A 60,798-nucleotide genomic window follows, 5' to 3' on the forward strand; every position below is an offset into this window, starting at 1 on the left:
ATGCCCCCCCCCCCCCCCCCCGCTGTGTCCCCAGGCTGCAGGAGGAGACCAGGGAGAAGGCGGCGGCTGCCGAGATACAGAGACTGAGGGAGAGTGTGGAGAGGGTGCAGAAGCAGCTAGAGACCAGTGTCCAGCAGGAGGAGCTGCTGAGGAAGGATGTCATTCAACTGCATACTGGGTCTGTGAGAGTGTGCGTGCATCTGTATCTGTGGGCATGTTTGTGGGGGTGTGAATGTGGGGATGGGGTTAGGGGGAGGAGGTTCTGTATATATATGTTTTATATTCACCCATATTTATCCACTGTTCATATAAAAATAGGAAAATAAAGAGGTAACTGTGTAGCAGACTCTCCTCTAACACTGGCCCAAATTAAGCAGAAAACAAATTGTTTAAAGGAAACTAGGGCGACTCTATGAGAAAATAAATACAGTAGAAAGCATACGCCATCCTGTTTTATGTTGCTCTTCTAAGTGCTGTCAGCTTGGTGTGGTTTTGGCACGCTTGACTAAAAACTTTCCAACAGCTTTGGTTTCAAGTACCTTTTTAACTTCTGCCAAAAATTGTAATTAATTTTTAGCTCTGTGTAAATGTTAAATGATGATGAAAAGTGCTGATGATTTTTCAAAGAACAGCTCCGGGTGACCTTTAAGTCTCTGAGGCCTTGCAGTATTACATTAAGGAGGGTTTACGCTGTTCTTTATTTTAGTCAGGGAATCAAAGCGGAACATATGATTACAGAAACCCTGTTGCCCCCTCCAAACCCTCTCACCCGCCAGTTGGCTGTCTTGCTGTTGCTGGTGGCTGTGACTGTGACTCTAACCATCTTGCTGAGGAATGTGAAGAAGCTGGTGCTCACTGTGCCTCCTGTACACCCTTTGTCCCCAGCCTGGAGTCGGCTCACTCTGTCACCTCGCAGCTGCGGGACGCCCTGAGAAGGAGGGAGGAGGAGCTACGTGCCCTAGAGCATGCTGGGAAGCACAAGGATAATGAAACTGTGAAGGTGTGTCATCACGGGGGCAGGCAGGGTACTGGAGACTAGTACATGTTTCAGTTCTGTGCTTACAATGAGAAAAGAGAGTGTAAGAGAAACTAAGAGAGAAATTATTACCTCCTGTTAAGTTCATTACAGACATGAGCTACAATGCCAGGGGCTGCTGAAGCAGCTAACAGGAGCCAGATAATATTAATTTGTGAGAATCAAATGGATCATTGACCATTGGCGAACGTGTGTAAATGAAACTCTGGTTTCCCCCGTTTGTCTAAACAGCTGAGGGAGAAGCTGGCGCAACTGCAGCTGGAAAGATCAGAAATGGAGGCTCTGAGTGCGGAGGCAACGCACCTGGGGGCTCAGCTGAGGGAAAAAGAGAATGCCGTGGCCCTAGCCAATCACAGAGCAGCCCAGCTCGAGAGGGAACTGCTGTCCGTCACAGGGAAAGCCACAGAGTGTCAGGTGCTGAACAGAATGAATTAATGTTGATGATGTGACCCACTCAGCTGGTGACCTCCTATAAATCTGCTCAGCCCACTGTGCCAAAAGACCCAGGGTGAATTTTTTTTTTTCCACCTGCGGAAACACCTTGGCACAGGACACAGACACACGGAGCCCTGTTAAATGTACCTGTTCACATTCACTTGTTAAGTATGGAGGAATGTCTGCTTGTTAATGAAGAGTTTCTCCTTGCAGTGCTCTCACTCAGAGATAAAACAGAAGGTCATGGATTGCGCTCATGTTCCCTGTCGTCAAAAGACAGCCACTGGGCTGAATAACAAAGTGCAATGTTGCTGCCCCAAGCCCCATTGGATGATTTTTAATTTTTCTGTAAGATATGCTAACATGCATGCGTGTGCACACGTGCGACCAAACATAAGGCATCCTATGTATGCCTCCGCACACATAAATTTTCCTCCTCTGCTTCTCATATTGCGTATTGAACAAGTTATTCTGGAGTTATATCAGGAGAGCTCATCAGAAAAGCTCCCTGCCAAACGAAGAATCCACCGTTTTTCCACGCGAGGTGCTCGCTTCTGCACCCCTCAAGACACTGTTTTGCTTATTCACTTTGAAAAGAATCTGAAATATATATGTATGGTAGCCTCTACCTAGCAATCCAGCAGACTGCACTCCTCAGGGCTGTCTTTCAGCCTCGGGCCATACTTGCCATCTGTGGCAGAAGGCGGACAGATCAAGCCTTCCTCCAGCTTGGCTCCGCTCTCTCGCCTTCGGTCTGAAAACATCTCAGTAGCTTGCTTCCTCTGACACCCCCTTGCAACAGAAGGGCCTTCGTGCCAGAGGCTGTATTCAGCTTCCGCCGGTGGAAGGCGATGGGACCAGCGGTCGGTGATTTGTTCGATTCCAACGCCCCTCCAACAGCCATAGGAGAATCTTCCCCTTGCACCTGTGATTGTTTTGGCCTGGCTAGCTGCAGTACATGCGGCCGAGAAAAATTTCAAGATCTAGCCAAACAGTAGAGTTTGAAATAGCACTGCTTCTCGGTTTTTGAGAAGCTAGACTGCTCTTACTGTCAGGGATGTGCGGCAGTCAGAGAGATTTATCCAGCCATTTAGCTACAGGCACACTCGGCTATTATTAGCCTGGGCTCGGCATTGCAGAGGAGTAGCTGCATCCTTTCTATGGGGACTATGCTAACATGGCATCAGGTCACGCACATAGTCATTTGTCCCTATATTGTGCCTGCCACCCACAAACCCCCCCCCCCTCCGTCTCCACACATACACACATACACACACACACACGCACGCACATGCACACACACATACATTGAGTCTGTTGATAAGGAGAGCACATGCGTACAATTTCTCATTCTGAGGCGACAGACATGGCACTTGACCATGTGCAATTACTTAACTAACCTTATGATCACTGGTCTTCACAGTCTTAAGCCTTCCTTCTTTTCTTCTGCCATAGGTGGCCAAAATTCAACTTGAGGCGGTCAGTCTGGAGAACAAGCATCTAAAGGAGCTCATTTCCGCAATAGAATCAAACAAATCTTCGGTAATGCCTCGCTTTCATCCTGCCTCTGTTTCTGTGCCCGTGCTAATTGTGATACTTTTCTGTATTGATTCCAGCAATATTGAACTTTTTTTTTCCTTTCATTTTCACATCGGTCGATGACCCAGCCAGTGAAAAGCAGGTCTGTGCCTCTAGTGGAAACCCATTAAGGGCCTGTTTGGTCTTTAACCTATTTATTTATTTATTTCCCCTTACTCTTAAGTCTGGCATTACTTTTTCTTTGACAAGTTTACTTTACGATCATTGTATTTATCAGGCATCATCAAGGGCATGAAGCCCTGGCAGGACAGGCCATGATTTATCCTCCTCATCGTCCCAGAGCTTGTCCCAGTTAAGTGTCCGGAGTGCAGTAGGACAGGGGTGCGAGAATTCATCAGCGCCTGCCGTCTGTCACACACACACTCCTGACCTCAAGCCAGCGCTTTCATAGTACCCACAATCCCCCCCCACCCCACGTCTGACCTTGTGCTGCCAGGGCCGTTCTTGAGGCTTGAGGGACGCACGCATGAATACTGAAGACACAGCGTGTAGAGGTTAGCACAGAAGCGGGCAACCACTAGATCGAAAGAGCTGACATATGGTGTCAGACACGGTCGGTTGGTAGTGCACCTTCTCTCTTACTTGAACTTTTAATGAGACAAGAGAAAGCCGAGAGGACCGGTGGGGGGAGAGAGAAGTTAAATTTAAAGAGACATCTTGTTAAGGCTTTTGCTCAGTAATGGTCTGGTAGTCGTCTTATTTTGCCAGAGAGAGGGCTCCTCTGTGAGATGAATGAGAAAGGAATGAATTCGGGATGAATTCAGTCGGATATTAAATCGGCTGCGTGGGAATAGCTTCTGCGGTTTTTATGTTGTCGTACATGGCAGGGTTATTTAAAGAGGAAGGGTTTGCGGAAGACGTTAACGAGCGCAGCTGAGGGCAGGGGGGGAACTGACGCGGTCTCTCCTTTTCACCGAGACCTCCTCCCGTGGAGGAAGCGGAGCGACGTCTCCAGGAGCGGGTTAACATTTTATTATTCTGGTGCGAGCGGTTCGATCGCTCTCATCTTCCTTGACATTTCCCTCCGACGTCTCCACATTAAAGGGATGAAATGGGGCTGGCGTGATGAGACCGGAGACCCCCGCCAAACCCCCTGCGCAGACAGCTGCTTCCCAGGCTGCTTGCAAGCGCTGGGGGGGGGGTTTGTGGTCGGCGGCTGAGGGGGGGTGGGGGGTGACTGCTGGACAGGGACAGTCCGCCGGGATTATGCGGGCGGCACAGAGATAAGCAGCCATTGAATCCCAGCCGGGGCCCTTGTTTTCCCACACACCCTTTCCTTACAGCCGTCCTGCCAAGATCAGAGAAAATTGCCTTTTAATGGTACACCGTGATAGAAGATCAATTCATCCCGTGGCTTTGTTAATGATGAGAAATGGGCCTATCTGTTCGAGAGGAATCCAAATTGCTTTTCTCCATTCACTGGGGGTACCTGAGGAACAGCGGGGCGCCCCGGGGAGACGGAGAGTCAGCGTCGCAGTTAAACAGTCGCGCAGGCCCGAGAGAGCCCCTGCTGTGAATTCAGTTTAGCTGAGCTCCGTAATGCTGTGCCTGCCTTTTGGGTAACGTCGCATGAAGCGATAGATGATGTTCGATTTCTCATTATATAGCTCACATTTGCTGCATTGTCCGTTTGAATTGTGGGATTTGTAGTACTTACCACCATCCTAACCACGGCTCCTCGCTGTCTTAAATGCCTCTCTTAATGGCCTAACCACTACTACACAACTCCTAATCGTTACTTCACTGTGCCTAAACTGCTGCTTTATATCTTCCCAAGCACTTTTCATGTCCACAACATGTGCTATCAACAAGAATCACTCTTTCCATCTTCGGCGAGTCCTCGTCCTCTGTCAGCAGGAGCGAAAAAATGAGTTTGCAGTCAACGCACCGCTATTGTCCAAATTGTTTACAATCAACCCTCACGTTAGTACAGCTGTCACATCGCATCAGCACAGCTCTCACGGGTGTGTGAAACGAGATCCAGGTCTGTTCTTTCCGTGGACGGGGAGCGCAGCCGCTGATGTGATATGAATGCCCGCGAACGAGCGCACAGCTGCGCCAAAGGAAGTTTGTTGCTCTGCTCGTCAAGCTGAAGGGGGGCCGGCCGTCTCAACCGCTGTGTCATGTCAGGTGGGCGCCACACTTTAGCGGCGGTGTGGATGAGTCACGTCCCTTACGCTGTAAAGTGCTCTGAGCTCCTTGAAACATGCCACACAAGTCCAGTCCATTGTTGTCCATCCCACTACCCTTCATGTCCTTTCGCACCCAGCTCTGCTCCTTACGGTACTCATTACTCTTACACTCTGTCTTATCTGCTATTTTACAGCCGTGGCTGCCTCCCTTCTGCCATTCTTTACTTCCAAACCACTTACCGCTTACTCACTTGCTAACAAGCCACACAATCTTAACCAGTATTCCAGCTGTTCTCACCACAACTCTGTAGGATCTTAGCTAGTACTCTGTTTGTTCTGATCATGACTCCACGCTGTTGTGGTTTTTGTGTTTACAGGTACTTGGCCATGTGGGGAGCCCTCTTGCAGGCAACAACAAATATGGTGTCATCAGTGATGTTATAGGTGATGTCTCGGGTGACTCGGGACAGTGGGAGGAGGAGTGTCAGCCGGCAGGGATGGGCCATTCCACAGAGAGTCTCCACAGCGTTGTTCACGTGTAAGGCACCCGAACAGACTGAGAGCCAGCCGTTTCAGTCTGGTCCCCAGTCTCGCACAGCCAGGGTCGGGGGGTCAACCGTCAAAGCGATAGGGCTGATTTTCCATTTCAGCTCTGAGCAAGTGAAACTGCCAGCATGTGAGATATTGAAATTGAGGCAGACTAAATCGAAAGAACTTGGAAAGACATATTGATCCCGGCGCCGTTAACAACAACAACAGCAGCGGCCACAGCGGAGGCAACATTTCATTTATGTAGCGCCTTTCATCACACATGCCACAACATTACAGAGAACATAAATGCGTGAATGAGCATTGCCTTACTCCGTTATCTCCTGCTGTCGGGGGCATTTATTAAACTTCCACTGCCAACGTGCCACTTTTAAGATTTTAGAGATTTCACAGCAAATGTGCCTGGAGGCAGTGAATAAGGCCAAGCATTCAAGGTCATCTGAGTTCTGCATATGCTTGGGGAGAACATTAGGGGGAAAATCTCAAAGCTGCAGACAAGGGCAGAGCAAAGCTCAGTGAATCAAGCACACTTAGTGATTTTGCTTTTTTTTATGGGTGAGCGATCACTGAAACAGCAGGGTTCCCTCGCATTGTTGCTAATTTGATGAATGCCGCCTGGTTTCACGGGCGCGGGCGCCCTTCTGAGTGCGTTTAGGAGCTCCCGCACTGTCGTGCGCCAAGGGGGCGGGTGCGGCTCGCCGCGGACACCCCGCCAGCAGATGGTGTTTGTGTCGCCTCACTGCCGTCACCGGTGTGTGACGTAAAGGTGACACAGCACCGGCACCGTTAGGATTGCGGATGTTCACATACAGACACACATACACACTGTTTTCATCCAGTGAGCAGGGAGGGTGTATCTGAGTTCATGTTTTAGTCCTCAGTGCCGGAGAAATGAATGCGGTCCAAGTAACAGGACCTGGGCCACACCAGGCACTACAGCATGCCATTTGGATCCTGTTCAAAACCGAGGGGTAACTAAATTCTCCATGCCCTCATCATATAAAAATAGAGAGACAGTTAGCAGTGAAATTTATCTATTTATCTAGATCTCACCATGTCAGCTGAATTCAAAGCATTATCCACAGTTGTAACATGTAGGTGCCGGCATTGCCCGAGTTAAACAGAAAATATTTTTCTTATCTTTCTTTTTGAAATGTCCTGTGAATCTGTTCAGGCATAAAACATCTTTTAGCCCAGATACATTTGATGGGTATTCACTTCCCAAAGGTCAGGTCACGCTACATCTCAGTGACAAAACTGCTCTCATTTACAGCGATATAGACTGTTCCACGCTGCAACGGCTCACGTGAGCCGCACCGATAAACCCATCAGGGACTCTATCCGCGAGTGTGTTGCTGAAGGAGCTCAGAATACACACAGCCGGAGTGGAATCGGATATGAGCACGCTCAGGGAACACGGGGGGAGCCGGGGTAATAATGCCTCACAAAATGACAGACACAGAGAGAACTGAAGCAGGGCAGTTCCAGCGTGCCTGAAGGGAATGTGATGGATGGGTGATAAGACCTTTAAACCCACCTCTGTCTCTCTCGTTCCCGTCCCCTTCATCACATGGGCACGAGTCACAGCCTGGTGCTGAGGGGGGCGCCGGGCCACAGCACATGAGACACGTGACGTTATTTCACTGCGTGATTGCATAGAGAGGAGGACCGATGTGGGAAGTCAGACAGGTATATGTGGAGGCAGAGACATGTGCTGGAGAGCCAAAGAACGGTGACAGTTCAGCAACCCCACTGAGATCCCCTTAGCCCCTGAATCGGCCTCTATGGGTGGGCCAAGTCAGGCCAGGGAAGGCCCAGACCAGCCAGGGTCCCTCCTGCTGTTGAAGAGGACATTCTGTGACAATACTGACAGATTATAGAGGGGATAAGGAGGGGGTTTAGAGAAGGGAAAGGTCGAAGGGTTGTGGATGGATGAGGGCGGCTCCAATGTGAGATGCGAGGGTTGGGGCAGTGAGAATTGGAAGGTGATTTTTTTCCCCCAATTTAATCTACTGATTTGATTACTTAAAGGAGCCCACAACCAACTGACTGGGAGCAGACCAGGCCTAGAAGCTGTTCGTCAGCACAGAGTCTCACCTACGAACCTGAAGACTGCTCACATTCCTATGGCAACAACCACAGGGAGAAGTCATTGCCAGCTGAGGACGATGGGACAAAGGGTGTGTTGGACGCATTTGAACTCGAGGAAACCATGCTGAAGGTGAGCTCTAAGCCCCTCTCTTCCGCTTTACTCTTTATGGATCCTGACTGGATGCACTCTGACAGCAGTTACCCTGATTAACCTCACCGCCAGAAAAGGCGAAACCTGCTTCTCGGTACGCTGCTTATTGAAAGAAACGACACTCATTTTAAGGGCAAGCAGCTGTCACTATCGCACTTTCTTCAAAATACACTTGGTACATTGCTCTTTACAGTATTATGCTTCCTCTGTGAGCACTCCATCCCACACACTTTGTCCTTGAAGCCTCGTGGCTCTGGATGTGTTGCCAGCCTACCTTATTACAGAAATGTGGCTGGCAGCCTGGAAGTGTTTCAGTGAAATTCCTCATTACATAAAAACATATGGAGCGGAATGGCTGAGCAGCCTACTGTCTCTGCATCCCTCCCCAGGGTCTGCGGCCGGCAGGCTCGATCTACAGTCTCCTTACAGTGTGCCCAGATAGCTCTGAGAACCCGAGAGGACAGGCAGGGTGAGGCAGCTGAATTCAAATGGAAAAAAAAAAAGATGTACGAGTGTGAAGATTTTATATGCGTTTGTGAGCCTGCCTTCCCCAATGGGAAATAAGACGTTTAAGGTTTGGTATCTTTCACCTAAACACTGAAGCAAGTGCTGGTTAGAGCAGTATTCCCTGAAGGCAGGTCTCTGTCTGGGATTTTTTTGTATTTGTATTTCTTTCTTCCTCAGAGAAAAATCTGACAGCTCTGCCAGACGTCCCGCGACAATACAGCAACACCACTCCATTTACATTTCAATTGCGGCGGGCCTCCATTACTCAACACAATGGACTATTCAAACAGCACAACCAATTTCAAAATGAACACATTTACAACAAAATAGTTATTCTAATATGAAGAGAGAGTCTATTTATAACGCAGCATGAGGGCACTTTCTAATAGTCTTCACAGAGGTAATGGCAATTTTCATGGAATTGTGCAATACTCTCCCAATGTTGTGAAGAAATTATCACCAACCCTGTTATCGGATATTCATTTTTACATCAAATCTCTCAGCGCGTTTTTGCCATCTTCCTTATTGCCAACATTTTTTAGGCATAATGTGCTGCTGTTGGTAAATTGCTGGAATCTAAATTTCAAAGAATGTACCTTGTTCAGGAACTCTTGAGGTAACAACTAGCAAATCAGATTGAATGCAACATTCACTTGAAAACTAGAGTGAATAGCTCAGGTTTACAGAAAACTACAACCTCGGAACCAGCCATGATATTCTGTGTGAATTAAATGTTTTCTGTCGCATGGGTGGAGTGCTTCCTGAACTAACAGACGTAATTGCTATCTAGTGGAAACCAGTGAACATTTGAATGCCTTCCCAGTAGGTTAAACTATGCCCTGCACTGTCCTCTGTAAAAGTTGCTTGAAGCCTAACTTCTGAGGACTACATTGTCATGCCTTCACCTGAAGGCATGGAGACAGCACAGCTCACAGACAGGTGCTAGGGAGAGGGGAGCATCCTTGGAAACAGGCTGATTTGACCAGTCTAGGTAACCTCCAGCAGTGGCACTGGCCTCTCGGCCAACAGACTTGTCTGCCTCATGCGCTCTCTCTCTTGTCCTCGATAAAAATGACGCAAGACTGTGTGAAGTGAGGTGGTACTCAGCACTGTTTGTGAGCACTATCCACCTTAATTACAGGCTCTTTCTTAAGAGCACAGATGAGAGTAAGTTGAAATCGATAGTATGAATTCATTCCGAAGATGCACATAGACACCCACCCCCCAAATCTATTCACTTCAGTCTGATTAGAAATACATGATGTATCGAACACGCTTGCCCACCATTCAGAATCAGTGTTAAGGTACAAGTGTCAAGTATCTCTATATGTTACCAGCACACCACTGTATAGTAATTGCCACACCCCCAAGGCCTTAATGCTTCCATTTGCGAAGCACAAGAGATGGAAATTCCATAATCCCATTGTTCCTCAGTCTCTCAGCCCCAGGTCCTCTGGGACTGAGCAGTTCCTCGAGGAAGAAGAGCAGAGGTTGAAGACCCTGGAGGAGCATTTTGATTCGTACGTCCAGGCACTCCACAGTGACACCCAGAGGATGCTGCGGAAGTACAGGATCTGTCACCCTGGAAACGGCAGAACATCTTCAAGGACAGCGCCAAGCTCCACAGAAGCAGGTTTACACAGTATGACTTCTGCAGTTGCGGGGCTGTAAGGAGATAGGAATGCCGTTTAAAAGGGAAATCTCTGAATGAAAATAAATCATAAATCTGTGGTAATAGATGTGATACACAGGACTGGGAGAGTTGGTCTGCTGCTATAAAAATGTGCCAGACAAATGGTGTGGTATTAGACACCTTCACAAAAAATGAAATAAAACACAGCATCACTCTCCATCTAACCATTCAAAACAAGCACAGTTAATTCCATAGTAAAAGGCATGCACGTCAGCATTTTCAGCTTTAAACTTAGTTTGTGGTTTTACGTTTGCCCTTGAAGAGGCTGAGATTAATTGCATGAAAAGCCCACACATTTTAATTTTGTATTTGGCAAGTTCTTTGGTTAAAAGACACAGATAAACATAGCTCGCTTGGTCACAAAGAGAAGAGTTAAAAAGCTGGTCTCAGTTTTCTTTATTAACTGAATTGGTACATTGTCAAATGTATAAGGCACATTTTTTTTCAATCTGCACAGATGGTTGTGTGACTCAGCGTCTTTTTTTTCAATAACTTAATGTTACAAAGTGTGTATCTTTCAGATTGTACATGTGCACAAATGGATGGTGCAGTTGCCGCGTCTCAATGACACATTCACACTTGAACGCGCACTCGCACTTGGGCACACATTCGCTCAAACAAAAGAAATTTGAATACACACTCCCAAGGTGCGTTCAACTAAACAAACATTCAACTGGTTCAAACTTCCCTTCCTACAACTGGCTGTCTGTTCACCACATACATTGGCCTGACAGGTTAGAAAACAGGTTTGAACAGCTTGAAAAGGTAATGTCCACCAAACACCTACAGTAATGGGATGTACTGTTCTGAGGGAGTTTAATGCAACTACTGAACTACGGCTATTTCAAGATAACAGTCTGCGCTTTGGCCGTTCATCTAATTGAACGCACCCCTGGTCACACCCTGCTGGCCAGCTCTCTTTAGGGTCCTTTGGTAAGCATGGAACTGACACCTCTCCCCATAAAACAGCATCATAGAGGCAAGATGAATTCAATTTTCATCAGAAAATGTACAGGAAACTAGTTACACTCAATTTGACAAGAAACTCTTCACATGGAACCACCCCCATGGATCGCTCATCAAAGGCACGTATGAGGACGATGATGCTGTGGGAGAAATTCTGCTTCTGTCCAAGTTTGTTCGCCTGTCTTGTTTGGGAGTCTTTTGTTGCTATTTGCTTTCTTCCTGTACTTGCCATGAAAGCCAACAGGAAGCACCGTTTTAGAAGACGGAAATGGGAGAGGGGGTGCTGCAGGAGATGGAGAGTGAAGTAGCGAAGTTTCGTACATTTCTGCAAAGGAGAGATGGGAAGGAATGAGAGGAAAAAAGGGTGGAGCTGGGAGGCAGTGAGAGAAACGGGATGGGGTGGGGGGCTGGGGTGAGGGGGCCGGTCGCTAATCCTTCAGGTGGGGTGCAGCGGGTCAGTTCCTGGAGATGCAGCAGCGATCTACTCGATGGCGCCGGGCCGCGTGGCCACGTACACGAAGACCACGATGAGCAGCACCACCACGGCCAGCGTGGGCAGCACCACGGTGGCGATCTGCTGCCGCGCCTCCTGCATGGCCTGCTTGCGCTCCTTTTTGTCCTTCGACGTCTCCTTCTTGGGCTTGCCCTTCAGCTGCCTCATGGCTCCCTCCCTCCCTTACGCTCGCTCGTCTGAACTCGGAGGAACTCTTCCCCGGCTCTTCCGGACCGTCAGGTGACTGGACCTGTGCTGCTGGGGCCGCCGGACTTTCCGCTTCCCGCCAACTCGGAATTCCCAGGCCACGCCTCCCCTCTCCTGTGCACAGGAAACACAGAGCAAAGCGTTTATCGATCAGCCAATCATTGAACAGCTTGCTTGCATAACAGAAATGGGACAGACAAAACTGGAAACCACTTTCTGGCTTTCAGACAGATTTATAAAGGATCAATGTGTCTCAGACAAATCTGTGCAAAACAAAACCTCGTCAGTAAGTCACTGAAGCCAGGACCAAAAACCTGAACAGTCTAGGAAATTTCTTCCTGCTGTCTAGACACAATATGATACAGTTTAGGTATGATACACATAACGCTTAAACTTGAATCTAATCTACACTGTGTAACTAAAGACAATACATTTTATTCCTAAGAGAGTGTTACTGGTCTTAATTATAAATACACAGAATGTGTCTTTGGTTTCTGAGGTGACAATAAACGCTGACAATAAATGCTAACATTTCAAAACGATGCAAGTCAGTATTTTTAATGACCACACCCTTGCTTTGACTGTATACGCTTGCATGGTTTAGTATTTCCTGGGGTGAAAGGCACTGTGAAAAACGATAGCTTCACTACTTTCTTGAACAACTGTTTCCTTACGCCCCCCCACCCTCCCTCTCTATGCAGCAACAACAGCTTGCTCCTTCTTGCCACAGCAGTTTCACTGCATCTCGAACACAGGGAAGCTTATTAAGTTCATTTCACCGAGTGCCTGTCGACATACGCCAGCGCCTCGCGCTCTGCTGTTTGAAGCCGGCCCACTGCGGCTAACAGCTGTACCGCACGCTGGGTTCTCCTTCCCGCCGCCCTGCGTGGATTAGTTCCAGTCACTCCACTCTGTCTGCGAGCGCTCTCGGGTACAAGCTGCGGGCACACCTTCCTTCTCAGCAACACCGTTTGATCATCGACGCGAGAACTTTACAAGTGGGTCACTTTGGTGATTGTTTTTTTTTTTTTCATATTGTGCATTTTGATGAGATCACTTGAAAGGTTTGTTTGGGATTTCCCCTTGAAGAGCAAGTTTCAGTAGCCATTAAAGAGGCAATTAAGTGTTTGTATGAATGCTCCTCGCTCGTGGTATAGGGTGACCTTCAGCCGCATGAAATCAGAGCCAATCCACTCATCTGTGGAGGAATGCGCAGCTGAGTTTTTCCTAAGGTAACCAGGTGGCTGTCTGACACAAAAATGTAGAAAGACGTCAAATGTGAGCACTCTCAGTAATCCTGGATGCATGCCTCTGCCGAGCACATCACTGGCAGCCAACTCGTGGAAGCTCATCCATTAAATAAATCAGCCTCTTCCATAAGCCAATATTGCCATTAATTTAACAGTACACGACATTCACCATCTAAAATGGCATCAATCTGTTTAAAATCACTTCCGCTTCTTTTAAAATAGTCCGTTTTTTTTGGCAAGGAATTCATCTGAAGAACAAACGGCACCGGGCAGACGGCTACCCCAAGACCCGCCTTGTAGCCTCCTTGATCACGTCCACACGGTGACACGCGACGCTCTCCCGCCGAATCAAAACAAGGTCACCGCTGTCCCCCTGCAGGCAGGGAGATGGGAGGCGCAGCGGCTGACTAACGACCCTGTCCGCTCCTCGACAGGGGCTTCTCTGTCTCCGGAGACTCTCCCGTGCTCTTCCAACACCTCTCCGTGTGAAACCTGCATCCAAACAACCTTGGGAGCTTCTCAGTTGATTTAAATCCCACCAGGGCATGATTACCTATCTGTGTCAGTGTCGGTGCCATGCAGCTGGTAGTTCATCACTGCTGCTATGCACCAAGGGGTACTCAGCTCCAAGGAAAGTCTGCAACCTGCTCTCCGCTGCTCCAGTGTGTGGAGGCCATACTCCCCAGCACAAGTCATTTCTCTCCTCGGGGCATGTGTTAACAAGTCAAACCAGAGGGCTAAAAGGGTGACATGTGAACAATGTAATCAAGATACCCAAATGAAGTCTGATCATACATATGGAAGTATACACGCACACATGTATTTAGAAGCACTCTTCTCTTCAGCGTCCTGTGGTTTTTCTCCCATGGCCTTTTCGTAATCTTTCAGTGGAATCAGCGGTGGTAGGACGATAAATAATGCAAGCTTTAACGAAACCAGATAACGGTTACCGTGATTCATTCAAAGCAGCAGAGGCCACAGAACCATGCATTTGAGACATTATTGATCGAGTTGTCCGGTCCTTCAGATAATATCATTTGGGATGATCCAGACAAAGCCCATTTGTTCAGACTCTTGCTGATTGTTATCTTCGCCGCCTGTGCTGCTGGCTTATTTCGCAATGATTCAGAAAGCCTTTTAAAACATGAAAAACCCTGAAAACAGAAATCATAAAAAAAAAAAAACAAAGACAACGTAAATGTAGCCAATGGCAAATGTCAGCTTGTGGCTGCTGCACAGTAGGGTGCCTGTCTTTGGGAGGCAACGTATCAGCTCCAGTGAGGCATTTTATTTTTTTTTTAGTCCTAAACATGACCTCAATGACCACAATTTGTGCAGCTGCCATCAGTAGATGCTCTGTATTCTGTATCCCTCTTCATGTGACCCCAAGCATGGCAGGCCGGTGCAGTCCGCAGGGTCACCAGAGCGGAGCAGGCCGCCGGAGGACTAACCCATGTTTGCCTGAGCTGTTCCATCGATCCATGTTCCCTTTGTAAGCTCCCACCACATGTATGTGGAGCCTAGAAACCCATGAGACAGCTGCTTCATGACACATACTACACAATGGTGCTAATGCTTTTTCTGCTCCTGTTCAGTTTATCTTCATGCATGAAAGCACATCCAACTGACCCGCCGTGACAATGCTCTCTAACCTACAGTGCTTTTCAAAACTGCCATACCTTGCTCCATTTTAGACATTTCTGACTTTGCCAACTTTTAGTCACTTATTGGGCAGTAGTGTAGCATAGTGGTTAAGGAGCAGGACTCATAATCAAAAGGTTATTGGTTCGATTGCCTGCTGCGGCACTGCTGCTGTACCCTTGGGCAAGGTACTTAACCCACAATTGCCTCAGTAAATATCCAGCTGTATACATGGATAACATTATAAAAAAAACTGTAACCAATGTAAGTCTGGATAAGAGCGTCTGCTAAACGCCAGCAGTGTAATGTCACTTTAAACACACTTTTTGCAAGACTTTCCATTGCTTGAGGGACTTGTAAAGTCAATTTTTTAATCATATAAAATAATTTATGAAGTGAGCAATTAAGTGATGTCTGTGGTTAACTCTGGTACCCTACACTGTGGATTCTGAGTACTGGATGACACACACCCTTTTAATTTTCTATTAAGATCATTGTTGGATAATACATAGATGTGCCAGATATTTCAGTCCTATTACAGCTGAGATGTCAGGTCTTATATACTAGCAACGCACATCAAAAGTAGTTCTGTTCACAGTTCAACGCCTGCTATAATTAGAGACAGGTTATGACACCCCTGCATGAAGAAATGAACATGAAATTGCAATTATGTGATATTCTGCAAATTATGTACCCGATTCACCTAATAATGAGCTGTCTTGCCTATCTAAATGACATTGACAAAATTTTGCTCACACATTCCATTTCCATAAACCACAAATAGTCATTTTATCTGTCTGAGTTTTATTTCAGAAACAGTACGTGGGTACAGTGGTAATCTAGATGTGCGCTCATTTGTTCTGGGAACATGAAAGAATTTCAAAATCAGAGATGAGATCTGCAAAAATCACAGCATGTGGAAGTTTCATCCATTTCTATGGGCATACTCTTTCTCTGTGCATCCGGGCACTGATTAGTCAGATGTGTGCATGTTCTGTCTTCTATACCTCTTAATTATTGCCAGGTTTTAATGTAAATTTCTATTTATGTCTCAAAGACAGACTCGGAAATGATCACCCAAGATCTGTCACCTGTCGATAATAAGTAATAATATACTTGCTGTGAACTAGATTCATGCTGATATAGCATCCCATTGCTGCAGTTTGTCATGGGATGTTACTTCCTTGATAATGACACTAAACTGAGACTCGGTGCCGCATCTGTCAAGGACAGAGCTCAGGGTGCATTACACCTATCCCAAGCCAGACTTCATATGTGACTTTTTGATAATGATGGCCACCACTGTCACATTAACATCAGCATACTTTTTTAATCAAAACGAATCGATTCGATCCACTGTAAAGTGTGGGGTGACTGTAGAGAAATCACACTCCTCAAAATCCCCTTATATGACATAAACACTAAACAAACATTTTCCCACCGTGCTGTGTTAATCCAGTATATAGGGCAGTGGCGGTTACTGGTGAACTATTTTAGGGCACGACAGCGGCTATAACTTTCCTGTCTAGGGCAGAAAATGTGTGCACTTGGTCGTTCGGCTCAGTGTCCTGCGGCAGCACACGCTTTGGGGTAATGTTCCTTTCAGGTGGAGTCAGGGCACAATGGTTCAGACCCACAGCAGAAAAGTCATCCTGACGTGCACCAAAAACAGAGACCCAATGACCGCCTCTTGCTTTTCAGGCCACTGGCTGTGTACAATTGATTCAATAAAGGCATGCTACTGCAGAATACACTGCATCTCAAAAAACCCAAGGGTAGACCATTCACGCACACATACATGCATGCACACATACAAATACAAACAGCATGCTCAGACAGATGAGGGACTACTTGATTTATGTCACACCCATTTAACACAGGAAGAAAAGCAAACTGCCATACATTAACAGGTCTTAAAACATAAATGACTGTAGGTCCACAGATGGGACAGCTTACATGCATCCGTGTGGAATTTCCACTCCTGAAGTCAAGCACTACAATGCAATCTTCATCATTCAATGGACGTGTGCAAAGCTGGAATGGCAATCACATAGTTTGAACACAAGTGAATACAGATGGTTTTCTGCTGGTGCTTTTTGGCCTTTGTACAGCCACTTTTGCATTTAAACTTGAACTGAAAATTATCTATGTTTTAAGTATTGGTACATGCCAGTAGATGATCTGTAGCAGAACAATGTTAAAAAAAAAAAAACATTCAGACCAAAAAGAACTCGAATGACACAGAAACGAATTGCAAATTAGGATGCATGGGCTTGTTCAAGGAGGTACTGTCTCAATCTTCGTAACCATGACCATGATAACACATCAGGTGGTGCTGGCGATTTGGAACAGCCACCCTTCCACACAGCACAAAAAGGGATTATCCCACCGCAGCAGGGGACCCTGATCCTAATCACAGTCTTTTCTCGCTCCAGGCGCTGACGTCATCTCCTGTTGCAGGCATTCAATGTGCGGCAGTGAACTCCACTAGGCTGTTGCTTGCAACGCAGTATTCTGGGCTTCTGGACCATTTCCAATGTGCTTAAAGTTAGTCACATGAGCAGATAAATTGAGGAAGATCAAACATGCATTCTGAGAAATGCTAATTTTTATCTCTGCAAACCAGTAGGATTCAGATCCAAGCAATTACATGAGAACAGCCCACGCCTCTAAATACTGACGGGTCTTCTTCAGGTCATCCGCAATTACCAACAAGGGAGCCTGACACCCCATTAAACATGCAACTAGCTCTTTCACTTTATTTCCAGCTGATTTCACGGCGTCTGTCTGGATGGAGCCTGGCTGTTTTTATTATTGTGGAAACCACAGTTTTCAAGCATCCCCTTTCATCTCAGGCAACATTTTAATGGTGGCTTTTCCAGGGGATCACAAAGAAATGACACCTGTAGCCATGGCAACGGAACACTGGGCAGCCTAGAGGAATCTTAACTTAATAAAACGCAAAAAAAAGGAAACGAGACAATAAAAGGACCATTTGAGTGACAGAGGACACGGAGTCATTACGCATTTTGCCCGTATAATGAGAATGGACCATTACGTGTCGCTAGTTTACCCTTAGCCGTGCGCCACACCTGTCAAGGTCTGATCTTCAAGTCTATTTGTCAGTTTCGGGGAAGCTTCCCAAATTGCAGATGCTCAATTTTCCACGTCTTTGATCAGTTCACCCTGGAGTTTGCATGTATGAACCGCGTCCTGAGGTGCCCGTCTTCCTCCGCTGTGGTCCTGTCAATCTCTCACAAAGTGACCCGGCGGAAAGAAAGACCGTCGCTGTGTTGCAAGCCCATTTATGAAGTCAAAGCAGCGGACACAGCAATGTCTGACTTTATTATACCCATGACTTCCCTGCTCCGGTGCTTACACTGGGATGGAGACAAACAGTCCGGCATTCAGTCAAACCTTGACAAGTAACGCCATTATAAATCTCTCTCTGAGTGCAACATGGTGGAATTTTCATTCCATAAACATCAACGAGCAAATCTAGCTGACACAACAGAAGCATTTATACACAGATCGCATGTTCCCACTCTTGATGTCAGAAAGCATACCTTTTACAAGCATAGACACAATTCTATTTAGCTAGCTAGCTAACTTAAGTTGCATTTTTTTCTTTCCATCTCTCAGTTCTTTCATGTTCCTACAGTAGATCCAGACTAGAAATACGTCAACACCTAATGTACATCCTGTTCTTAATATGAGGGTAAAATATTTGGCCTGAGGAATAGTTTAACTGAATTATGACTTCACTGATGCCTTTATAAGGCATACAATACACTTCATTAAAAAATCAAATATGCAGAAAAAGCAGAAAATGTTATCATGATGTAAAATTTTAAACAATTTTAATGTTGGAATTTTGAAAGACCAAATATATACAATGTTTGTATAAAACATCCATAAATGTTATTGATTAGTTTTATGCAACACTGGAGTGAATGACCACGAATAATACACAAATGAATTAGATGCAAAAAATAATTTCCCAAGAATTGCTATTCAAATACCAGTGTTTGGGAATTTACAATGCAAATAAAGTTAATAAAGTAAATTTTCAACCCTTAAGGACGGTAGTTCTGATACCACTGCTACTCAATAGAATTCAAGGCTGATGTAGATGGATGTACGATTTAACATTCACTGTAAAACCTTAGTGACAATAATCTCTGAAAAAAAAAAAGCTTGGTTCCTTTAAATGAAAAATAGCTTATTTCACTGCCAAACCCCATGATGTGCACAGCAATATACACATTGGATATGTATTTATTCTTTATAATTTGCAAGGTAATGTATGGCATTCATTTCAAAGGGGGAATAAATATTTTTGTATTAGAGAACTGACTGCTCTGCATCTTTTTCATTGTAAGGCTATCCTGTGTGATCTTTTGTGCCATCTCATTGCAGGTGTGTGTAAACAAGAAGGGAGACCATATAATGCCAATTTACAACAAAAAGACATATAGCAGAGAGACCACACTTTGCCAATTGACTTAAAAAGGATCTGTGAACTACTGGCCTGGTGGTATTTTACATAAGTTTACCAATTAGCTGCACTGAGACCACCAGAGACAGAGACAGAACTCTGGACTGAAGACCTTGTTAGTCTCAGACCCTTCACACAAAAAAAAAAAAAAAAATTCAAAAAAGGCCTCTCTATCGCAGGAGGATCGAAGATATATTTAGCCCAAATCTAGAAAAACAGGCCCTTCCCCTGCAAAATGGAAGGAAGTGTGTCATAATAGACTTTCAAAAGCAGGGCTGCATGTTTGGGTGTCTGCTTTTTACTGACCTTCACAGTCAGAGTATACAATGTTCAGCTACTTAAACACATTCCGTGCCCTGAGGACCATTACCAGAGACCACTTGGGAACCCAAGTTTTCCCACACAAACCTCAAACACTTACTGTGCCAGTTTTACATGTCTAGGTCAATCAAATGTAGTGTCCTGCATTGGAATATGTAGACTGGAAGACTGGAGATTCTACCTAAACTCTCCTATCATCTTGTAAAGTGTGACAGAGCCAGAGAGAAGACATTAAAACCCACTCATTAGTGACTCCATCCATATTTATGATACATTCCACTGTTAAAAAAGGACCCACTGCTTTGTACAGCCATTTATTTTTAAAGTGGGCTCTTCTATGGGTGTTCCTGGTGTGTGTACACCTGTTATAGTACTATTACACCACCTCTTTAGTAGTTCAACAGAGAAGCTGACAAAAAAAAGAACTCTACAACAAGAATCGGGTGCAAACTGAAATTATTTATTTAGTGGAACTACCCTGAAAGGAAGGGGAGTGTTCACAAGGGACAGGAAGAACATTTAATTAGAAGGCAACAAACTAAACAACAGACAGAGTGAACAAAATCAACGAAGATGAGATGACAGAATTCCCTCCTTAACAAGTGTGAGGTAACTTTAAAGGGAGCAATGTTTACCTGTTTGCTTAATACTGCACACCGGCACCACACATGCTCCATATGATGTCTCACCAAAAATCTTCAGTGATCCATATACAACTAGACAAACCATCACTCCCAGTAACACTGACACCACAAGACAGCAGACAGACCATGGCCTCAGGTATATTCAGTGATACACAATACAGTTGTATCTAATACAGCAGTAACAATCTTAGAAGACACAGAATAAATACAAGAAACACTGACAACCAATTCCCAGAAAGTAAACCATTTATAAATTATTTATAATGTCCAATGCTCATGTTGTAAAGGCCTACTCAGGGCAAAGGATGCACTGGCATCTCATTACATATGTGTGTGTGTGTGTGTGTGTGTGTAATTTCTTAGTCTATTTTGCCCCGTTGTTTTCTGCATCTGCCTTTGATCCGCTTCAATTTCTCAAAATGTGTCAGTCATGGCATCCTTCCCTTTGGCGCTTGTTCAAAAATCATGCAATTGTTCTGAAAACAAAACATAATGTTCATCTGGTCTCCCACCTGTTGCCTTTCTTTCACTTCTAACCCACAGCTGATACAGAAGTGTTACCACTGAAAGGACTCTTGTAATTTTGTGCTTTTTGCTACTTCTGTTTTTGAAAGAACAGTTCCTGTCCACTCTTAGGGATGGTATGGCTGGACAACATTCTAATTCCGCTCCTAAACTTTGAAACCAGCTGGTTTTATCGCAGAGGAGAGGGTGAATCTTCAAACTAATTATGCATAAAGTACAGCCACGTGTAACAGCAACTAAACTTTATTCTGCATAACTCAACTGGGTATTAAGACATTATTAATAAACACAGTCTACCTGATCCGCGTCTGCGAAATACCAAATCGTAAATTGTAAATTGATCCAATTCATCTCAAAGGGAATAAATCACACTGCACTGTGCTTCACAGACAGCAATTGACCTCTGTGTTACAGCAGACTAAACCTTCAACTCCTCAAGCATCAACAGAAGGAACAGGGCTTATTTAAGTCTCCCTGGGCACACTTCCTCAAACCTGGCATAATAACCACAAAGCCCTGCTGGCACATCACAGGTGTGCATTTTCCACACCCCATTTTCGCCTTCAGAGTGAGAAGACACAGTTCAGTGAGAGGTTCCTCACCAGTCTGTGTTCGGGAACATTTATCACACAGCTGAAGACAGGCCTGTACTGCTAGCTGGTCATTAACTCCTGGAAACAAGCACATGGGGGTGCAGCAGTAACAAGAAGATCCTCAGTTCTAAAATGACCTGGCAACACCAATTAACAGTCCTCTCCAGTGCTACTGTATTTGTTTTGGCTGTGGATCTGAATCTGCTCTGATCAGATCTGTCTGGCACAGGGAAGACGCATCTTAACACTTAACAGAAGTGACTCATGATTGCCAGACACTGGAAAGAGACAAATAAGCACTCCACCACTGCCCCAAAAGAAGGAATGTGAACAGATTCACCTCCCAAGAGCTGAATGTGGATCAGATTAAATATTTTTGAAATACTGGTTATGATTAGGGCTATGGTTCAGATAAACTGATCCAGGATTTCTTGTTCATTGTCTCAGAGCAACACATGCCAGATACCAACTCTGCCCCAGCCCAATACAAGCCACCTAAAACCCAAACAAAAGCCCCTCGTTAGATCCACCCAAGACTGTCTGCAAGCTGAGGCCATGCTGTGTTTAGACTCTGAATAATGCATCTGGGCTCACCAACCACCCCACAGTGTCACCGCCAGTGCAGGGAACAGTAGAGAATGAAGACTCAGACCCCAGCATAAAAGAATTTTGACACCAACAGCAACAGAAATACAAGGCAGATGCGGCTTTTTTTTTCCTGAGACACCCCACAACAGGGGAGAGAGAGAGGTGACGAGAAGTTTAGGTCCCTCTCTCTTGACGGATGACACCTTTCTCCTCTGCATCTTCTCCAGCCTGTCAGATCATGCCAGACTGCTGTATAATTTATTTTTTCTGATTTTCTGTGGTCGCTTGGGGCAACCGTGCTCTTCTTTCACCCTAGTCCCCCCTGGCAGGCAGCTTTAAGACAGGACACAAACTCCCACATCCCCCACCTACCATAACACCCAGTGTCAAGAACCAAACTGCTGTTAAAATGCACTAGTTTAAAAAAATACTGCCTGAAGGAAGAGATAACGATGAACAATGCCATCTTGCCCATGTACTGTTTGCTATCACATGTATATATCTTGAAGATCAACATCCATTCACACACTCAAGGTGTGTGCCATTTAGTCAGTGACATGTGCAAACATTTTATACTGTAGTATATGGGTAAATTAAAGGCACCCTTTATATGTGGGATTTGCTGGTCCAGCGCAACAGCTGTAATGAATGCATCCTCCCTCCACAAATTCGCAAAGTAATTTCAAGTTCATGTCGTGGTATTCTGCCATTAGTTACTAAGGATTATTTTTTAGTGGCTTTGACGGCAATAACACTGATGGAGACAGTAATTCATATCCTTCTTACAAGAATGGCTCTCTAGTGTGAATGTATAGAATGGTGTTCTTTCGACGACTTTCCACAGCGGTGCACTGCAGTCTCTCTCTGTAAGGCAAGTAAATGGGCTACAGCGAGAGTAAAACAAGATTTAGATTCTGTGGCACTTGATCAGTAGCCTGATTAACCATGTCTACGATGTCTATGCCTAGCCTGATTAACTATGTCTACGAAACCACCCATCTCCACAAAACATGAGAAAATGATGCTGACAGATTAAAAAACAAGCAAACAGAAACAAAAATGTCTATACAGGAAACACGTGTATAAATCCAACCACATTATAGGGGGTAAATTCTTTAAAGTTAAACTACCGGCCAGTCTGGCCAATTAGCTACAATTACTTTCGTGTTATCCCGAGGGACAAATATAAAATCCCTGCAAGAACACGCCACGCATCTGGCCCTTTTAACGGACTCTTTCAAAGATGAACACTTGCATTTCTAGGCTCCGTCTACACACCTCCACACACCTCTAATGTAAAAGCTAATGTAGCTATCGACATACTGCAAACGAACTGTGGTTTGCTCGTTGCATGTGTCTAGGTATTGTAATTGCTGAAATCCCCTCCCCGGTCACTTCAAACGCAGACTGTAAATAACCAGTGTTTTTAACGAACGATATTCACATTTTAAATATAAAACGTGACTCTGCAAATTACATGCACACGAAACCACTGGCCACAGTGTAATCAACAGCATGGCTTTGCCATACCCCTTAATTTCCAGGTGGGTTTCGCCGTTTTGTAAATTTGACAACCAGTTACGGAATACAGAAAAGACCGTGTCAACATCTCCCACCCACATGAATCCACTTCAACGTCAATTAACATGTTATTAAGTAATGACTGAATACCCTGGGTTCAGAAGAGGCCGTGATAAATATACGTGTCAGAAACAATGTAACAGGTTTATGGTAAACTGTTACCTAAAATAAATTAAATATAGATTTTGGCATGGGTTTCCGATGAAAAATGCGCTTAAAACATAGTGACACAAACGTAGTGACACTTTGGAATCTTCCTCACACAAACTTGTGTGTTCAGTGCGTAACTCAATGGGGAACCAGCTATGTAGATTACGTTAGCTGGTTACAGTTTCGACATCCTCTCACCCTGTTTTACTAACTCAAGCGTCTCCCTAACTCGTCAGTTTTTTTTAGCAGTAAGAACTAACGTTACAGTTAGCAAGCTAGCAGAAACGCAGACTGGATTACTTTGCAAATCTATTTTAAAAAAGGTAACATAACACCGCCGTGTCGCTAGTCAGATAATCGTTTGCTTTTTATCCCCAACCAACTAGTTTCAGAAATGTGAACTTCGAGTCCTTATTTACCTTACAGCGCCAGCTTCGAAGACGGCAGATTTGAAAACCCTGCTACATGTGGCAGACAGATTTAGCTAGCTGTTTCAGTAGCTAAAGGCGAAAATCTGGTCACATTTTATCAGGTGTAGGATGCCTATGGTTCTTTGGGGTTAGGATAGGATGTTTTAAAGAACTTTATAAGTTGTTTTCTTGCCCGTGTTTGTAAATCTTTCGGTTATGACAATCCCTGGCTCGAACCAAGTCTGCAAGATAATGCGATACTTCATAGTTGCGTGTCAGTCCGGCTAGCTAACGTTACTGTAGACTTCTTGGCTAGCTAGGCATACTTCTACTCACCTAGACTGCGGAGAAGACGGACGAAATTGGGCTTCTGTCTGTGAGGACACAGAAGTGCTCGGTTCTCCCCTTGAGTCTTGGCGGTACTTCCCAGCGATTCGGTGCGATTTCCCCTAGTTTCGCCCGCCCGCAGCGCTAGCTGTTGCTGAGCCGCAACCCGCCTCCCGTCTCACTAGTCTCGGGATTACGTGGCAACAGAGCAGTCAGTCTCAACCTCTTGGAGAGGGGAGGCCGAAAAAGACGCACCGAATAGCGCGTTCTACCGGACAGGAGCGTTATAGCAATGAAGTGCGAGGACTGCAGCAACCTTGATAAAAACGCTTCCACCGGCCCACCAGATGGTAAGAGCGAAACACTGCTGCAAGCGCAACAAGTCGCTGGCGTGTAGGCAGGACACTACACGAAGGACGCGTGATTTGCTTAGTTTACCTCGCAAACGTGACGCAATATATTCAGTGCAGGCTGTTTGTGTTTGCAAATTCAAGAAACATGAAGTAGGATTCGTTTTGATATCAACCTGATACAGAGAGACACAGAAACTGGTTGCATGAACTTGGTAAACTATTAAATGAATCCCTTGCTGATCAAGCTAGCCATACTTATTTGTGGATCGTGTGCAAACAAAACACTACATTATGAATCAGTTGACGTTGTAAAGACAGGTCTATTATGAATACGTTGAAATCCACCTTTCAGACCTATCTAGCTAATCTGGTCTTGAAATGAATTTAAATATAAAACCACGCCCATAAGATGTACGTTTAGGGGGAGAAGGCACATGAGAAAACGGTTAATGAGTGCGCCCGTCTCCACACACCTGCTGATGAGTGGTATAGGCCGTTGGACAGATAAAAAATGCCGTGGTAACAGATGTAGCAGATTGAAACAGATGACCACATGTGCTATACTCCTTCGGAATTACGGTTTTGTCGAGTTGTCCGAACAGCGACAGCGATTATTTGTATTTGTCTTAAACATGAAAAGAGGGCAATAAAAAATGGGTCAAAATCCTTTGACTCCCGACTGGGTCTCATTTTGATGCCTTGTTAGAGGAGAAAAGAGCCCCCCAACCCTAGCCTGTAACGGGTGAGGGCAGATTTTTGAGTGCCTCTCTCAAAATGAGCTTTTTTAATTGCACGTCTTAAATTGTCTTTATGTATGCAGTCGGTGTCCCAAGAGAAATCATCAAGGATAATTCATCAATATGCAGGCAATTACTCATGACCAGTACAAAAAAAGATCCTTTCAGATTTCTTGATTTGTGGCTTTCTGAAGTGCATTTACATTTCATTGCATCTTCAACAATGACTTTGTAAACCTGTAAATAATTTGGATTTGTCAAGCAACCACAGATGGTAAAATATAAAACACTGAATTTTAAAATTTAACAAGGAACTTCAAAACCCATGCAGTTGTAGCAGACAGATGTGTAACCTGGATCGACCCTGAAATAAACCTTTGTTCTTTCAGTCTGAACACATAGACTGGATCAGCAGGACATCAGCTAGAAGTCAGTCACACTGAACAGAAGTGAAAAATGTATTTTATCCACAATTTTAATTTCAGCACCCAGCCCATCATCTGAGCTAGTGTTTAATCATTTTCACTGAAATCAGTGTTCCATGCTGTCAGCAATGTGTACCTCATTTCCTCTGTTGTAAGTAGCCATAATTGAAATGGAAATAAAAAAATAGAAAATTTGCATTTCTGTTAACACCTGCTAAACAATTGACCTGAATAATGGAGTAAAAAAATGCACAGGGATTTCATGCGCATTTCTTCGACACACCCTTGATCATGCGGCTCCATTGACTCATTTTTTGCAAGGAAGTGCTAGGGGCAAGTGAGCAAAAATGTCACTTGGGACACAGCCTTACTGTGCACATGCAATAATCTGTGCACAGGTTGAAAGATGAATTGTAGCGAGATCACCTCGACAGAAGCAAGTGTTCCCGTAGTAAAGCAATATATTGATCACAGCTGAGCTCAGACTAATTGTGGTGGTGGACCAAGCCACATGGGCAACAAACCTTTCATTGCTGCGGTTGCTGCTCATTATTTTTGAAGGGACCATTCACTGTTTGAAGAGAAAGATTTTCTCTTCAAACAACCACTGCAAAAAGGCTAGGACTCAATGAATACGTGCAAAAAGGTGATTGATTAGAGGGGAAACGCAGATCTCATGATAGTGCCATCAGTTACACAAGGACAGTACCAATTAGAAACAAGTGTCCTTTAGAACTTACAAGAATGCAACTCTGGAGAGGCGTTACAAAAATCATAGGATTCTGAAATGTAAGTCTTTGCAAACATTGCACAGGCCATATTCCCAAGCAGGAGCGAAGCAAATCTGGGTAATGACATTTTCATATGTTCTGCCGGCAATATATAGCAACGATTGGAAACTTATTATCACAGCGCACCCAGCCAACCAGGGGTCACTGCAGCGTGATGGTGAAGCCACGCTCCAGCAAGGTTAGCGCTGAATTTCTTAAAATCAATTCTCAAACAAACAGCCCAGTTTCCACCCTGTCTGTCCAGCGGCAGCAATTTCTTCAGCAAATTCACACAATCGGATCCAGGCAGCTGAGATGGTGCAAAGACCCCCCCCCCTCCTAAGAGAGGATCAGAAAATGTGACTGTGTGCTCTGTAATAAAAGAACCAATTATGACGGTGCAAGGAGTGAAAACATTCGCGTAGGGGTATTTGGGGGATTTTAGAGAACTTTGTACTGTAATCCCCACATTCCTAAAGAACCAGAGGAGGGAAAATGATTAGTGTACAGGGGGAAAAAAAAAGTTGTACACAGTCAAATACAACATTCTGCTTTTAAACTTTAATCAGTAAAAGGAAAATATACAATAAAGTGCACTTGGTGAACAATAATTTACCAGTAAAGTTTTATTAGTTAATTTAGTTTAGTAGATTTTTTCTTCTCCAAAAAAATCCATATTAAAAAGTAAAAAATAGGCCTTTGACAGTATAAATTAATTTAAGCGACAACACATTAAAAACACATACAAGATGACATTCAACGACGAGCCTGCTTTGCTCTTAGCTTCTGTAAAGTTTTCTGTGGAGAAGAGAAGTGTCATTTAGTGGTACAGTAATTAAAGATGGTTTTCAAAAAGTGTCCCTTCATTAGAAGAGGAAAGCAATTAAAAACTTCCTAGTTTTCCTCTAAATGAGAGCAATTACTATGCGGTCACAACCTACTAATCATAAAGTAATGTCATATCTGTAAAACCATGAGCCAAAATTACACCATTATCTGCTTCAAATGACTATGAAAATATACCTGAAACAACAATAAGCCATGCTATAAAGTCTACTTTTCTACTACAACAGCAATTTATCAAACTATTACTTTGGGGAAAACTGAAATTTTCCTCGCACCGCAGTCCTTTTAACTGCATTTTAAACTGTGTACCACTGTACAATGGTACAATGGTACAGCAGCAATGTTTAAACCTAGAATCAGGTTGAGTGTGGGTTAAATTCTAAGTCCAATGCCCTGACCCCTTCACTGAAATATAAACTATGATGCAAGAGAACAAACTTGTGCAGAAACATGTACTGTGTGTTCATACCTTCTGAAATTCCTTGGCTTTTTCCCTGTTTTTGGCATAGGATTCCTGCCTCAACTTCATCTCCTTGCGCTGCCTCACCTCCTCGAGTTGGTTATATAATCTACAGACATATCAAACGGGTTATTGGTTGGACGTGCAACAGTAGCCGAATTACACACTTCAGCACTCCTGCGGCAAGCCCTTTATTTCCAACTGTCTACATTATCACATGCGGCCCCCTCTTAGTCTCCTCCACCAACGTTCATTTACTTTTCATGACTAAAAGATGCTCATGCCAGCTCGCTCACAGACACACACACACACAGACACACAGACAAATAAATTTATCCTCCAAAAAAAGCCCACAAAAGAAAACAGGGAAATTGCCCAGAGTAACAACTCTTGAATGCCAGTTCTAAGCAGAGGTCAGGACTCACAGTGCATTGTTAGAGCACATATTTCAAGCTCCCTAATAACCAGAGCTGGACTGTCAGAGAAGCTTCTTTATTCATCCTCCTGCTCATTATTTAAATTTTATGTGAAAACCAGCCAGAGAAAGAGGATTGGCTTAACAAAATGTCAGGGCCAAAGGCGGACAGGCACACAATGTCTCCTGTCAGCCGCGGTGACAGTCGGGACGGAAGCGCGAGGCGCCCGCTTTTAGCCTGCGGTTTAGCAGCCGGGACCTTCTGGCGGACGCGCTCCCGCAGAGCGCCTCCGTCTCACAGGGGAGAGGAGCGCAATTCAACATGCGTCACAGGGGCGGACGCGACTGCGGCAGCCTGCTGAACCTCCAGCGCTTGCATCTGCTCCGGGATAACGAGGAAGCCATTTCAGCTGCGGGGCTGGATGAGTATAATCAAACAGCTCCGTTTCCTGCAAAGTCCCGTCTCATCCGTTCTGACGTCACGGCGAAGAGCGCACACAAAAATGGCAAGTTTGGGCCGCCGAAGTGCGACTGATGTGCATGTGTGATTCATGAGCAGGACAAAGTGCTCTCTCCCTACCTCTCCGTGCGCTGGTGCATCTCCGCCTCCTCCATCTTCCTGTGCTCAGGTGTACACACTCTTACTTCCCCCACCTTCTTCAATTCGCTCCCACCCACTGAGAAGAGATGCAAAAAGGGCAGAAATCAGAAGTGAAAGTAAAGCTAAAACAAAGGAAGAGCCATCAATTTCATTTTTCTTCCATTGCAGTCAGGGTAACATTGCAAAAAAGGACCTGAAATCAGGACATCCTTGTTCTTCAAGCCATCAAGGCAAACCAGTACATCACATCATACTGTATTAACTGGTCTCATGAAATGAATAATTCTCAGAACTGTGAGTAGTGGTTATACTGCTTCATGGGGAACACTGTGGTGCAGGGGTTACAGAACTGATCTTAGGAACAGAAGCAGCAGGATCAGGTTCTATGCAGGACATTGTCACTGCATTTAATGTTGTGCAGAGGAGGTCTGTACTGTGTTAATACAATCTGTACTCCTCCACGTTTACATGAGAACCACCTCCTGTGAAAATTAGTGCATAACATTACCAACAACATGGATGTCTTCAAATGTTATGTGCCGTTTTGATCAGATGAATGTGAAAGAACTAGATATTTAGCTTGCAGACAATGCCTTCGAATGGGGGAAAAGGGGCGGTGGTTAGGGAAAACTGACTGCCTACTGAAGCAAACAGCATTCAACCCAATCAGCTTATGTGACTGTAAAAATTAGCTAGGTTAGGGAGCTTGTAAAGTTTTTTTCCATAAAGCTCAAAACTACACAACACATGCCAAAGTACAGCATGAAACAAATCAACAGGGCATGCATCCCATCACAGAAACACCAATGAAACTGGCTCTTCATGACACACAACAGATGTTTTGCTTGTATTTAACATTTATTTTAAACAGACTCAAAAACATCAACTTCTGCCAGTAGTGCACTTAAGAGAAATGGGGCTAGGCAAGTTCACAGTTTATCGGAGGACTTGTGAACGACAGCACTTCAAGATCGACACATCAGCAGCCAGGTAAGGTTACTATTACCTTTTCGCTTTAGACAATGGATTCTGGCTGCTGAAGTCAGTTTCTGGAGGCTGTTCCCATTATTAACTTGACAGACAAACCTTTGCCAAGTCACATTAGAAGTTCAAATAACAGGCCTTATAATTCATTTTGTACTGTTACAAAATGAGTCATATTTGAAATGAACACCCTTTTTGCAGAATACTTCCCTCTAGCTACACGCAATTTTAGCTGGACCCTTGAGCAAGGTACGTAAACTGAATGAATCAAGCAGGCAGCATGACTGAATCCACAGTTCTAATGCCATTTCAGAATGTGCCGTTACCCAGGGGCTGAAGCTGCGACTTCGTGTTTGAGCTTTGCATGGTGTTTTTAGGCCAGTTCACATGTGGTGAGCCCTTCATCTCTGCCCTCCTAGACCTCATCTCCTCCAGCCTCCTGGCAGATCTCTGGACGAAGTCCTGGCGTCTCTGCAGAAAGGCTTGCTGCAAGTCTCCAGGGGAGGACTGGAACTCCAGCAGCATCACTAGAGTCACAAACGGCCCCCAAAAGAAGAAAAAAAAAAAAAATCACTAGAAAATTCTCAAGAATGACTGTTCTCGGGTTATGTGCACACCAAATCAACTTAAAAAGTACTCACTGAAAGACACTGGATTTAATCTTTAATTACAAAACGTAAAAAAGGATTCTCAGAAATACTTCAAGGCACTTGAGTGTCATCACCTGATAACACACCAGCAATAATGTTACAGAGACAGGCTGACTAGAGGATGAAAAATGTCATTAATTTTCCACTTGCAGAAACACACTGCAGGCCTTTGACCTCACCTGCATGAGATTGCACTGACTCTTCCTTTGTATTCCTGGTGTCTTCCAGGCAAAGAGACTTGAAGTTCTGAAACATTAACACAAGCTTAAAACAATCCTCAAACAAACAACCTCAGAGGAGCTTCAGTGAGCTATTTAATGACATGAGTTCTCATTAGTGATAGAGAAAACCAATTTTTAAATTAAATTGCAAATTCAATTCTGTACTACACACTAAATCTAACTCACACACATATAGCTCAGACAAGCAGCATTAGGGCTATTTACTCATTTAAATTACCAGATGAAAGACAAAACTAAAGCCCAAAAAGCACCCAGCCCCCTTTCATAGGAGACCTGTTCATAAAGAAGGGGTTCTCACCTCCTCACTCAAAGGCTCCCTGCTTTTACCCCTGGCCTCTTCATCCTCTTCATCAACACTCAGCTCTTGCACTGTGCTTTCAGTCAGGTTCATGAGTGTCAGCTCTGGCTCCTCCAGGATCCCTCCCCCACTGCCCAACTCCTGTGTGACAGACAATGGCTCAACCAACATAACTGACATCTGTCCTCTGAGACAATGCTAGAGGGCAACCGCTGTGCGGGAAACCAGTTTACAGCTCACTGGACAGACAAGCATTCTCAAATATGACTCGCTTGTTGACAATTGTCCCTGTTCTGAGTGGGAGGTAAAACGATGTTATTCATCTCTCCTTGCCAAAATGCATTTTTGTCAACGTGTGGATGGCTTTTCACTTTGTAATTTAGCACTGAGATTTTCCAGTGATGTCCATTCTTAGAATTACATTTGATATGCAAAGTTTGCCTCAAATGTTCCATCAGGAGCATCAATAGGTGAGACGCTGTGTCAACATATATGGATTGCTGTAAAACACCTTTTACTTAACGACAATCATTAATGAGAAAACAAATAAATGGCCTCAGAAATTACTTGCACTGTTAAATAAATCAGACAGGGACATTTTTCTTAATGAAGCAAAGATTAATTGTGTTCATCACATGTGCTTGGTTGTGGCTGTTACTTCCTGGCCAGAGGGGAGAATAACCGCGGTAATTACTTCGGCACAGGGCTACGGCGGGGGCGGCTGAGGTGTCCGAGGGAAAATGCATGTGTGGCTTTACTTCACATTACAGTGAAAACTGGCAGAGAAGGAGCCCCTTGGGAGAGCACTTCAGAAATATGAAGCTCCACTTAATTTTGTTCATCATAACCTTCCGGCTACCAGAACAGTGCCTGCATGATTCCTCATGTTTTGTCCAACCTCATTTTCCGCCTTCAACTGATACTAATAACTGATTCAGGTGCCAAATAACTGAAACCCAGCTCCAGTGCATACATACCAGGATTCTATCCCAGGCAGGCAGGCTGTCCTTTGACCTAGAACTGCCCGCGCCATCTGCTGCGCTGGTGTCTGGCTTCCTGGTACCAAACTCCCCCTGCGTCAGGGCTTCATCACCCTCACGCAGAGCGGGCCTCGTGTCTGAGCACGCCCCCTCTTCAGGCAGGGGTACTGGCGCAAGGTCAGGAGGACTCAGGCCGGGGAGGCGGCGCACTGTGAGGAGCGGGTCCGCTGTGAGGAGCGGGTCCGCTGTGAGGAGCGGGTCCGCTGTGAGGAGGGACTCCGTCAGGACCGAGTCCTGGGTGCTGCTCTGTGACTCGGCCAGCTGGTAAAGCGAGTCCTGCAGCGGAGCTGGCGGGAGCGGGGAGGGGTCCTGCTGCTCAGCTCTCAGCTGCTCGGGCGAGGGAGGTCGCTCTGTCTCACGCGTCGGGGCTCCGCCCTCCTGGGCCACCCCGGAGCGCTGCGGCTCCTGCTCAGGGAGGTGGAAGGTCACGGAGTGCTCAGTAGCGTCGTTCTGAGTGACCTCCGCCAGCAGAGGATGAAAGGAATCCGAAGTGGGGTCCACTGAAAGAAACCTGTGATTACTAAGGCTTCCAGAGCTTCACTTCAGCTAACATTTTCTATAGCCTGGGGTAAGTCAGTCACATGCACTCTGCACAAATTAGCCCTTTTAAGTGAACTGCCCCAGAGACAAATGAGAACAAAACGGCTGGCTCATCTAATAAGATTAATTTGGTCTAGTTAGATTCATTTGGTTACAGCAAGGTAAGCGAGGACACACCAATTTAAGGTTCTGATGTACATAAATTGGTTCTGAAGTTAGACAGGACCAGGTATAGCCCTGAAAGATACTGCAAATCAAACACCAATAAATGGTGGCTTTACGTTCAATAACAGGGTGTGCTCTTTCCAAACCTTGGACTTTGTTGAGTTTGTGCTTGTAAAGTTATTGATGGGTTGGCTTAGTGTGACCCAGCCCCAGCTCACCGAGAGTCCCTTCTCCTTCAGCAGGGTCCTGAAGGGCCTGTGTATACTCTGGGGAGATCTCCAGGAACATCCCAGTCTCCTGCAGCTCCCTGCTAGACTCAAAGATAACATCCTGGACATTCCTCAGGGAATCCTGCTAAAAGAGGGGGGGGGAACATTTTTATATAATACGTGTATGCGCAAAATTTTCACTTTTTTTTATATATATATATATATATATATATATATATATATATATATATATATATATATATAATATAATGCATTATATACCTGACTAACACACACACACACACACACACACACACTACAATGCAGCAGTTTTACATATTCCATATATTCGCTCTATTGTTTTATACTAGGTATGTATCGTACTAAAGGGAACATCGGGTCTGCTGTCTCTGAATCACTAGTCCACAGTACTGATTTTACTACTACACTAAGTGTAATAAAAGAATGATTTTTATCACCAATAAAGCATCATGCGGAGAAAGAGGACGGACCTGAGTCAGTGAAGGAGGCTCAGTCTCCTGAGTGTCCAGCTCAGGGTCTGATGGGCCGGTGCTAATCAGGGAGAGTCCTGGGGACGCTGCTGGTTCTACGGGCTGACCTGCTCTGGCTGGGCCTCCGTGCTCTCTCCGGGGCAGGGAATGATCTGTGCCTCCTTCTGTGACAAGAGCACACACAGTGCTTGCTCCAGGTCTTACAGGAAGATTTTACCACATAGTGAAAGAGTAAGGGAAATATCTCAAAAACATTACAAAAAAGGGCACTGTACCACAAGCAACATCAGGGGATAGCTACGAGCCCCAGATCGAACCATCTGCATCTAGGGCCTCATTTAATGCCACCTTCCGTGCAGACCACTGACAAATCTATCTGCAGAGTGACAAAGTTCTAAAGGATGGCTAACACAGGTTTTGCTGACAGGGTGTTAAAGAAGCAATTTGTGAAGTTTTGCAGTTTCTAAAAAAAGGGACATCTAGCAAATTCTGGCAAAATTGTATGGTAGAACAAAATTGTATCTTGCAGAACAGAACTGTACCTGAATAATCCTGTTTTTAAAGTCTCATTTGTACAACCTGCCAAAGTCATTCTACTGTGCACTTATTTTGCAGAAGACTGATACTTTCAGCACTACACTTAGACAATTTGATTTGTATGAACAGAGATGGCACAGCTCATTACCGGAGCTCTCACTCTGCTGGTCCACAGAAATGTCTTCCGATTCACCCGTTATCTGTCGCCCTCCACCCAGCAACTGTGAGGAGGGGTCATCCGAGAGCGGACCAACTGACTGGTTCGTGACAGAGTCCGGCCCTTCATTTAGCCAATGAGAAGTTGACTGATCCGAGAAGAGACCAATCAGCCGGCTCACCGTGCTGTCCCTCCATTCTGCCTGACACACAGAGGATGACTGACCCGAGGTGTGTCCAGTTATCTGGCTCACAGAATCCCATTCCTGAACACAACACAAAAAAAGCAGTCAATACTGTCCCCCCCACAGCACTGGTCAGCCACCATAGTACTGACTGCCTTCTCAGCAAAAGGGTCAATATAGCCCCACTCAGCTGAACACAAATTCAATTCTACTGAACGCAGAATCAATACTGCCCTGCGAGCTTTGCACAGTTAATACAGGTTTTAACGAGCCTCAGCATTCAACACAATCAGTAGTTCAACAGGACACTGTCCATAGCAGTTACAAAACTGAGCACAGCAAGTACCCAGAAAGGTAATTAAAGCAGAGGTCAAGAGAGCAGACTTCTGCTCACAGCGTAGAAAGCTTGTGTTGAGTGAGTCTATGCGTAATTACGCTAGCTGGTTAAGACCGCGGCAACTGCAGAGGGAGTAAAACTGATACGGCAGTAGGAGGCATTTGCATAAAAACCAAAGCCATGTCCTTGGCATGTTAAACCTGCTGTCAGCTGTGCTGTTTATCAGTGCACAGCATAATCTCAGAACTGTCAGGACATGTTTATTACAGGTTCTGCCAGTAGAATTGGAGTTATGTTTTTAAAGAATGTGGGTCTAGGGGAAAGAAAGAGCAGGATCGATCAAAGCGGGGGAAGAGAAAACACACCTCAGCTCTCCTTATCTGTTCCTGTCTCTCTGAGCGCTGGGAGGAAGACGTGGAGGAGTTAAAGTCTGGCCTGGGCTCCAGAGGGAGAAAGTGACCTGAGAGATAAGCACAACCGTGAACTTCAACCGCAGCATAACAAAACATTTTCCACAAAAGAAAGTGAACTCTCTCAGATAGAAGGCAAAATAAAATGTCACTCAACATTCCAAAACCCCTCACCTGAAGAATTCTGTGGACCTTCAAAGCTGAACGTGGAAACATCTTCCATGGCCTCCATCAGCCCCCTGCTGCCGACTTCTCCATGTGCGTCTTGAAGGTACAAAGAGCTGGAACCATCATAGAGCTTTGGGATGGAGGCTTCCTGATTTTGACCACAAAAAATACATCTATGTAAAATTTGCAAACCTTTGAAGAAAACCTCCAACCAAACCATGACGGCTGATAACACTGCATACACAAAGCATGGAAAACAGATGCTTTAATGTCTAAAACCCATTTTCAATTATCGCTTAAGACCACTGCAATTTTTTCCATATCAGCAAGACGAGTAAGACCGTAAATGTAGGTGTGTATACGGTACCTGGGAGGAAGTATGAATTCCAAATGACGGGCCTGAGTAGAGAGATGAAAGGTCTCGTTCTGCCACCAGAGACCATCCCTCCACACGATTCACTAAGTCCTTCAGTCCTGGTGGGGAGATGGAGGACTCCCCTCCCAGACCTGAAACATCTCTCTCTGCAGACGGAGCTGGAGAGAAATCAGCAGGAATGGGCGTCAGTCACCGAGACATCATGAAAAGTATCTCTGCAAATGTAATATCCACACATTGTAGTACTTTAGAGCCCTGATGGCCTTATGAGGCCATTAATGGCAAATCTAATTTTAAAAGCTTGTTAACTTCAAATGAGTTTACCAATAGAAACTTGTCCCTGTAAAGCTCCATGAAAAAGGTGTATTTGAACTCTTTTCCAATACAATTCTCACTTCATCTTCCCTTCTTCAAAAAGATAGGTTATGAAGTGGTAGATTAGTACCTGCAAAGCTCCCAACAGCCTCTAGTGACACGTTTAGCTCCCTTGTGTACTTGTCAATGATGCTCTGGATCATGCTCCTGTGCGAGATGGACTCGGAAGTGGGGGACAGGTGACTCGAGTCGTCACGGATGCTGTGCCTGCACAAGGAGGCAAGACCTCCTCCTCCTCTTTCAGTATCTGCAGGTAGCGATGAATCTAAGAGGAACAGTAAGCATGTTTCTGACCTGCCTTAGCTGCGTGTGTATCATTCACATTTCCTCCCGTCTAAGTCTCATCCAGCGCATCATTCAAGTTGAGACTTTTCTGTTACTGTCTACATCTGACTATATTTTCAAATCTGCATGCTGGAGAAAGAAATTAGGTACGTTATGCATATTATGTACATTCTTTCTGTAGATGTCCCAGTAAAACTATGTTTAATTTATAATGTAAACTTTCAATTATATATGAACAAGACCACCATGTAGCTAGGAGTCAGCTTTGAAAAGGAACACACACAGTATGTCAACAGCAGCTATTTAATCCACAATACATAATTTCAGCCCAAGTTAGTTTGCTTTGGAAGGACTCCAGCTCAATTCAGAAGCCAGAGGCAGCAGTTAATTTAGAATTTTCCTCAATATCATTAGAGGCATTCACTTTAAAAGATAAGTCAGGCTGGTATCATACTGCCTTGACCTTCACCTGCTAAACAGTACATTATCAGGGTTCAGACTTGGATGGATTCAGCACTACCCAAGGACAGGAAATTTGTGTCAGTTCTATTTTTAAAACGGAAGGGTATCAAGTGTTGCAGTGAATTGAAAAGAATTATTAGAGAGTCTATTAAAAAGGCTGATCCACTCAATTTGTTTGCACTAGAACACTTTCCAGTTAATGACAGACTCCACAGTTTTCATACTCGATTTGCTTTTCTAATGAAATGTGGAGCCGTAATTAAAATGGTAACTGATGTGAAGCTAAATCAAAGTTCAGTCCTTTCTACCTTCAAATTGCAGCAGTCACCATATCAAACGACAAAAAAGTTCTGTTATCCATGCAGACGCAGCAGACACAGAAACGCGAAGAAAAGCTGGGCTTCTCTCTCAGTGCTTCTGGCCTCAGGTTAATTATACCCGAGCTGAACCAATGGCACTTCCACAGCAGACTGATAAAACCAAGTAAGTGTGCTGGCTTTTTGCTAACACAACAGGGTTTAAAATTCTACATCACCAAAGAAGTGCATGCATCAACATGATGGTAAATTAGACCAAACCACAGGATTAGCAAACACAGCTACGTGGTAACTAAAGTTTGGTAACTAAAAATTATACTGATATTTAAGATCAACATTTAAATGAGTAAAATAATTTTAAAATTCATCTAAACTCAGCAGAGTTCAGTAAGAATGCATTTAATCTAAATATTATTTGATGCAAACTTCAAAAATGGGAGAAAAAAATGCATATGAAATATTGCCATAACACACACATCACCTGTTAAATAAATGAAACTGTAGACTATGAACCCATGTGACAATTGAAATGTCCAAGCAAGGCAAATGGAACACTAATAATCAAAAATACAACACATGGACATTTACTGTTAATTTTCATCAAGGGTTAAAAAAGTTTTAACTTGATTTTTTTAAAGTTTTGTTTGTTACCATCTTGTTACCATTCACATTTTTACTTCATTTTTTTTGAATTATCATTTGCTGTTGCGAAGATAAATTTGTCCAATTTGCATTTTCCTTTCTCAATGCATCCTCATTGTATCTAAAAATGCAAGTAAAATTGTTGAAACGTGTACAGTTCTATAATAGTTCTATAATTGTACAGTTGTAATAGTTCTATAAAAGCTGTTGTACACATTGACTGTTCTGCTGTTCTGAACATGTTCCCTTGCATAAAAGGTCAGCTGGAATGTGATAGATAGGCAGGCAGCAGAGGAAGGTAAGGAGCCATGGAAACAAAATCACTTTCTGTCCTTATGACAGGAGCGCAGCAAGCTGCATGGGACTTCAATCATTTAAGATCATTTAAGATTATCAGAGTAGTGGTTACCCTGTGCAGTACAGCGCTTGTTCTAATTCGGTAAAGGGCAGGCAGCATTAAATGAACTGAATCCCTGGCAAAAGTGGAAGTGGAAAAATTGCCTCTATCACTGCAGTGTATGCTGGGTCTCGCAAGGTTTCGAATTTAGATATAATCTCAGCCTGGAACAGACTAGTGGATAGTCTGCCGTTCAAGCTGCTGTGCTCTGGAGAAGCTTCCAGTACCTTCCTCATGGCGGTAGCCAAGATATGGAGCTGAGATGGAGGGCCTCTGCTCTGCATTTATGAATCAACACTACATTTTGCATAGACACGCACCTACGGCAGTGGAGCTGAAATCCTGCTCGTTGGTGGAGAAGCTCCCAGTGGAAATGGTGGTGGAGGACAGACACTCTGGATCCGCTGGGGCTTGCACTGATGGAGGAGAATACCTCTCCTCTGAGCACTGGAGAGGCACTCCTCCCTGCTGGAGTTTGGGAAATTTTCCCAAAGAGGGGAAAAAAAAAAAAGTTATACAGGTGTAGTTCTGGTTTTAAAGACCAACACGTACCAAGTTAACACAGAGACACTGAATATTGACTCAGGTGTGACGTCACATTTCAAAGACCGGATGCTAGAGGTCACATTGAAATGGCAATCTGCCAGGTAGACACACACCTGTTCCAAGAAGAGACACTCCTTCCATGTCTTGAGCTCAGTTCAAGTGTAGAAACCATCAGAAAATGTATATATTCATATATACATCAGGCATAATTCAGTTACATCACAGCTCAGACAGGAAACACAGAACACACAAGCACATACATACACACAAGCACTCGCACACCAACACCCACACACACATACACCAACACATACATCACACACTTGCAACCATTCCCCCCAAACCCCAAAACAAAAAAAAGCTTCTCATGCATAATCATGAATATCGTGGTAATGAAGCCACAAACATTCAGATTTGGCTAGTTTTCATCATTGATCCACACAGAGGTGGACCTCAGAGGAAGCTGGTGCAGAAACAAATGATCCAGTATAAGCTGACTGATGCTTACCTCCTCACGGGGTTTGGCCATCACAGAGGAATGCAGTGGCAAGGCTGAGGCTCTGGCAGGATCTGCGTTTGTGTGTGGTGGCGAGGGGAGGGGAAAAAAAAAAAAAAAGGCTCAGTAAACTCTTGGCCTTAGAGGTGAACATATTCAGGATGGGCAGAATGAACAGAAAAAACATTCAGATATTTTAAAAATAAAGAGCTGCTGGACAATTGCCAGGACAAGGCCAAACATTCATGACCTGGAGAACGTTATACAACATTACCACAGTTTGAGTACAGTAGCACAATGGCATTACTGCATAACACCAAAGATCCATAAATGAAATAAACATCCAAATTCCAAAGTGGACAGAAAAAGTGAAATTTCAAATTACCGCCCTCCCAAATAATCAAGTACCATTCCAATAAGCTGTCAAGCAGCGTACTCATTAGAATGAATACAACGCTCTTCTACTTTAGAGCTGCCTCAGTTACAAATAGATGAATTTCCACATCAATATTCCTAAAAAAAAAAAAAAAACACACTTCAATTTACCCTGCAGTAGCTGACTAACAGAGCTTGCAGTATTAACTCCCTCATTTGCTTTTAACCCTACAACCCACCTTTCTATAAGACCATGAACACAAACAAAAAGGGTAAACAGCACAACCGCGCATCATGACCAAATGGTGTATTATTAAGCAATGCACAGAAAAAAACCCAACAGTCAAGCACATGACATATCACATCACCAGAGCCATGTATCCAGTGAGGGCAGCATGCCACTTTCCTTTCCAGAATTTGGGGTTTGTAAGGCATGAGTGGTCTTCAGACTGAATGAGCTGAAAATCCTTTGCACATATTGTTCACATGATTAATTTGGCAGTGTAGCCCAGTGGCTCAGTGAGCACACTGCCTCAGTTATAACAAAGCTTCCTCAGATCTTTCACATCTACCCCCTCCCCACCTTCCACCTCCCTATACCTCAGGAGACCAAGGCTTCCAGCTAAAAGTCACCCTCCTACTCTTCCCTTTGCAGGACTGAACCCCCTTCTCTCCTCACCAGCCTCTGGAGATGAGCCAGACTCCAGCAGCAGTCTCTCCCTCCAGGACAGTCTGCCGGAGCGTCCGCTCCCGGAGCCGGAGCCGCTCCCACGCGAGGTGCTCGAGGGTCCCCTCTCCAAACAGGATGAGGCATTCGACTCATCGGGCTCATCCATCAGAGTGGAGGACGCCTCCGGCTCCTCTCCAGCTGTCAGTCAACGAAATCTCACATCAAGCACGCTCTCCAATCTCACAGATTCATGAAAATGACATTAGGGGTGCTCAGCTCATTTCAGATCCACTTAATTAAAAAGCTCTTCTGTATAAAGAGAATTCAGTGTAGGATTTGCTTTGGATTAAATTTAATAAGAAAGGCCTTGACTTAACCTTCTAAATGTCTTCTCCATAGACTTTCAAATGAGATTAAGGTAAATAGAAATGCACACGCGTGGCTTCATCAGCAGTGCATTAAAAGAGTCGTGGGCCCTGGAGACGGCCCTGCTGAGAAGGCGGCTCCCGGGGCACAGCTCACCTGCAGTTAGGCTGGCATTGATGGGCGTCTCCACCTCCTGAATAGCGCTGAGCTCATGCTGCTCAATCATCTCCAGAAGGCCCAGTCTGGGTCGGGCCAGCGGGGGCTTGGCGGCACGGGCCTGGGGGGGCGCCCTGCTCCTCGAATCACTCTGAGACCCAGGGTCTGGAAGAAAAACGGCAAAATCACACTTCAGTGAGGCAACAGCGACAAAAACTCACATGAACTTTGCTTATACAAAGGCAAGTGTAACCCCTTCGCTAAAAATGGAGTTTGCACATAAACACATTGGAATAGAGGAGAAGGAGGCACCAGAGTCCATGCTAGGACTTTATGGTAGCTAGGCTAGAAGCACTACCCAGCTCCACCATTTCACAGCAATCAGACCCAGAACATGTACAAGCACAAATCAGATATTCAGCCAGAGCTTCATACCCCAGTAACACAAACCTCATTGAAAAACAAACATGCTCAATTGCATCATTATCATATCCCTATGTCTCCTGAATAACCACACAGATTGCCAAATACCAATCGGGGGCTCTCTCACTAACACATGCATGCACACGCACACACACACACACACACACACACAGTAAACAGGGTTACTCTAATTTATACTAATTTTTCACTAAGAGCATTTGTGCAGAAAACCCGCTGATAGTTGATGCTCCAACATTAAAATGAAATCAATGGGGAGAGAGAATGTTAAACATAAGGACTCTCCCTTTTTTACAAAACGCAAATATTGTAACTGCATCACACACGATAAAGCAACCTGCACACTACAATTAGCATCCATTAGTTCTCAGCTTGATTGCAGTCATTAACACTTGCATGATTTTGACCTTTGCTGGTTTTCAAAACTCTGCACATTTGTCAGAGAGGCCTCTGGGGATGTGCTGGTAGTACACATTCGGCATCAACTGAAGACAATTTACATCTTCAATAGCTACAGGGGGAAGGAGGACCAATTTGTTTGTTTACTGTAACTTTGCTCTTGTTACATCTGAACCAACATGAAAATCACCAGCTTCAACAACACAGCCAAGACAAATCTTGCCCAATGATTGCCATCCTGTTTACAAACAGTAATAAAGACCTCAATCCACAGCTTTAAAATGTCAGATAGGTTTCCCAACAGACTACACTTCGCTTTGCCAGGAACAAATGATTTTCCTTCTTTTCAATGAAATGAAATTCAAACACCTCCATCCAAATTTCATTGCAGAAAAAAACATTCATGACTGCAAATTTCAAGCCCTTCCAAAAAACAAATTTACACTGGGACAAAGCAGTTACAGGAGAACTTATGCTCTTTTAAGGAAGGCACAGGGACAATTGTAGGCATTTTCAGGGGGTACAGTATATGACAGTAGCTTAACTTGAATGGCACCTTTTTAAATTACACTTCTGAGTCATGCAGTGGGGCAGGCTCATTCACAACTGCACCCTACACAGCGGATTTCAGGGCACATGCAGACTGAAGTTATATTCATAATGGACATTCTTCCAGGAAGACTAATGGCCCACTTCTGGAGCGCAGATGTGGTAGAGGATCGAGTGTGTGGCAGGGTGTTAACAATGACATATAGTCAGACACGACAGACATCGTCAGAGTGGGAGAGAGACCTTGTGAAGAGAGTGAAAGAGGTTGACACAAAAACCAGGACAATCATAATGCTGCTTTCCCAGCCCTATGAACAAGGAAAGGTGGCGTCTTTCTGTGAAAACAAATCCGAGGCCAAGAGGGAAGTTTATTCAAACAAACAGGGATAAATGTTGTGGGACTGCACTTCATGCAGCCGGAACCATACTCATTTCTCAGCTGTCATTTTGACTAATGGCTTTCAGGGAACGGACAGAAAGACACTCCCTGGCCTGATGCCAGGTCACAGCGACACACAAACAATTAGAGCTCTCAGAGACGAGTGACCTGTATATCCGCACTACCCACGGCACCAACCTGACCTAACCATGACTGATGTACTCCCCTTATATATCACACCCTGCAGAGGTGGGTTTGAACTGAAGCCGAACTGTGATCAGGTGATGATCACAAATGTGACAACGGGTTGTTGTGACTTAAAAATGGTCAATTTTAGTCAAATACTTAAACTGCCTTTTGTCCTGGTCTTGCCAGGGAAGACGAAGCTGGAAAAAGATACACTAACAGGAGTTAAAATGCTACCAAAATGTTAAAATGTTAAACGTTAAAATGTTACTTTAGCTTGCTGGATGGACAACTGTGTGACATTTTTTAGTTATGTCTCCAGCCAAAGTAATTTCAGACAGGGTAAACAAACACACCATAAGTGGTGTCAATGATACCTTTGCAGTTCCCCTTTACTTTGAAGCTCAATTCACCACTGAGCAAACTATAAATGGCCTAAAGCAAACCACAGACTGAAAGTGTGGGTCAGCAGCATTCAGGTGTCCTATAGCCTGACATTTCTCAGCAGAGGAGTCGATGCCGATGGAATTGGATCCCAATCTGTCAGCACTACTTTCTGGGGCTTGACCGGTCCTATCTGGAGGAAGCTAACGAGGCAGCGGTATCCATGGTAACTGGCCAGTCGACATCTCTGAACAAAGACCCCAGCAGTGCAGTCGCTCCTAGGACATTTGGCAGAACCACACATACACAAACACACGTACACTCACAGACTCAGACCTCATATGTCTTTGCAGTTTTAAAACTAGTTTCCTTGTGGCAGAGAGGAATACTACAGGCTAAGAAAGGACTACTTACCACTTGACAAAGAAACATGGTTAAGTGAGCCAGCCTGGTTCAGACTGGGTGGGGCGGATGAATGGGGCAGAAGGTCAGTGGTCTGAGATGAGGCAAGGCTGCCGTTCGACTCCTCAATGGCTTTCAATAAAGTGGACATCAGACTCAGTTGCTCTGTCCTGCTCACCCCCAGCTCCAATGGTCTAGACTGAGAGGGCTATAACACAGAGGGGAAAATGGTTTTAACAAGGGCGTTCACGAACTGAAAGGGTGCTTCAAAACACTCAAGTGAAAGTGTGCTTTGCACAAGATTAACTTGGACTCTGGGGTCAATACATCAATCACAGCAAGCCTGCAGTCCCTTTTCGGTCAGTCCCGCCCCCTCTCCGTGTTGGTCATACTTTGGCAGTTTTTAAACTGCAGGTCAGGGGGTGCCGTCACCCTGAGCAGCGATGCAGTGAGTCAGCAGATGGCTGGGCCACTGTGTGAGGGAGTGAGGGAGAGGGGAGAATATGGCTGTGCAGGGCCCCGGGTCTGGCCAAGTCTCCGGGCGCATCGCTCATCCACAGGGCAGACGCACTCACGTGCGGTGAAGGATGGGCCAGAAAGGGGGGGGGGGGGGGGGGGGGCTGCAGAGTGAACAGTGTGCAAGAGAAGAATGCACAAGCAGCGGGCAGGACAAGCACACGTGCACCGGGGCTGCGGTTATGGAGGAACAGGATCAGCCTGGCGCTAATAACTCAGCGGTGAAGGGACCTGGAGGGGTGCTCATGTATCATCTTGATGAGGATAAATTCAGCCATCTGTTCAGGCCCTCTGATGGCGCGGGCGCGTTCCAGCTGGCGTTACCTGTGCATCGGAGAGGAGCGTGTCCAGGGCCTCGCGCTGCCTCCTCATCTGCTCCCTCAGCTGGCTCTGCTGCTGGAGCAGCGCCTGCTCCTGCGCCCTCTGCTGGTCGAGGAAGGCCTTCCGCTGCGCCTCCAGGCGGAGCTGTGCCTCCTGGAGCTCCCGCCGCTGGGCCTCCAGCTCCGCCACAGTCAGCGACACCGCCGCCTCGCCTCGCGGGGGCGGGGGAGACTCCCGGGGGCTGGGCTTTGGGGTTGGAGACTCGGGAGACGGAGGAGACGCCCGGCCCGGCAGACCCTTCGGCTCCGGTGCGGAGGGCTGCGGAGCTACAGCGGTAGGGTTCACTAGCGCTGCAGAGTGCGCCGGCAGCAGGACGGAGGGCGGCTGCAGCTGCTCGGGCGCACTCTCCGAGACACGTGCAAGTGGCGCAGGTTCGATCTCGGACAGGTCTGGTGTGGGCTCGGGCAGCAGGGGCATCTGAGAGTCCCGAGGAGGCTGCTCCCTTCCCGCTGGGAGAGTGAAGACAGCTGGAGCTACGGGGCAGGGGCCCGGCACAGGGATGCTGGAGTGAGTCTCAGAGACCACGCCGGCGTCACTGCTCTGCGTGTGTGAATGAACAAAGGGAAAGCTCACTGCCCCTCCGGGCTGAAGAGCGCCCGCAGGCCGCTGCTGGGGCAAAAACAGCGCGGCTGTGGAGGAAGGCACGGGGGGGACCCAGGGGCCAGACGGTACTCCCGCGGATGGAACCGCCTTTGCCTGGAGGTGCAGAGAATGCGAGGAGACGGCAGGACCGGCTGCAGCCGTGAGGGAACTGGGATACCGCATCTTCAGCGCGCGCTGGTATTCCTCCAGTCGATGACGAGCCTCCTCCACAGTCTGCTTATGCTGCCTGAAACAGAAACCTAATGGGTTGGTACACACAGGGCAAATAGCGATGTAGTGCAGCATTAAAATGGTGCAAAAAAAACCATACAACCAATTCCATACAAGCATAAACTTGGTCCTTAAAATGATTGAACAAGAAAACCTGTCTCATAACGCAGTAAGTGCCATCTGTTAAGACGTGACAGAAAACTACTGCAGCATGGAGGGAATCGAGGGCTGTGCAGGACAATCTAATATGATGGCCAGACTGTTGGTATTCCGTACGTGAAATTACCCAGCGGCCCTCTCTGCTACGACACACATTAGAAGGGCAAGAAAATGAGATGGATCCTTTTAATTCATCGGATGGAATTATACTGTGTTCAAAATGCTTGGTTTGAGATGTGAGAGACTTCTCCATTTAATTTCATTTCCTCAGACTTTTTCTTCCCTGAAACATTTTCATTTTGAGATGAGGATAAATCATAACTCACAGTCCAGATTTCATCAATGACAAATGACTACTACCATTCTCTCCAACAAAATGATATTGCAAAGAAATACCAGAACAGAAAAGCAAATCCTGAAATGGCATTTGCGGTGGTATCTTTATGAAAAATAGATATTGGCAGATTGTATATAATTGACTGGATTTGCCATCTCAGTCTGGTTATTCAGCTATTGTTATTGAATTCTCAATGAAGGAATTATTTAAGAGCAAAAAAATTTTAATTCAAGACCAAGTCTAGCCCCCATTCTGTTGTGTCAGTAAATCTGAGTGACATATTTCAGGATGAAGCGTGTCTTTTGTTAGCAGCAAAATATTTTTCATTAACTTCAGCTGCATGTAACAGTAGCACGAAGAACAAGTCTGCACCAGGCCCTTGAGCAAGATGATTTTTTTTTGTTTTTTTTGGTTTTTCCATTTTACAGAAACTCAAGACAGGCTGTTACGATTCTGAAGAGGAGGCACGGAGTCAGCAGCCTGCCGGGAGCCCTGAAGCCCCGAAGCCCCAGCCCCCGCTCCACACCATGAAAGAGCAAACTTACCGGTGCTGCTCCAGCAGGCGCTGCTGATACTGCTGTACCTTCCTTGAGTGATCGTCCCCATCCTCTGCAGCTGTAGACTGCTGCTCCAGAACAACCTGTCAATTTATCAGTTAGCTACAGAGCATATTTCTACATATTTTAAACAGCTGGATATTGCCCTGCAGCAGTTCAACTGTGGTACTTTGCAAAGGGCAGAAAAGGCAGCACTGCCTACCATCTATTCTGGAGTGCTGCACAGTGTTTATCACCCACAACACAAGATTAAAGCCCTAAAAAAAAAAAAAAAAAAAAAAAAAAAAAAACTGAATTATGATGCGTCATCCTGCCTGGCTGAACACACAGGCAGGGAGAATCTGTCATGCTCACAGTGCTCCTCATTGATAGCAGCTGACTGCATGTTGTGCAGGCATGTCCAACATACTGATTGGCCTTCTGTTAAGGAGGCTTTAGAATACTGTTTATGTACTTGGAATTAGCAAAAATGGAGGAAACAGTTTGTATATGGGACAAATAAAATATTGCATTTATCTGCGGGCCATTACAAAATGAACATGGAACATATGCCCTCCATCAGAAATATCCCACTGTGCTTCCATAGACCAGCCTTAACTGTGTGTGCTGTTCTTATGTAGGCTAATATCGAGTCTCAGCTACTGTTCAGGTAGTTCTGATCACAGAACACATTTACAGGGCACCACCTATCCCCACCTGAATTATGTTTAGAAATTTTGCATTTGCTTGCTATTGTACATTGCTTTTCATATCCTTGCTATGGATATACTGCAGGGAATGACACTGATTGCATTTGGGTCTGGTGATTGGCTCGGGAGGTCTTTTTTCCCTTTGTGTGTCCCGCCGGTAAGCAAACAAGTTCACGCCTCCTGATTCAGAGTAAGCATTGTTTTCTGACACACTGGTATTTTGAGAAAATTTTGTGCTTATTTCTGCTTGAGTCCTAGGCTTGGGCCAAACTTTTTGTGGTACCTCGTATCACTCAACATACTGATGACACAGGTAATCACCTGTGGTTGGTTTCAGGTATAGCTGACATACAGTTAAGATCTGTCAGTGTAAAGACTACAACAGATACATTTACATGCAATCCAGGCCAGCGATTAATTCTATTAAATATCATTAGCAAATAAGCCAGGTACCTGCCACACTGCTGCGACCTGATAGACTGCTACTAAAGCTCAGGCTCTGCAGAGATTACATTTGGAGTGGAAAGACTTCTGACTAAAGGTCGTCACTGGAAACAGCTTATGAGGTCTTGCGGATCTACAGCACCACCATGACACATCCTAAAACTTTTTTGGTGGCACGAACCTACCTCAGGAGGCACTGCAAGCGATGGTGGCACTTCCTGTTCGTGTGCCGGTACTTCCTGCTGGGCGAATTGATCCAAATCCCACTGAACAGCAGCCTGCAGCCGCTCCTTCTCCAGCTGCGCCTGCTGCAGCTGCAGCTCGATGCTCCGCCTCTGTTCTTCCAGTTGCTGCAGCAGCGCAATCTGCTCCTGCTTCTGCTCCTCCAGCTCCTCCTCCTGCCAACATGAGGGCAAATTAGGCTTCCTCAAAAAAAAAAAAAAAAAAAAAAAAACAACAGCGCATATTCTGAACAAATTAAGGCATCTCGGATAAGCCTCTGTTGAATTAAACTCCTCGCCCAGAAAAAACAAATACTAGATCCATCAATGTACCACCTTAGCCAAGTCAGCGATTGATGCATCAGTGGAGTGACCTTACATAGCATTGTCCCTCAAGTGTTTGTGACATTCAGCTGAGTCAGCCTAAAACTTCTGGCGCCTCCCTTTTTGGCAGTGCGGAATCTGCAGCGTGCAGAAAGTTTTCCCAATGGAGCCTCAGATCGGACAGATGGGAGGCGACATACACACCCGCTTCCTCCTCTCCGCTTCGGCCGAGCTGATTTTAATGGCGTGCTCTTTGGGATGTAGCAGTGTTCCGGCAACTATTGACTCCTCTGTGGTTTCATGACCTAAGAGAAAAGAACAGAGTTTCAGCTGAAGTTTGCCTCCTCTCTCCTTCACAATGCATTGTGATATAAAAAGAACTGGAGGCAAAAAGGACAGAACTACCTTGGGAAGGCCGAGAGGGGTCTGAATGCAGAGGAACTGAAGGAACCAGTGTCCCCCTGTCCTCACTGGCTAGAGAGCCAGTCTCGATGGTCATGCCATCTGCGGCTGTTTCGCCCTCAGTACGACTGCTCCACTGGCTTCTCTGGGTCCTGATCTTATTCAGCAGTTTCTTCAGTGCATGTCGTGAAGCTCCCTCTGCTGGCTCAGCTGGGACTGGCAACAGCACAGAATACATATGTGCATGCAAGTTTACTGAAATCAAGGATTAAAAATTACCGTAGTCTCCCTTACACCAGGAAATTTACATTATGTTTAACATTACATTTTCTGTTTATGCTGAATTTGCCTTATCTGATATCGGCCAAATACTTTGATTGATCCTGCAAACTTTCAAAGTCCAGCTCGATAACCACTGTTACACTGTAGCCAAACTATAATTAAAGCAAATCAAACATGCCATCCATTAAGCAAAGCTTGTCATGCTCAATGCATGTAATAGTGTCTGTTCGAAGAAAAAAGGGCTATTCTCCGATATGCACAACATGCAAATGTTACCAAGTCTGTGCCTTCATATTTAAGGATTGGATTTCCAGTCTTAGTAAGTTTTCAGAACTCACTAGAATAATCAGACAAGAGAATAGCTGGGAACCTTGTGTGTGGGGAGGAGGTGATGGAAACTGGTGGTCATCTAAATGTTGCTCAGCACTGGGTGCCACATCAGGCTCCAGGGTCACATTCAGGTCATCATCATGGCTTTCAGACGTCATGGTGGGAAGGGGCTCTGGGACCAAATGCAGGACCAAATCTCCCTTCATCCCTGCAACAGCCAGCCAAGAGGTGATCAAATCATTTACTCAAGAAACTATGTAGGAAATGCTTGTAGTTTCTCAACAATCATTCAATTTAGGACAATGCTTTGGAGGGTGGTGCACACAGCCTATCAACATTGTCCGTTTCCATTACACTGACAACACAATAAGATATTCAACATGTCGTGCATTTAGATGCATCAAAACTACACCTAATGCAATGCTTGTACTGCATAAACACGCAAGGGTCTACTCCTTTAATGGAAACAGAACCAGTTTCAGGTAACTACAGGAAACAGAAGAAAGCCTTACGTCTCTCTCCTGCATACATGTCCTCGAAGGCAAACTCCAGATCCCGCTGCCAGTCCTCCCTCATTTCCTGTCTGCTGTAAATGGGCTGGTAGGTCTGCGGAGGCATCTGGGCCACCGCTTGCCGCCGCCGTAGCAGGTCTGCCTGCTGCATGCGGGCCAGCTCCTGCAGCAAGCGCTCTCTGTCCTGTGGAACAGGGCACACGGCGCACAACCAGGCTATTTTCCATCTGCTTGCGTTTGAAGACACCCCCAGGATGCGGAGATTCATTTAATGACATGTAAGGCAGCCCAGGTAAACACAGCATAACCCACTTCATATCGCTGCTGTGCAGAACAAATGTAAGCAGGCTGATTTTAATGTTCCAAGCTAGAGGAAAAAACGTAAAACATAAATACATGAATCAATACTAATTACAGAAAATGATTTATACTGCATTCTGGACAGGTTTTATGTCTGCAATGTACTACTACAGTATTGCATGCCAGTTTTCTACAGTCGCTGACATACTCAACCATGGTCATTTCACTTTTTCCTGAGCAATAGCTTAAATATAACTGAAATAACGGAAAATTGAAAGATGTACTGACGAATCTGTGCAGCTGTTGTAAGACCTCCACAAGCATCTGTGTTTAGCAGACGTAGTCTGTTTGCAGCGCTGTCTGTCCGAAGTTGTCCCTTCAGTCACAAACCTGGTATGACATTAGAATGGCAAAATGACCATTCAGGCACCATCATCATGTGGGTGGAGTACCTGGCTGAGCCTCTCCTTCCTCAGGGCACAGTCGCCCCGCAGCTTTGCCTTTGCCAGCCGTTCCCTCCTCTCATGCTCCTCCTCTTTGCCCAGCTCCTCCAGGCGTTGGGCCTCCTCTTCTGCTGCCTGCCGTGCATCTGGCTGCCACCAAAGCAGGAGGAAAAGGCACCACCACACTGAAGTTACATTTAGTCACTCAGCAGATGCTCTTACCCAAAGTGACTCAAAGCGCATCCAACAATTTCAGGCTAGGAGCAGGAATGATACTAAATCATAGTGCCATAATCTGGTACCACATTCTGTTAAGTACCAGAAGTAGTCTGAGGATTAAGTAAATGTATTCATCTGGAACAGACAGAGCCCTCACAAGAGCAAACAGTTACAAACTTGTGTTTGATCCTTCCTTTCAACCTTGGGCTTCTCTGGGAGACTATAGCATCCTGGGATCACACACCACTTCCTCAGACTTTTAATGGCCTTATCCCATGTCTTTCTGTTCCTACAGACCCAGTCTGACCAAATCTAAATGCTGGTATGTGAACGTGATGTGAGCTTTGAACATGAGGGCATCTGTGCATGTGCTAAATAGATGATAAGGTAGGATGCTCCAGGATATAGACACCGTTTCTGTGAACTTCTGTGAACCATAAAATCATGAGGTGTTAGGTTTGCATTGTATCTTTAAAAGACAAGACAAGCACAAAGGGAGCTTGTACTTTTGATGTTTTTCCTCTGCCACCTACACATACTAACAATGTCTTGCAATTGCCAAACCCAGTGGGGAGTCGAGATGGCCTGTGTGAAAATGTTTTTTTCAGCATATGGAAGGTCCTATGAAGAATGGTGCTCATTTCCTAACTGTGTGTAAATGACATCTTTGGCACCTGAGGAGTTGTTCTGGAATCACTAATTTTCCCTCACCATTACTAGCTCAACATGAAAAATGGATCCCACTGGTTTAGGGAATAGAGCACAGCACACACCATGAATGTGAGTCTTCATTCTACCATACAGTGCACAATACCAAAATATAGAGAGGATCATTTGTGCAATTTAGGTCTACCTGTTCTGTGTCCCTGTCGTGATCGACAGCCGTCTCTGGCATATGAAAATGTGTGACAGAGAAATTATCCACATCGGACATCTTCACTAAAGGCAGCTTCTTTGCCTCAATTTTCTGAAAGCAACAGGGAAAAAAACCATGACAAAGCAGGAGCAAAACCATCATTAAATTAAAAAGCAAAGCTATGGCCGCAAACAGTGAAAACACTTGTTTCAAGCACAGGCTAACCTCTACAGACCGCATTAAAAAAAAAAAAAAAAAGTCATCATTTGCAATGACTGGGAGTCCACATCAGGGGAACAGATTGTCTTTATACCCAGGAACAGAAATAGGTAGGTCAGCCAGTCCCCCCTCGCTGCTCCCTTCTCAACACCCCAGGACTTGCGTGGATACCTACTAAGCTACTGAGACAGCATCATGAGGATGCATCCATCTTCCACCATTTATCTCCTGGGGCAAGGTGGAACTTTCAGTTTAAAAAAAATAGTCTCAGAGGAGTGAACACGTCTCACCCCACACACTGGTTACCGTGATAACCTTAAATGCATAACTGCCCACAAATATAGGTAGGGGTAAAGGGGGAAAATGCCAAAATAAAATACATAAATAAAAATTCAAAACAAGCATATAACTGATGGAATTAGTCTTCTTCGCAATCAATCCCAAGTTTCTGACCTCAAATGGCTCCGGAGGAGGGGGTGGGAGACTGGCCACTTTTGCCGCCCTTTCTTTCTCCACCAGCATGGCTTGTTTCCTGGCAAGAATGTGTCTGTGCGAGACAGAGATTCATGGAAAATTAGCTTCATTTACATCCAACATGAAACAAAGCTTTTTTGGAAGTTAATTACTTCCTCCCTATACAAAACTAAGTGTCGGTGCAGTTGCTAGGCACCCAAGGTGCATTCCACAAAGAATGAAGCCCAGTCAAACTTGAGTTGCTGTAACAATGCTGGCTGACACACGGCACAACAAATTGGATATGAGGTAAAAACCTGTACAAAAAATTATTTAGGAAAAAAAACCACACCATCCAGAATTAGCCTGAACACAACCACAGCAAAATCAACAACCTACAAGTCAACCTCCTCCACCCACACACCTGCATTTAACTACTGCCATTAAAGCAGGCAAAAACTACAACAATTAACCTGTTTGTGAGGCTGATGGAACAGCATGTGTCCATTGTTAATCTAATAACTGGAAAGATGATTAAGGAATCTTTAAAACACTCAAAGCATGCAGCAGTTTACAATGCACAACACAATCAGCTGATCTGTGGACAGGTAAAGGCTCTCCTTCACAGCTGCTTTTTAAAATAATTACAGTAACCAACACAAAGTTTATCAAGTCATATGCTGCACATCCCTAACTGACTACTCAGGCATATTTCACTGAACAGCCTATTTGCATTCATATTTTCATGCAGACCTAGGAATTTACAGGGACAAACCCAGCTCCAAAGCCAGGTAGTGTTCTGAAACTGGGAAGATCCATTTAAACCCAAGGCAAACCCAGGAAATCTGAGGGAAAACCCAGGTTCCCAGGCCAGTGTAAAAGGGGTCAGTTTTTTCCCCTTCCCCATTGAGAACATTGAACATATACACAAAGGGGAGACCCAAAATAAGCACAACAAGCGCTTGAAATGTGGTTCTCAGGTTCATTTTTGTCCACATGAAATTCAGTGTGTGACGGAGTGCAGTACCAGTCAGACTTGCTCCAGGCGATTGATCTGGCACAAATGTGAAAAGCGCAGTTTTAAAGTGATGACCTTACCGAGTTTGCTCCTCCTGTTGCCTCTGTCTTCTCGATTTTAACTCTTTCAGGGCTTCGCGGTGGCGGAGCACAGCCCTTTCCTGACGTTCCTCTGCCTTCTGTGCAATTGCCTCCCAGTCGGGCTCCTGCAACAACAATCAAACCCTGTTCTCACCACGAGTTTCGGTAAAAAGGAACCAGAAGCATTTTCAGATGAGACTTCGAAGACAGAGCACTTGTAGTTTGACAATATAGTGTTTACACACACCTCAAACAATTTCCATTTCTGACTCAAAAAAAAAAAAACACAGCAACTCACCTGTTTCAAGACCCAGCTGCTCTGTTGTGACAATATTATTTTAGATGGGCACATATTGTGCAAAATTTAAACTGACTGACACCTGTACAAGTTACATACCAAAGAAAAGTAAACTGACGACACATCTACGAATGATAGACTGCGATGAAAACCTGTAGAAGTTTACAACTTCTGACATGGCAATCTACCGTTTCTTTGCAAATGTATCCAAGGTTTATCGTTTTTAATTATTTGTGTGTGCGCATATGAAGGAGGAGACAGCAGCAGACAGTTATTTCCTTTTCCACAGGTATACAAGCTACATACATTTTCCTTTGCACTCCGATGCCCTTCTCCCACGGCTTTGAGGCTGTCTTGGTAAAGTCTCTCCAGCGCCTGCAGCTTCTCCGCCTGTTGCCTCTGCCATTCTTCCTGCAGCTCCCCGGCTAGATTCTGGAGCTCACGATCACGCCTTTCCTGCACCGCCTTGCGGATCTGCAGCGCGATGTACCTTTCCTGCTCCCGCACCTGCAGCACAGACACAACGTTACAACAGAATTTATTGCAACCAACTCCTCTTTATAACGTACAGACAATCTACAATGCATTGACAAGCGCACTGTGTTCAGGTGAACGCTCTCTCGAGTTACGCCTGAATACTGTTACAAGACGAGAGTAAATGAGACGGAAGCGACCCAAAGAATTGTGCAAAACAGACTTGAAAATCTGTCAAACAGAGCACAGATAATTCCCCCAACTTGCATGTAAAATATAAGCAGAATTTTGGAGATAATGACAACAAAGCTACCGTGAGAATAAAAGCAACGAGTAATAGCTAGCTACATGTCGTTTTGACGGTTAAATATCCAACACTAGCTACATGGCTAGACAGCTGCTATCCAGGTTCGGCAGGATTCGCGTCTCACCTGTTGTAATCTCAGTTTCCTTCTCCTTTCGAGTTCCTCTTTTATAAGCTTGGCCTCCTCATTTGGACTCAGCCTTAGTCGACCCACTTTCGCCACTTTCCTCTTCATTTGTATTAGTTTGCTGTTGCTAATGCAAAAAGCTAGCGAAAGTCAATGTGTGGAAACCGTCATTCACCACTCCGAAAACAATGGTATCTAGTTAGCTAACTAGCTAGTTAGGCTAGCTAGCTACGCAGATAACGTTGCATGTCTTAACCTACGTAACTTTAGCTATAAGATAGATACACAATTAGCTCATTTTGAGGTATTAGCTCGTTAAACTAAGGTTAGCTGTGTTTCCATCCAGATGCATTCCGTCAAAGTTGTGCCAACTTTCTCATGAAGTGCACAAACACCTGGTAGCCACTGAGCTGGCGAACAAGCTAACATAGTTAACTAACTACAAGCCGATGCCTCCGTTTCTAGGTAACTACACAAACTTACGTTTGGTTTCAAGCTGACAACATTTTGTGAAGTGTAAATTAAGGCAACTTGCCAGGGTTACATGAAATTTTCGTAGCTTTGCCTGATATGTTAGCTAACGTTAGCTACCTAAATCCTGTTCCTGCATTAAACGGTAGTTGAAGAATTGTGTGACATCATATCCGTTTTTTAAACTTCCCGCTAAACTTGCGTAGGAGCGGGAGTAAAGCGATGTCCACAGGGTTGCCAGATCAACGTGGTAATCCGATGTTTGGCGTAATTTGTAACTCCTACTGTAAAGTTCAGTGAAAAGAGTCTTCTATGGCAGTGTTTTTCAACCTTCTCCTGGAGTACCCCCTGCCCTGCATGTTTTAGATCTCTCCCTGCTCCAACACAGCTGATTCAAATGATCAACTCGTTATGAACTCCTGAAGCTGCTTAATAACAAACTGATCATTTGAATCAGCTGTGTTGGAGCAGGGAGAGATCTAAAACATTCAGGGCAGGGGGTACTCCAGGAGAGGGTCGAGAAACACTGTTCTATGGTAAAGTGTATTTTAGCGTAATTTAGAGAAAAAAAATCATCATCACTTATTTACCCGAGTCGTTAGTCTAATAGCCCAAACCCTCCACAGAGAAAATGCGAATGGCTGAATAAGGTCATATACTCTCTATACAGTCATGATTTTGGCTTGAACAAGCAGGCTCGTTCCCTTTGGCCTACCAGTGAAATTTCACTTTTAATTTTTCAAATGTTAGTTATTTTATATTGCTTAAACGCATTGAAACTGCCAAAACATTTCTCAAAACTTACAATACTGTGACTCCAAAAACAGTTTGACACAAACACATTAATTGCTTTTACATCACATCAAAAATTCCATCCTTTGATTTAAATCACATTCTCTATGAAATTGCTTTTTCAGTTAACATCTAACAATTTTTTTACTGAATAATTTCATGCAAAATATAAATTAAAACAGATTTTTAAAACAAATCAGACTTCTTCATCGGAAAACTGCTGTGTGAAAAATCATACATTATTATGTTTATGATCATGGAAAGATCAGGGAGCTCCCTACCTCCAACCAATGCATGAAACATGCAATGATATAGGTTACTGTAATTCACTGTAATACCATTGTAGTGTTAAATATGGATTGCCAAACGAAAATATTCTTTCCACCGTACATGGAAAGTAAGTAGACCTACATCCCGGAACGTGAATAAATTTTCATGACGGACATAAATTCAAAGCAAGAATGTAATAATAGCAACAATGCAGCAATTAGTTTATGTTACTCTCATTTCTACTTTGGTTTGAATTATAATGTTAGCAGTCATAATTAAATTGTTTTATTGTGATAGAAGATTAGATGAATGATACACCATCAGTTAATTTAACGTTTTTGCAACTTAATGGATTTTTCAAAATATCCCGACAAAACTGCACATATATGTGTAAACTTGCACGTTTAATTAACTTTTATACACCGAGTTAACAAGGTTTTGAATTTTAAGTAAACCGTTTTGAAACTTAGTTTTAAAAGCGTGCGTGTATGCGTATGGAGTAGTAGAAAAACACGCAGAATAAATGAAATGTAAGTCTATCTAAGGTAAGCTATGTGGGCCACTAAGAAGTGGTAACCTAAAAGTATGGCTACATAGAATATTTATCATCTTAGTTTATTATTAGCTTGTGTTTCACTCACTGTTTACATGAAAGCAATTTTTAGACCTTAAAACGTTTGAAAAAAAAAACGAAAGTTATTTCTGATATCTCTCGGTTACCGATGAAAAAGTAATACGGTGCTTTTAATCTAAATGGTCTGAAAAGTGGTCTGCTCTTCTGTAGCCTATATCATGAAACCGTCTGACCACCCCCTTTACTTCGTGTGTCGTCCAGCAATTCTTACAGGTTATGAATTGTTTGAGAATGCTTAAAAATGGGAGTAAAGTACACGAACATTTAAAGATGGGAAAAAATATAAGCTATTTCAGTAAATCATAGCATCGATTGTCGATGTTTTTAAACGACTTGGTGTTTCATATAACACATTTAATGATAGTTTTCATGAAAATTATAATGAGGATCAACACTACAAAATTATCGAAATTAAAAAGGTTTTTGTATTTTTTATTTATTTATTTATTTATATACTTAAATTTGAGGAATACACAAAAAGTTAAGAATTATTTTGTTTCCAATCGCTAAGCAGTTTTGATATTGCGTATACTGAGATGGGCTTTACGGGCAGCGAGATACAGATGAGACCTGCATGGCTATTTGTAACAGCATAGCTCATTTAAATTTTATACTTAAACTAAATTGCTACTGATATTTATGATGCTCAATATTCGATTCGATTTTTCTTGCCATTACGGGAGAATTCAGGTCACATTATTTCGTTGAATACGCGAGCTGTTACTGGCAATGACACGTCCTACCATAACTCCTAAAACGGTTTAAACTAGTTTGTTTTATTTCATAAATTACGTACATGAAAGTACTGTCTTTTAAAATAAGGTGTTTTATGAGACAGTCAAAGACCGTTTACTTTGAAGCAAACAGCTACGTTATTCCGACTTCAGGGTATGCTCAGTTGCCACTTGGAATCTCGCAAAGCTGTGTTCAGCATGGGAGATTGTTTCGCTTTGTGACGTCATTAGACAGATATTTTGGGCCACGCCTCATATATATTCCATAAATTCTTCTGACACATGCTTTATTGACGTCATAATACTAACAGCAGAAAAAAATTTCTATATATTTGTATGCATGCTGAAGACAAACTGTTGAGGATGGAGGTGAGAGGCAGAAGAAGAGGCCCTCTTGGGCTTGACCGGGAAATGGCTATAGCAAATGCAGGCCGCCAGCAGTTTTACCAGACCGACCGTGTAAAGGCCTTTCATCGAGAGCTGCTGCTGGCAGAGACCCTGAAGGAAAGGGAGGATCAGATCAAACTAAATCGAAAGATTGCCAATGCCAAAAAAGAAGAAGAAAGGAGACTTTTGGCACAGATCAAGCGCAAACAAATGGAGGACTTTGAGCAGGAGCGCCAAAGAACCCTTCAGCAAAAGATGGAGAGAAAAGCATGCAACGATTATGTGAAGCAACAGATGTGGAATAAAGAGCTCACCAAAAGGCAGCAAAATCTGGAAAAACAGAAGGAGATGGAAGAATGCACCAAAATCCAAATGGAGTACGAGAGAGATGAGCAAATGCTGAAACAGAGACAGCATGATGAGAAGATGAAGGTCAGAAACATTTACCTTCAGCAAATGGCAGAGAAAAACAACATCAAAGCAAAGGAGGCACAAAACCGAGACATGGAGGAAATGCGCCGTAGGCGTTTTGAAATGGACAAAGAGCGGTGGACAAAGATGAGCAGTGAGAAGGATGCAGAGAAATACATGAGACGGGAGAGGCGCAGTGAGATGCTGGGCGAGAGGCTTCTCGCACAGGAGCGGGAGAAGGCCCGCAGAGAGGAGGAAATGAATGCCAGGGCTCTGGCTAAAGCTGTGGCCGAGCGAGAGATCAAGCTGATGCAGGAGCGGATCCGCAAGTCTGCGAAGGACAAAGACTTGCAGAACGCTATGGCTGCTCAGCGCGAAGCCCGGCGCATTGAGCGAGAGGAGAGAGAAAGAGAGGAGAAACAGAGAGGACGAGATGAGCTCCTTGCCATGAAGGAGGCAGAAAAGGTGTACTGGGAAAACCAGAGGCTGGCTACAGAGAGGAAGAAGCTGGATCGCATGATGATGGACGATGCCCTGCGTCAGCAGATGGCCGAAAAACGCCTCAAAGACCGGATGGAAAAAGAGGAGCGACTCAACTATGACAAGAAGCAGACGGAACTGTTTGCAAAGGAAGAGGAGGAGTTTCACGGTTACACCGCTGGGGTGATCAAAGCAGCTGCAGATGCTAACAGGGATACGTACCCACTGCGCAAGGCTGCAGAGAGAGGCATTGCCTCTGCGCTAGGCCCAATCACTGGAGGAGTGAGAGCTAATTATCTGGTTCCTGGAGCCAACTACTCCGACATGCCTAGATATGTCAACAGCGCAAACCGAGATATCACCAGATTGTACAGGCCCACTCAGTTCGAGTCAACCAAGGAAAGACTGGGCTTCATCTGGTAAACGTTACACACTATTTTGCACCATACAATAGCTAGAATCAACACTTCAGCAGGAAATACAGGTTCTTTTTAAAATTTTAGGTAGGGTCATGATTTAGAAAATAATTACTCTATTTAAATTCCCGTAAATCAATATAACTGTACGTATCTATAAACCTAATTGGACTACCCGGTGCCAGCCAGAGGCAGATGGGCTCCCCCTTTGAGTCAGGTTCTGCTCAAGGTTTCTTCCTTTTAGGGAGTTTTTCCTTGCCACTGTTGCCTCAGGCTTGCTCTTAGGGGGTTCAGGCCCGGGATCTTCAAATGAGATCATGTAAAAATAATATTGTAAACTGTGGCATAAATATCAATACCCGAGGATCAGGGGTAGCCTTCTATGGAAAAATAGACAGTTTGACAAACTCCAACTCTTCATTGTCATCCTGGGAAGTGGGAACTGGCAAAGTACGGGATTGCTAAACAGGGTGAAGTATGGTGGGCAGTTTCGCTGCCTGGGCCGTTACGGTAGCCATGAAGGCCTGTTTGGATCTACCCGGAAACAGACTGGCTAACTGCGTAGGCCAGTTCCCCGCCCAGGAGACATAGACAGAGAGAATGAGCTGCAGGATTTCACTTTGATTCTCCAGGTAGTTCTAGCAGTTGGAAACATGCAAAGTACAGGATTGCCAAACAGGGTGAGGTATGGTGGGTAGTTTGCTACCTGGGCCGTTACGGCTACCATGAAAGCCTGTTTTGGATTCACCTGGAAATGCCTCTAGCTAACAGGACTGTAGTGAAACTGGGTGGTCTAATCACTCAGTTGACACAGCCTGTAGAGAGATAGAGAGATAGACAGGTAGTCGTAGGAGATGTAAGCAGCCAAAGTATGGGATTGCCAGGCAGGGTGAAGTAACCGTTACGGATACCATGAAAGCCTGTTTGGATCCACCCAGAAAAATGCTGAAGACCGAGGCTACGATGCCTGATGTTTGAAGTCCGAGGAACATTAAGAATAGTCATGGCAGCATTCCTTTTCTATGTCTCAAACAGTTGTCAACAATAATATTGATTCTATGTTCCTATTCAATATTTCTTTCCTTATCTTGATCACCTTTGAAAATTACCATCCCTTTTGTAGAGCTTTTGGGACTTCTTATTCCCCCAAAAGTTTCTTCACCATTAGAAGAGTCCTCCATTGTCATCGCTTTTTGCCACAATGATTTGGCCTTTTCTTGGAAATTGATTTCTGCCCCATGTTCTTCTGGGTTTTGATCTTCAGTCCAGAGACCATGTTTTTTTTTACTTGCACTTTTTCTTGCTATGCCCTGTAATAGAAATGAAAATAAATTTTTTTTCTTTAATAATCAGATGTCAGGTGTTATTTAATTCATCAAAAGCATTACTCAATCATAAATATTTTCAACAGTGTGGCACAGTATTGTTTAATTATAGCAGCAGTAGCAATATTAATATATGATTATTATTATTATTATTATTAATAATAAACAATTAACAATATTAACAATTACTATAATAATATTCATAGTAATAGAGGAAGTTGTAAACCTATCTAGGAAGACAACATTACAGTACACTTTTTAGGGCCTACCCTGTTCATGGGGTCAAATACACATATGCTTATGTCCAAGTTTTGCTCTAGAAGAGGGAGACATAGCTAAGTGGGTTTTAACAAGCTACTCATTCTGATTGATACTGCATAGTCTACACATTTCAAGTTTGTGTCTGTACTCCCAGCCACAGTGAGGAATGGGGTGGGGGGCGGATGCAGGGGTGTGTTGGCAGCAAGACACCTCCCAGTGGAGTAACACC

The 60,798-nt window shown here is 44.6% G+C and overlaps 2 protein-coding genes across 2 annotated transcripts; one reads left to right on the forward strand and one right to left on the reverse strand.

Annotated features, from left to right (window-relative positions):
• Nucleotides 1-27,372: 27,372 nt before the first annotated feature.
• cep295 (centrosomal protein 295) lies at nt 27,373-54,771 on the reverse strand. Its single transcript, XM_036537592.1, has 32 exons — nt 54,389-54,771; nt 53,790-53,990; nt 53,186-53,310; nt 52,088-52,181; nt 51,413-51,526; nt 50,350-50,490; nt 49,598-49,781; nt 49,126-49,293; nt 48,477-48,689; nt 48,276-48,376; nt 47,712-47,924; nt 46,382-46,476; nt 44,471-45,356; nt 43,643-43,838; nt 40,891-41,055; nt 40,378-40,566; nt 39,336-39,397; nt 38,602-38,749; nt 36,249-36,443; nt 35,795-35,961; nt 35,434-35,575; nt 35,215-35,309; nt 34,320-34,593; nt 33,635-33,798; nt 33,132-33,267; nt 32,146-32,708; nt 31,169-31,309; nt 30,808-30,874; nt 30,305-30,505; nt 28,974-29,070; nt 27,988-28,087; nt 27,373-27,470 (listed from the first exon to the last, which is right to left on the reverse strand). The coding sequence occupies exons 1-32, from the start codon at nt 54,494-54,496 to the stop codon at nt 27,429-27,431; spliced, it is 5,787 nt and encodes a 1,928-aa protein (XP_036393485.1). The 5' UTR covers nt 54,497-54,771; the 3' UTR covers nt 27,373-27,428.
• Nucleotides 54,772-57,700: 2,929 nt separating this feature from the next.
• On the forward strand, nt 57,701-58,990 carry LOC118783640 (coiled-coil domain-containing protein 173-like). Its single transcript, XM_036537593.1, has one exon. The coding sequence runs from the start codon at nt 57,701-57,703 to the stop codon at nt 58,988-58,990; it is 1,290 nt and encodes a 429-aa protein (XP_036393486.1).
• The last annotated feature ends 1,808 nt before the right edge of the window (nt 58,991-60,798 follow it).

The sequence above is a fragment of the Megalops cyprinoides genome, chromosome 9, assembly GCF_013368585.1.
Source record: "Megalops cyprinoides isolate fMegCyp1 chromosome 9, fMegCyp1.pri, whole genome shotgun sequence".
Lineage (NCBI taxonomy): Eukaryota > Metazoa > Chordata > Actinopteri > Elopiformes > Megalopidae > Megalops > Megalops cyprinoides.

What these genes read in the sequence shown, in the direction of transcription:
- cep295 (XM_036537592.1), bottom strand. Translation starts at nt 54,496, where the DNA reads ATGAAGAGGAAAGTGGCGAAAGTGGGTCGACTAAGGCTGAGTCCAAAT. An exon ending in TTTCAGCTCCACTGCCGTAG is followed by an intron (nt 36,444 to 38,601) that starts GTGCGTGTCTAT and finishes TGTTCCTCTTAG; the next exon opens with ATTCATCGCTACCTGCAGAT. An exon ending in GAATTCATACTTCCTCCCAG is followed by an intron (nt 35,576 to 35,794) that starts GTACCGTATACA and finishes GGTCAAAATCAG; the next exon opens with GAAGCCTCCATCCCAAAGCT.
- LOC118783640 (XM_036537593.1), top strand. Translation starts at nt 57,701, where the DNA reads ATGGCTATAGCAAATGCAGGCCGCCAGCAGTTTTACCAGACCGACCGT.